At 41.8% G+C, this 56,144-nt stretch overlaps 2 protein-coding genes across 6 annotated transcripts; one reads left to right on the top strand and one right to left on the bottom strand.

Annotated features, from left to right (window-relative positions):
* Positions 1–2,309: 2,309 nt before the first annotated feature.
* On the bottom strand, positions 2,310–15,745 carry LOC115108553 (serine/threonine-protein kinase Kist). Of its 2 annotated transcripts, none has more exons than XM_029633044.2 (8): positions 14,966–15,736; positions 13,247–13,575; positions 12,838–13,035; positions 11,081–11,175; positions 10,796–10,872; positions 8,915–9,013; positions 6,381–6,469; positions 2,310–6,237 (listed from the first exon to the last, which is right to left on the bottom strand). In XM_029633044.2, exons 1-8 carry the CDS (start codon positions 15,273–15,275, stop codon positions 6,091–6,093), a joined length of 1,344 nt encoding a protein of 447 aa, XP_029488904.1. In that variant the 5' UTR covers positions 15,276–15,736; the 3' UTR covers positions 2,310–6,090. The 2 variants fall into 2 exon arrangements, 1 of the variants encoding a protein (XP_029488904.1); XR_010460943.1 differs by lacking the exon at positions 2,310–6,237 and adding an exon at positions 6,602–6,752 and having other exon boundaries at positions 14,966–15,745.
* Positions 15,181–54,646, top strand: LOC115108552 (UDP-N-acetylhexosamine pyrophosphorylase-like). Of its 4 annotated transcripts, none has more exons than XM_029633041.2 (11): positions 15,181–15,266; positions 20,427–20,773; positions 26,356–26,560; positions 33,003–33,178; positions 33,270–33,442; positions 43,652–43,845; positions 51,418–51,558; positions 52,098–52,286; positions 52,476–52,517; positions 53,615–53,681; positions 53,877–54,646. In XM_029633041.2, the coding sequence occupies exons 2-11, from the start codon at positions 20,491–20,493 to the stop codon at positions 53,967–53,969; spliced, it is 1,563 nt and encodes a 520-aa protein (XP_029488901.2). In that variant the 5' UTR covers positions 15,181–15,266; positions 20,427–20,490; the 3' UTR covers positions 53,970–54,646. The 4 variants fall into 4 exon arrangements, with proteins under 4 accessions (XP_029488901.2, XP_029488900.2, XP_029488899.2 ...); XM_029633040.2 differs by lacking the exon at positions 15,181–15,266 and adding an exon at positions 17,544–17,647; XM_029633039.2 differs by lacking the exon at positions 15,181–15,266 and adding an exon at positions 18,967–19,244.
* Positions 54,647–56,144: the final 1,498 nt, after the last annotated feature.

The following is a 56,144-nucleotide window of genomic DNA, read 5'->3' as shown; positions in this document are numbered from 1 at the left end:
TCCATTTATTTTTTGTTTAACCTTTATTTAACTAGGCAAGTCAGTTAAGAACAAATTATTATTTACAATGACGGCCTACCCCGGCCAAACCCTAACCCAAACGACGCTGGGCTAATTGTGCACCGCCTATGGGACTCCCAATCACGGCCGGTTGTGATACAGCCTGGAATCAAACCAGATCTGTAGTGACGCTTCTAGCACTGAGATGCAGTGCCTTAGAGAGCTGTGCCACTCAGGAGCCCTCCATCATCTACAGTTAGTACAGTTAGTTCAAAATGCTGCAGCTAGGCTTTTAACAGGCACAGGACAATGTAACTATATCACACCTATTTTAGCTACCCTGGCTACCAGTCACTTTTAGAATAGATTTTAAAATTGTATTAATCACGTTTAAGGCTAGGCTTGGTTTAGCCTCATCCTATATCTTGATCTTTAACCTCCCTATGAACCAGGACGCAGCCTGAGATCCTCTGGCAGGGCACTGTCGACCATTCCAAAATCTAGTTTGAAAACAAAGGAGACCAGTATTTTCCATTAGGGCCCCTGGACTTTGGTATGGTCTGCCAGAGGAGATCAAGCTTGCAGATTCAGTGACTCTTTATAAATCCCTGCTGAAGACACACTTTACATTTTTCATTTAACCTTCCTATGGTTTTTGTTTCTTTGTTAGTACAACCCTTTTATTTTATGATGCAAAGCACTTACTTGTATTGCACTTACTATATATTATTATTACACTCAATGGATGTCCGCCTCAGCAAGGGGAATAGGCTTTATCAGCCTTATCGTGTGTGTGTGTGTGTGTGTGTGTGTGTGTGTGTGTGTGTGTGTGTGTGTGTGTGTGTGTGTGTGTGTGTGTGTGTGTGTGTGTGTGTGTGTGTGTGTGTGTGTGTGTGTGTGTGTGTGTGTGTGTGTGTGTCAGTTTGTACTCCCAGTCTATCCTCCATCCTCTCAGATATGATGAGGGTGCTGTGCTGATCCACTCTGGACTAGGTCCCTGCGGGGCCCTCACTCCCCTGCTCTCAGCTTATTTCTCTATCTCCCTCGCTTCCCCTCTCTCCAGGGAACATGCCTGCAACAGACAGTGATTAATTACATCCCTGTCTGACAGGCCCTCTAGGACAGACTATTACTTGTTCTAGTTCTACCCCTCTTTTCATCAGCAGACCAATGACCAACTCCAGGCTGAGAGCCATGAATCACTGCAGACAGAGGATTTTGTTTGACCCAAAGTTTGACCCGTCAAACTTGTACGAGAGAAAGAGAATATGGGTAAGTCTCTTACTTCCGTCATCCATGCGTTGGTCTGTCCTCCAGGGGCCCAGTGTGGCTGAGCCCAGGTCAGACAAGGCCCTCTTTATGGGGCAGGCTGTAAACAGAGAGCCCATAAATGGGCTGAAAGTCCCACTATTCACAGTAACAGGAAGCAGCAGGACAATGTGTTGGGGGCTGTGGAATGCAGAGTGCTACAGGGGGTCTGCTCTTATAGCTTGACTCCTCACACTGTATTCAATGGGTTTGTTTTTACTTTGAGAGGTCTATCCAAGTTCTAATGTAGGCCTACTATGTATTTTTAATACCTACAATTGTAAATAAACTTGGTCTTGATACAACACTACATCTTTCATGGGTTCATATGTATTCAAGGCATCCTAGTGTTAACCACTTGATACTGACTGGCTTTGTACTTAACTATGACAAGTTAGCCTGAGCTCTATGCTTTCCCACTATGGGAGAGAGTTCTTTTGACTTCTATTCCTTTAATAATTCTCCGTCAGCACAGCTCCTGCCACCCCAAAAGAGTTGTGAAAAGCAATTATTTGTTTGCTTCTTGGTAAAAACAGCATGGCAGGGCAATCGATCAGAGTATAACAGAGATCAATAGGCCTGGTTAGATTATTAATTTGTGTGAATGTGAGGTCTGTTCTACCCAGCAGCGAGACAACTGTGGAGATCAATGGGCTCCCGAGTGGCGCAGCAGTCTAAGGCACTGCATCTCAGTGCTAGATTCCAGGCTGGATCACAATCGGTATTGATTGGGAGTCGCATAGGGTGGCGTACAATTGGCCCAGCATCGCCCGGATTAGGGTTTGGCCGGAGTAGGCCGTCATTGTAAATAAGAATATGTCTAGTTAAATTAAAGAAAGTGGCAGAAGTAGTAAAAAAATCTATTAGTGGTAGCAGTATGTTGTAAAGTATAGCTGTGCTGATCCCTAGTGGCAGTACTATGCTATTACATCATGTGTAGATTTACTCTATATTGATTTAGCTGGTCCAGACCATAAAAAGAGACATATAGGACTAACATATATTGTTGACACATAGTCAAGTACCTTTCTTTATTTTGAGATATGGAAACAATACAAACATATATAATCACAGACTTACAATCACAGGGTTCTTTCTGTGTGGCAATGCATGGACTCACACACACGCTTGTTCCATCATACATACAAACACTTGTTTTATACTCATAATATGTGCCTTCGGTAATCCTGATCACACAGATCAGATAGTGTGAGTGATTCACTTTCAAGTCAGTTTTAGTTCTGTTGGAGACAGTTCTTTGTAACAGGGGGGCTGTCAGCTGCTCAATGAGGCGGGCTTTCACAAAACCCAAAGGAGACATGTTGCTAAAAAACTATGATGATTGTCTTTTGAGTGGGGAAGGGAAATGATTTATAGAACACATTGGTATCAGTGCTGTAGTCTTTGGAGACTCTTTCAATATTGCCTAGCAGACAAAACACTGACAATAAAACACCTCATTTCAATCCTGTCATCTTTGGGTTTTTTTTACCATATGGCAACGGGGGATTGGTCTACGTCATTGCTGACTTAGATTTTTCTTTCATTTGATCATTGCTGTAAAGCAGGGTTGATTCAATTCAGTTCAGGAAATCGCCAATTTATGCAATCTCTGACAACAGCAGTTCTGTAACAGCATAACTCCACTAACTAATAAACCTGAATGAAACATAATGCCTATCAACAAACTGGGAGGATGCAGGAAGCCTCCCCACATACAAACCTATAAATGAATATACATGTAAACACACACACTAAACTCTAACCTTAAATCTCTAACCTTCATGAACATTTGTCCATGAAGAAATGCCATCATGCTCAATGGTTGTGGGGATTAGAAAGGAATCATTGAGATCTATTCTGAATAACACACTGAAGGGACAGTGTGCCAAAACATCAATAAATATACTAAATGGGAACATTATAGTGGTAGACTCTAGATTATAAACACATAGAAGGTACTGTAGCTAAGGCAGTGGATGGATCACCTCACATATTGGTGGTACATCACCCAGAGGTCCTAGAGTCAGTACTTCACATGGGCAGGACGTCGTCAACGATGTCTCAATCAGCATCCACACTTGTCGCATGATGCCAGTTGAATGGAAGTGTGAGTTACAAATGGAGTAAATCGCAGTGTATCAACAATAATGTGCTTTAAATAGTAGTTATTTTTGCTCATGTTAAAATGGTCTCTTTTTCAAACAACTTTAAAAAAAGCATCTGGAAAGGTTGGACAGGCAGGACGGAGCTTTGGAAGATCAGCTACTGTAGGTATAGTATAGGAGAGGAAGACGAGGCCTTTCTCCAGCATGACCGCTAAGGGGTACTGCAGTATTTATAGAGATGGGCAGGATGCCACTAGCCCCCTGCCTGAAACCTTTCTAGTTTCAATGCCAGCCTACTGATTCAGAAGCCCCTGTGCCCCGCCTAAGATTCACAGGGTCATTGGACTGAATAAGAGCAGCAGACAAACAAGGGGGAAGAGTCAAAAATGCAGAATAAATACTGCCTCTAACATTTCAGTTCAGTGCATGCAACAATTTGTTGTTCATTTCAACATCTTCAACACACGACATTGAATAATTCAAGACTTTTGTAGCCTATAATCTCACCATAGTCACACCTAAACTAGCTGTTCCCACACATTGATTTGTCATGCAGACTATAAAACTCAGAGACAGACAGAACTGGAATAGTCGGCTACAACACTGACACAGCTGTAATGCTCTCCAACTGTGAAACCTCTATTCATGGGTTCTGAGCGTACAGTAGGCTTGTTGCTATGTACTGTACAGAGCTAGGGAATGACCCATCCCTTTCATAACGTATCGAAAACTTCACTTCCATTCACATCAGCCCAACCAATCAGGAGTAAACATAGTATATGTGGCAATTTGGACAAAATTGAATAACACTATATATGGTAGAAATGATTATATAAAAACATAAGGTAGAAATTACAAAAAAAGTATATATATTTTTTTATGTACCATAGAAAAGTGCCAGTTGAATGGTTGGACTTTTAGTCTCAGAACGTGATTTTTAGTCTCAGAACGTGATTCTACTGATGTTTGAGTGGTACCTTCAGAATTCAAGTCTCAAAACAAACAACATCTCATAGACAAAATATGTCATAGGAAGGTAACTTTGGATGAAATTGTGGCTCAGCCTTCAACAAGAGACCCCAGATCAATCAGTAGGAACGGTTTCAATTACTTAAAGATAACATATTCAAGTAGTTGAGTATGAGAAAAAAAAACTCGGTCCCCAAGCTAAACAGCCTGCTAGGTTTACGAGAGAAACCCATAGGGCACTTGGTACTGTACTCTTTGTGCTCTATAAAAAGGTAGGTGGACATAAAGTCATTCTCTTGTTCGGGGTTTGACATCAGCCCAGTGTGGAGTGGGAACGTATGGATTTATCCATCTACTGAGAGTCAAGCCATCTCCCTCTGATAAACATATGACCAATCTGGATCAATGTTAAAAGCAGACTCCAGCAGTATACATCCCAATAGGAGGACATGGAAAATTGTGAAATGACAGATTTGTATAATCCATACTGTAGCTACATACAGTAATTAAAGCTACAGGGCATATTAGGTTAACTCTGGCCCTAGAGGCTGCAGAAAGCAGAGTGGTGATCTGATATACAGTTGAAGTTGGAAGTTTACATATACCTTTACATACGCCAAATACATTTAAACTCAGTTTTTCACAATTCCTGACATTTAATAGTCGTACAAATTCCTTGTCTTAGGTCAGTTAGGATCACCACTTTATTTTAAGAATGTGAAATGTCAGAATAATAGTAAAGAGAATGATTTCAGCTTTTATTTCATCACATTCCCAGTGGGTCAGAGGACATTTCTCCATAAAGTACTATCTTTGTCCCCATGTGCAGTTGCAAACGGTAGTCTGGCTTTTTTATGGCGGTTTTGGAGCAGTGGCTTCTTCCTTGCAGAGCGGCCTTTCAGGTTATGTCGATATAGGACTCGTTTCACTGTGGATAGATACATTTGTACCTGTTTCTTCCATTATCTTCACAGGTTCCTTTGCTGTTGTTCTGGGAATGATTTACACTTTTCTCACCAAAGTACATTCATCTCTAGGAGACAGAACGCATCTCCTTCCTGAGCGGTATGACAGCTGGTCCAAGGGTGTTTATACTTGCGTACTATTGTTTGTACAGATGAATGTGGTATCTTCAGTCGTTTGGAAATTGCTCCCAAGGATGAACCAGACTTGTGGAGGTCTACACATTTTTTTCTGAGATCTTGGCTGATTTCTTTAGATTTTCCCATGATGTCAAGGAAAGAGGCACCGATTTTGAAAGGTAGGCCTTGAAATACATCCACAGGTACACCTCCAATTGACTCAAATTATGTCAATTAGCCTATCAGAAGCTTCTAAAGCCATGACATAATTTTCGGGAATTTTCCAAGCTGTTTCAAGGCACAGTCAACTTAGTGCATATAAACTTCTGACCCAATGGAATTGTGATATAGTGAATTATAAGTGAAATAATCTCTGTAAACAATTGTTGGAAAAATTACTTGTGTCATGCACAAAGTAGATGTCCTAACCGACTTGCCAAAACTATAGTTTGTTAACAAGAAATGTGTGGAGTGGTTGAAAAATGAGTTTTAATGACTCCAACCTAAGTGTAAATAAACTTCCAACTTCAACTGTAAGTATACACACCATGACAGAGACTGACTGAATGGGGCCTAGGCGCTTCAACTAACAGTGTGAGCTCTCAGTGCGCGTGTGTGTGTGTTCACTGCACGGTCTGGTACAAGTAGCCTCTCTTGTAAGCACTCAGGGGGTAGAATGTGGCAACGACAAACTTCCTGTCAAAGGTCCGTCCTGTCAGCAGTCTCTGGGCCTCTTTGGAGTCGCCTGCATTAGCATATTCTACAAACACCTGGGGGAAACACACACACACACACACACAGATTAAGACAAGGCAGTAAAAATGCAGATCTACAATATGTACAAATCTCTAATTTGTATGGAAGTATTTAAATGACAATAGACCCCTGGTTATGGGGATAGTGTGTGTCTTACCTGTCCTTTGCCTGGGTTCTCCTTGGGAATGAGAAGAGAGACCACAGAGCCGTACTTCTGGCACTCCTCCTTCATGTCCTCCAAGATGTCTGACAACACAACAGCATCATTTTGATCGAAAGTCACATTTTCAGGGGCATTTTTGACATGTATATTTCCATGTATATTTGTTTTAAAAGGATACTGCACAATTCTGGCAATTAATATATTTTTATACTTACCAGAAGCAGATAAAAATGTTTTTGCTCACAGTATGAAGGAAGTTAGATGTACAGTGCCTTCAGAAATTATTCACACCCGTTGACTTTTTCCAAATGTTGCTGTGTGACAGCCTCTATTTAAAATGTATTCCAGTTTGACTTCGTCTCTGGCCTACACACAATGTCAAAGTGGAATGATATTGTTAGTCATTAAAAATGAAAAGCTGAAATTGAGTCAATAAGTATTCAACCCCTTTGTTATGGCAAGCCTAAATAAGTTCAGAAGTAAAAATGTGCTTAACAGGTCACATAATAAAGTTGCATAGACTCAGTCTGCAATCAACGTGTTTAACATAATTTGTTAATGACTACCCCATCTCTGTATCCCACACATACAATTATCTGAAAGGTCCCGAAGTCAAGCAGTGAATATCAAATAGATTCAACCACAAAGACCAGAGAGGTTTTCTAATACCTCTCAAAGAAAGGCACCTATTGGTAGATGGGTAAAAATAAAAAGCAGACATTGAATATCCCTTTGAGCATGGTGAAATGATTAATGACACTTTAGATGGTGTATCAATACCCACAGTCACTACAAAGATACAGGTGTCCTTTTTAACTCTGTTGTCAGAGAGGAAATAAACCGCTCAGGGATTTCACCATGAGGACAATGGTGACTTTAAAACAGTTAGAGGGTGTTTAATGGCTGTAATAGGAGAACACTGAGGATGGTTCAACAATATTGTAGTTACTCCACAACACTAATCTAAATTACAGAGTGAAAAGGCGGCAGCCTGTCCTGAAAATGCACCCTTTATGCAACATTGCACTAAAGTGAAACTGCAAAGAAAAATGGCAAAGAAATTAACTTTATTTCCTGAATACAAAGTGTTGTGTTTGGGACAAATCCAACATAACACATCACAGAGTACCACTCATGTTTTCAAGCATGGTGGTGGCTGCAACATGTTATGAGTATGCTCGTCATCAGCAAGGGAGTTTTTATTTAGGATAAAAAGAAACGGAATAGAGTTAAGCACAGACAGAATCCTAGAGGAAAACCTGGTTCAGTCTGCTTTCCACCAGACACGGGCAGGACAATAACCTAAAACACAAGGCCATATTTACACGAGTTGCTTATGTAAGAGTTTAACTTTAGTCCGTCCCCTCACCCCTACCCGGGCCCGAATCAGGGGCCCTCTGCACACATGGACAACTGACACCCATGAAGCATCGTTACCCATCGCTCCACAAAAGCCGCAGCCCTCTGCAAGGGGAACCACTACTTCAAGGTCTTAGAGCAAGTGACGTCACCGATTGAAACACTATTAGCGCGCACCACCCTTAACTAGCTAGCCATTTCACATCGGTTACACTTACCAAGACGACCTCGAATGTTCCCGAGTGGCCTAATTACAGTTTGAATGTAAATCACCTTGAAGATCTATGGCAAAACTTGAAAATGCCTGTCTAGCAATGATCAACAACCAACTTGACAGAGCTTGAAGAATAAAATTAAAAAACTGCAAATATTGTACAATCCAGATGTGCAAAGCTCTTAGAGACTTACAACTGTAATCGTTGCCAAAGGTGATTCTAACATGTATTGACTCAGGGATATGAATACTTATGTAAATGAGATATTTATGCATTTCATTTTAAATAAATTAGCCAATATTTCTAAAAACATGTTTTCACTTTGTCATTATGGGGTATTGTATGTAGGGTGAGAGAAAAAAATCTATTTCATAAATGTTGAATTCAGGCTGTAACGCAACAAAATGTGGAATAAGTCAAGGGGTATGAATACTTTCTGTAGGCGGTGTAGTTTTGCAAGCCAATGCTAACTAGTGTTAACTGACTGGAAGTCTACCGGTACACTCGCAAAACTACCTCTAACTTCCTTCATACTGCATGCAGAGACAAACATTTTATCCACAAGTTAACCTGACTCTGTATAAGTTGAAAAATGTCTTAATTGACAGAATATTGCAGTGTCCCTTTAAAAGCTAGAGTCAGCGACACATAAAGTGCACAGCAGAATTGTGCAGACTTCCGCAACAACTAAGAGCGCAGACAAACTTCTCAGCTGTTTTGGTCCCACATGTACAGATACTCTGTTAGTGCATAGTCTTGCTGCTGCTCGTGGCAACGTCATATCACCGAGTCTATATATAGCCTCATCATATGGTTTAGTTCACCGATGACTCGTGGCACTGACTTGTGGTTCCACGAGCCCCAGTGTATTTCCATCGCTGATCTTCAAAATGACCAACTGTAGGAGAAATTTGTTCTTAAAATGTATCGTCAGTGGAGAAGGCTGTTCCCTACCTTCATACTCCTCCTCATTGTGTAGGTGGCTGTCGTCAATCAGGTTGAGCAGGCGGAGAACAGGCGAGGGCAGCAGAACCAAGTCTTCTATGTGAGGAGCTGTCACACATTTCTTCAATCAATAGGTTTAAGAAGCCTTCTCTATGGTTTATACAGCTCCACCCAACCTCCCTACTATGATTATAATATTTTTTGTTTTCAGTGAAAATTCTATATGCATATCATAAAGACGTAGATTACAAACATAGAGGAAAAAGAGGGTTGGGATCAGGTGCAGAGAGAGATAAGATTATGATATAATGCAAGCTATCATATGAGCTGGCTGAACATGAGGTACAGTGCCTATCATAAGAATCCACCCCCCTTGGATTTCTTATTTTATTGGGTTACAAAGTGGGATTAAAATGAATTTGTACTTTTTTTTGTCAAAGATCCACACAAAATTCTAATAAATGTCAAAGTCAAAGCCAGGTCGCAGTTGCAAATGAGAACTTGTTCTCAACTAGCCTACCTGGTTAAATAAAGGTGAACTAAAACATTTTTTAAAACGTGTTAGAAAAATGTTAGTATTTTTATGAAAAACAAAACGATAATATACCTTGATTATATAAGTATCCACTGCCCTGAGTTAATACATGTTAGAAACACCTTTGGTGGCAGCGATTACAGCTGTGAGTCTTCTTGGGTAAAAATGATTCATGCTCTGTCAAGGTTTCGGGGATCATGGCTAGACAGCAACGTCTTACCATAGATTGTCAAGCAGACCTAAGTCAAAACTGTAACTTGGCCACTTAGGAAACTTCACTGACTTCTTGGTAACAACTCCATTGTTGATTTGGCCTTATGGTGTATGTAGGTTATTGTCCTGCTGAAAGGTGAATTCATCTCCCAGTGTCTAGTGAATGTAGACTTAAGCAGGTTTTCCTCTAGGATTTCACCTGTGCTTAGCTCCATCGCCTTTATTTTGATCCTGAAAGTCTCCCCAGTCTTTTCCAATGTCAAGCATACCCATACCATGATGCAGCCAGCACCATTCTTGAAGATATGGAGGTAGCTACTCAATGACGTGTTGCATTTTCCCCAATATTACAGCTTTGCATTTAAACCAAAATGTATTTTCCTTTGTGTTTTTTTTAACAGTATTACTTTAGTGCCTGGTTGTATACAGGATGCAAGTTTATTTTATTCTGTACATTTGTATTCTTTGCGCTCTGTCATTGAGGTCATTACAATGTTGTTGATCCATCCTCCGTTCTCCCTTCACTGCCATTGAACTCTGTAGCGGTTTAAAAATCACCAATGGCCTCATGGTGACATCCCTAAGCAGTTTCCTTGTTGTCCTGCCGCTCAGTTCAGAAGGACAACGGTATCTTTGACGTGTCTGGGTGGTTTAAGACATCATCAACAGCATAATTATTAACTTGCCCATGCTTAAAGAGATATTCAATGTCTGATTTGTTTTTGTGAGCCAGCTACTAATCACTGCACTTCTTTATGAGACTTTCGAAAAGCTCCCGGGTCTTTGTTGATGAATCTGTGCTTTAAATGCAATACTTGACTGAGGGACCTTACAGATGTTGTATGTATGTGGACAGAGGAGGGGATGGTCATTCAAAAATTCTGTCAACCGCTATTATTTCATTTATGTGATTTGTTAAGCCAAATTTGACTCCTGAACTAATTTACGCTTGCCTAAACAAATGGGGTTAATACTTATGCAACTATATTTTTATTACATTTGTAAGCATTTGTAGATTTTTTTTTCTCACTTTGACATTATGGAGTAGTTTGTGTAGATCAATGACAAAGAACAATTTAAATTCCAGTTTGTAACACAACAAAATGTCTGCTGTGGACTTTGTATTGGTGTTTCTGACTTACCAAAGGGAATACTGAAGAAAGGGCTAAGCAGGGCCGTCTCGGCTGTGCCTCTGTGCTTGGGGTCATTGTGAAGCATGCTGCAGGTGCACACAAACAATAATGTCAACGTTATGAACCCCTCTCTCAGGAAAATCATCACATGCATTTCAATAAGTTTACAATTTTGAAAATGACAACTTATGTTTAAGGGAGCAGTCAATTTGCTACAATGGATCAAATGTCTGCATTTATGCACAAACTAAAACAAAAATGCATATGAATGAATGAATGAATGAATGTTGTTACCTCTTGATCAGGTCTCTGAGGTGATATACAGGGATAGCAGGACACACCACACTGTTACTGGCAAAGATATGGTCGACTATCGCTGCACTGTTGTCCTGCAGGAGCAAAGAACAGTAGGCAACATAACAGCAGGTTGGACAACACACCCATATCTGTCTAATAAATGTATATTACCTAAATGTCTTATCTGTGTACAGTGCATTCAGAAAGTGCAGACCCATTCACTTTTTCCACATTTTGTTACCTTACAGCCTTATTCTAAAATGGATTAAATAATGTTCCTCGTCAATCTACACACAATAACCCATAATGGAAAAACAGGTTTAGACATTTTTACAAAAAATTTACAGAAATAACTTATTTACATAATTATTCAGACCCTTTACTATGAGACTTGAAATTGAGCTCAGGTGCATCTTGTTTCCATTGATCATCCTTGAGCTGTTTCTACAACTTGGGAGTCCACCTGTGGTAAATTCAATTGATTGGACATGATATGGAAACGCTCACACCAGTCTATATAAAGGCCCCACAGTTGACAGTGCATGTCAGAACAAAAACCGAGCCATGAGGTTGAAGGAATTGTCCGTAAAGCTCAAACAGAATAGTGTTGAGGCACAAATTATGGGAAGGGTACCAAAAAATGTCTGCAGCATTGAAGGTCCCCAAGAACAGTGGTCTCCATCATTCTTAAATGGAAGAAGTTAGGAACCACCAGGACTCTTCCTAGAGCTGGCCGCCCAGTCAAACTGAGCAATCGGGGGAGAAGGGCCTTGGTCAGGGAGGTGGCCAAGAACCCAATGGTCACTCTGAAAGAGCTCCAGAGTTCCTCTGTGGAGATGAGAGAACCTTCCAGAATGACAACCATCTCCTCAGCACTCAGGCTTTAATTGTAAAGTGGTCAGATGGAAGCCACTCCTCAGTAAAAAGCACATACCAAATCTACGATGAAGCATGGGTGGCAGCATCATGATGTGGGGGTGTTTTTCAAGGGCTGGGAGAGTAGTCAGGATCGAGAGAAATATGAAAGGAGCAAAGTAGAGAGATCCTTGATGAAAACCTGCTCCAGAGTGCTCAGGACCTCAGGCTGGGTTGAATGTTCACCTTCCAACAGGACAATGACCCTAAGCACACAGCCAAGACAACACAGGAGTGGCTTTGGGACAAGTCTCTAAATGTCTTTGCGTGGCCCAGCCAGAGCCCGGACTTGAACATCTCTGGAGAGACCTGAAAATAGCTGTGCATTGACACTCCCCATCCAACCTGACAGAGCTTGAGAGATCTGCAGAGAAGAATGGGAGAAACTCCCCAAATACAGGTGTGCCAAGCTTGTAGAATCATACCCAAGACTCGAGGCAGTAATCGCTGCCAAAGGGTCTGAATACTAATGTAAATGTGATATTTCAGTTTTCCTTTTTAATAAATGTGCCTGTTTTTGCTTTGTCATTATGGGTTACTGTTTGTAGATTGATGGGGTGAAAAAAAACTTATTTAAATCCATTTTAGAATAAGGCTGTAATGTAAGAAAATGTGGAAAAGTGAAGGGGTCTGAATACTTTCTGAAAGCACTGTATGTGAAGAACATATTGATCTATTAGCTACAGGTGGATCAGAGTCCACTGCATTGTATATGACAATAATATGGTAAAGAACAGTCATTTAAATAGGTGTGTTTGTGCTGGGGTGGAACAAAAGCCTACACAGTCAGTATAGTGGCAATACAGGCCCAGAGATGGAGTGCTGTGCTGTGGACGTACCTTCCACTTGGGTGACCTGACAGTGTCTTTGAGTTTGATGCCGGAGTACATCTCCAGCAGGATGATACCCAGGCTCCAGAGGTCCACAGTGGCCGAGCAGCCAGAGTTACCCTCCGCCTCCAGCCCCGCCTGGGCCAGCGAGTTCTGAAGCTCAGCCTCCGGGGCACGGTACCCATCCGTCTGGATGTACTTCACATCCTTGGAGCACACAAGGAAAGAACGGACACTATTATACGGGCAGAAAACCACACACACCAAAGTTTAGCCTGGTCCATATAATTGTTTCCTTGTTGTATGTCAACTAATTTTATGCATAAATGATCAACGTACAAAGATGCTAAAACCAACTTGAAAACCCTCCCTTAGAGGTATGTAGCCCACACCAATCCCTGTCCCAACTCCACTTCACCTGGTTACCCTCCTTGAAGCTGAGTCCAAAGTCGATGAGTTTGAAGCACTCGTCGTCTGCGCTCCAGAGCACGTTGCGGGGCTTGAGATCTGCGTGGACGTAGCCCTCTCGGTGGAGGAAGGCCAGGGCCTCCAGGATGTCTCTCGCGCAGTGCTGCACCAGCCACATGGAGTGGCCCTGCTGCTGGGCACCACCACTCTGGAGGCTGCCCACCTGGCCCTGGGTACTAACCAGCAGCTCAGACACACTGACATCCAGCAGCTCTAGCAGCAGGCAGCGTGTGGCCACACCCACATGGCTGTGGTTGGTGAACACCCCATATAGCGTTACTATGGAGACATACAGGAATGGAACAGTCAGCATAAGCACAGATTTGTTTCGGTGGTGAAGTTGGGGGCTCTGTTTAAATACTCAAAAAATGCATCCCTCCCTTGAGGTTACACTGATGTGATCTGTAAAGCAAGGTTATCACCCTGTTATAAAAACATAGAAGACTTGTCTGAGTATTCACATCGGCTTTTTTTGGTCCTCCAATAATCAGTATCGGCGTTGAAAAATCATAATCGGTCGACCTCTAGTTACAACCCAGCCATTTCTTGACAGATAGCTGAACTAGCCAATTGAGTCGTTTCAAATTTCATCCTGGCAGCTGAAAAAAAAAGTACTTTTCCGATCACGGAAAATGACAACAACAAAAATACTTGTTTCATAAGAATCTGTGATCATCATGTTGGACCCATTTGCATTGAGTCTATGTTCTTTTATATTCTCAAACTAACATCTGTGCCTATATATCCTTCCATATGGAAGGCAAACATAGTTTGTCATCTGTAGCACCATAGATCCACAGATCAGCCAAAACAAGCGCAATAACTCAATGCATGCACATACTCCTATTGAATATGCATTCACCTGTATTGTGAGTATGCCTATGTAACAGTATAGACTTTACGTCCACCCCCTCGCCCCGACCTGGGCGCGAACCAGGGACGCTCTGCACACGTCAACAGTCACCCTCGAAGCATCGTTACCCATCGCTCCACAAAAGCAGAGCAAGGGGAACCACTACTTCAAGGTCTCAAAGCAAGTGACAGATTAAAACGCCGCTAGCGCGCACCACTAACTAGCTAGCCATTTCACATCGGTTACACCCATACCATCTTAATTAAACCCAATTTATCAAGAGATTTACCATTCAAAATAAACTATTACCTTTATGTTGTTATGTAGGTAGATTGGTAAAAACAAATGTATTGTTTGGTTTTCAAATCTATGCATTATGTATACTGAATATCAGGCTAAAATATCAGCTTCCTTGACCCCCAAGAATTTGCCCTAAAAAAATCCATATCGGTCGTTCTCTAGTTATTACAATGCGCCAGTCAGGGTCATCATCATCAGGTGTTCGTTTGACGTGGCTGAGAAGGGCTTTACTACATGCCAATGAAGGCTTTAAAAACCAGCGTTACCAGAAAAACAGCTTACTATGACAGATCAGAGACTAGATTGAGATTTGTGACTTGGTTGTAATGGCGGACAGGCAATTAGCTTGATAAAAACACAGATTTCAAATACGAGGCTAAACCCTTTGTAATACGATTCATAATTTGATTCTCAGATTACCTCATCGATGACCAGGAACACTAGAAGACGAACTCTGTAATTCCAGAGATTGTGCACAGTAACGTTACAACCATATTACAATACAAAGTTCCGTACCGATGTTTTTGTGTCCTTGGATGTCTTCCAACACGGACCTCTCCTTGTGGTACCCGTAATCTCCGCCCTGAGCGTCCGCCAGGAACTCCTTAACCGCGGCCGTACTCGTCCTTCCCGAGCTCACCCGGTATACGGAGGCCGAGACGCCTTGCCCGAGTCGGGCCTGGACGTTCCAAATTTCTCCAAATATTTCAAACAACACCGGCTTCATTGCCTGATCAACGGTTCCGGGAGATCCTGCCATCAATACTACGCTACTATCTGGACGGGGTATCTTCCCACTTGGATCTGATGAACTACAGTGAGCCATTGAAATGAGTGAATCAAGGAAAATTAGCTAGCTAGTTAAATTTTAGACAGTTGCATGCAGCTGCGGGAACATAGCAATCGACCAGACCGATAAAAAAGATCGCACGTTTCGACACTAGCCAGCACTGTAAACGTGTCTCCTCTCCATTTCTCGATCATGGAACTCAATAATACGTCAGTTGCGGGTTTCAACTTTAGCTACCAATAGCTGACATGTTAGCTACTTCGCATGTGCGAGCTAATTTAGCTAACTCAAACAGTAATTTAACATGCATGCACACGGTCACCAAATAAACTACCTAAATGCAAGCATTTATTCCGAACACTTTGGTTAATCCAAGTAGTTTGCAAAAGCGAAAAGTTCTCCCTTCTTGATTTCTAGAATGGTATATTTTGCCATTGTTTAGCCGGCCATCTTCCCGGAAGCAGCAGCCGTCATTAAATGGTTAGTGCTATTGGGATTATTGGGACGTCCCTACCCCCTAACCTTGAGCTCGTTTGAGTAGTCACGCGAAAGCAAACTGCTGTAGACAAAAGTCGACGAGTGAAGTCAGACACTGATGTGGTTTTCCAACAGCAAGGCTCAGTGCAACATGGCGGTGTTGACATTGTTTATACAAGTTTGTCTTTGTAATGTAAAAATAAACATGTCTCCAACCCCCATATCACACACTCACAAACTAAATATACACTGTGTACAAAACATTAGGAACACCAGCTCTAACGGCAGACTGACCAGGTGAAAGTTATAATCCATATTGATATCAACAGTTAAATCCACTTCAATCAGTGTAGATGAAGGGGAGGATATAGTTTAAAGAATAATTTTTAAGCCTTGAGATAATTGAGACATGGATTGTGCATGTATGCCATTCAGAGAGTGAATGGGCAAGACAAAATATTTAAGCGTCTTTGAATGGAGTATGGTAGTAGGTGCCAGGCACACCTGTTTGAGTGTGTCGAGAACTGCAATGCTGCTGGGTTTTTCATGCTCAACAGTTTCCCACGTATCAAGAACGGTTGACCACCCAAAGGACATCCAGCCAACTTGACCCAACTGTTGTAAGCATTGGAATCAACATGGGCCAGCAACCCTGTGTAATGCTTTCAACACCTTGTAGTCCATGGCCTGACGAATTGAGGCTGTTCAGAGTGTAAAAGGTGGTGCAACTCAATATTAGGAAGTTATTCCTAATGTTTCGTACACTCCGCGTATGTGTGTACATTGTACTATCAATCGGTGAGAGAGCCTCATACCATATTCAATTGTACATATCCACTGTTACATGAATTGCAGCAAAGTTGGTTCCTGTTTCAGTCAGGTATTCCATCACATTCACGTGAGTCAAACAAAAACTCCCTAATGATTGGTTGACAATCATAATGCAGGTAACGGCTGTAGCTTGTAACTAGAAATGTACAGTCAATTAAATTACCTTTGATCACATGGTTTTTGAAAGTCCATGCAGTCCTCTTGTAGGCGTTACATGAAGCATATGAATTCTGGTCTCCTATAAAAGCAACCAACATCTTAGACGTGGCCTGGCCCACCGTACCTCTTTACCCGTCCAAATAAAATATTGATAATTTATTGGACCAAGACACGAGCCGACAGCAAGACGCACCCGAGCGAGTGAAACAGCGCCCCTCTGATGCTGTCTGGATAAAGGGAGTATGGCATGTCATGCTTTTTCTGGCCAGACCGCATGAAATTGTTGTATGTTGTGTTTATATTTTTGCTTAGTGTAGCTTCTGCAGGCTGGTATGCAACTGTGGAAACGTTGGTTTGCCTTTGGATAGCATAGCTTCGGGGCTAGTTAGGGACTGTCAATAAATTGCACAATATAAATGAGACAATATTTTCGTTTTACACCTTTTATTTGTCTAATTTAATGCGTTCAATATTTGTATATGAATTTATACAATTTAAAGTTGGTTTGAAGTTAAGTCATTGAAATGAGGAGCTATTGGAATTTTAACATATTGTCTAATTTACCAATGGTTCCTGACCAACCCCATAGGGATATTCAAAGTAAACCCACATTTACCATGGACATTATGATTGGGTCGCATGCAGCTGCATTCCGAACTGATTATGGTCACGTTCCCCTGCTCAGACGCTGCATGCATCAACCAATGGTTGTTCCCACATCATCGACTGTGTCACTATCTAACAGGTTGCTATAACATATGTGACTTGCTGATACATAAAATACCTATCCATGCATTGTAAAAATCTAACAGGCGTCGGCCACACCTGGGCAGAGGAACACGCCCGATTACTTGTGCGCTGCAAGCTGTGGGAAGGTTTGAAACAAACGCAACCTTCGTTTACGTTGGTCGTGTTCACCTGCTCAGACTTTGCATATACAGGTTAGTTACATTTACATTACATTTAAGTCATTTAGCAGACGCTCTTATCCAGAGCGACTTACAAATTGATGCTTTCATCTAGTTGTTGTAGACGCATGCGTAACTATGGGGCAAAACAGACAGGGTTAGCTTAGATTATTGATAACATGTCAACTATATTTAGTCTCCAATGTTTATTGAAAACATAAATACATTTGCACAATGAGCACTTGTTTTAAATGCATCATTATAGTTGTTGGTTAGCTGGCTAGTGAATTCGAGCCATGTTACCATAGATGTGACATCAGTCAAACACCTCAAAGCAAGACATAGTATCAAGAACAAGATAAAAAAAATAAACGAGCCACCTCCCAATTTCCATAATGGTTGCTTTTGTCATTGTTGATAGCGATCTGACCATCCATAATCAGAGTAACACAGAGACTTCTGCCCAATTGAAGTGTGTGCATCGTCTTTGTGATGTTATCAGCTAATCCGTTATTGGTGCTTTAGAGACAAATTAAATAAAATGTTATTGGTTGCATACACATATTTAGCAGATGTTAATCCGGGTGTAGCGAAATGTTTGTGTTCCTAGCTCCAACAGTGCAGTAATATCTAACAATATACAACAAGACACACTAATCTAGAAAGTAAAATTATGGAATTTAGAAACAACTGATCTTCAGGTCGGAAAGTCAGAGTTCTCGAAAGATGTTCAATTTTTCGACTTGGAATTCCGAGTTGGATGACTTGTTCAATCCGATTTTCCAGTTGTCTTGAACGCACTGAAGTTAGAGATTTTAGAGTTTCGAGTTCCCAGTTGTTTTGAACGTGTAATATTCACATCATCGACTGACAGATTGCTATAACATATGATGTGGTTAGCTGATACTTAAAATACCTTTCCATGCGTTGTAAGATCTGACAGGCGTCAGCAACACCTGGGCAAAGGAATTCGCCAATTGTAATGCTGTCAGGACCAGAAGTCTCACAAAACTGTTTTGGACAAGACTGACTTTATGACCAAAATGATCCTATTTACACTTTGTAGTCAATTTTGACCGTAGAATAAATGTTTGACTCATATCGATGCACATGGGGTGTTTTCTAAATAAGAAGTTGGTTTAAACTTTTAAACGTGAACTTCAACCGGGTATCAGAGTTATTACGTCCCAAGGATCTCATTTAGACTTCTCCATAATTAAGGTCAAACGTCACGTTTCTACTTCTTCTCGTACCTGATTGGATGGATAGTTGTTATCCCCTACAGATAGGGGATCAGTCTACAGTTAAAAAATGACAAATAATTATAACGACGGCAATTTTTCTCGTTGGGTGGTCTCATGACTATTTTACTTCCCATAGTCTGTTCATGGTTCATCTTCATCGTTAATCTAATCTTTCTGATCTTTGTCAGTTTACTGACGTTTTCTTCAATACTGTAAAGGCAAAATGTAAGTGAGCTGCAGGGCGTTCCCATTCGACTCGAGTGCCACGTCAAAGCGATGTAGGAGGTGTACTCGAGGGGGCGGGGCGCACGGGGCACGGTGGCCAATACAATAATCTGCTGTTCGAGGCTGTCCGGTCAATTTGATTCATAGACACAGCGTTGAAGGTAAGCTTATATGAACTCAAATTTCTATTATCTTAGCTACATTTACATCGAATAATATAGTTAGCCCCAAAAATATATAAACCATGTTTGTAGAATACGAGGTTTCAATTATCATCATTCGCCCCCTAGCTTGCTGTTTAGGACCACAAATGGTATGATGATGATAGTCATCATTTAGTTAGGTTGCTAGCTAATATCCGTTTGTATTAGTTAACATAACCGCGGAATTATTGTTCTATATGATAGTGTTAAATGTGTAGTATTACATTAGTTAGGTAACAGAAATATCCTGCCTGGAAATAGATTTGGCGCATCAAAGAGGGACTTGTGTATTTATTGCATTTTAGAACACTTCCTATCTCTTGGATTGTCTGACAGGGGAAATGTTCTGTTTAGTGTCAACATAAGTAAACACCACTTGGTGTCCCGAGGATATGGTTCTGGCCTTCGTATTGCAGTAGACTAGGCTTCAAGATAAAGCACATTTACACCAGTATTGGGGTGGCAAATTGACTGCTCAGTTTCTGGGAAAATGGTCAGATGGCCATGTAATCTAGTTTGTAACAAGTCCCCTACTGGAATGTCCTCATATGTACCTAATGAAGTCACCTAGCTAATGATTTGCTTGAAGAAACATGGCAGGCACACCTGTGTCATTATGGTACCACAGAGATCAATGATATACCTGTTTGAGTTTATTTTATTTTTACAGGGACAGTGCACATTAATCAACGTTTCAGTAAAAGTGCCCGGTTTAGCCAGCCGGCTCATTTTCAACCGCAGTCCCTGGGCAGGTTATTAAAAACAATTACAATATAGAGAATAGCAACATAGGACAAGCAAGACATAGCAACATAGGACAAGCAAGACTTAGCATACAGACATAGCAGCAAGACAAATTGTTGTATGACTAAAATTCAGATAATACATTGTACAATCTTTGTAGTCATAAATATGGCCATTGTTGAAACAGAGAGCTACCAACACCTATGTTTCTATTTAGAACAAGTGTTTTTATATCTGTTTTTATATCTGATGACTCTGAATCTCACAATACATTTCCATTGTTTTGGGTGTGGTAGTTGTCAGAGGAGTTGTGCCCAGTAATGTGGTCAACCGTCATGACTGTGTAGGCTAGTTACATATTCCTGACACTCACAACACTTTCCTATTCTGTTCTAGGTGTGGTAGGTAGATTCCCTAGAGGATATTATCTTAGCCCTAACCCAGCAGTGTGATCATTGTCATGGAGAGCACCAGAAGCAGACTGGCCCATAGGCTAGCTGAAGCCGGCCAGTCTCACCTTGTGCAGTTCTGGGACGAGCTGACCCCAGAGCAGCAAGCTGAGATGACCTCTGACTTAGAAGCTATGGACTTCCAGGAGATCAACAAGTTCTTCCGCAGCGCCATGGAGGTGTCACACAGCAGCAAGCAGGAGAAGATGGATGCCCGCATGGAGCCAGTACCCAGGGAGGTGTTGGGCAGCGTGACCAGGGACAGAGACTGCCTCAAGGACTGGGAAGAGAAGGGTGAGTTGACTGGTACAGGGGTTCCCATTTTTTTGGGGGGGGAGGGTTGTTGGGACAACCAGGATCAAGTACTGTATGTCAAATACATGAAAACTCCAATCTTGATTTAGCTTAAAGTTGACACTTTTGTGACTTAGTCATAATGATGCATTGCTTCAGCAAAGCCTGAAGCAGTTTCTATTTAGCTTTATAAACAGGAGCTTATTTCATTCAAGGGATTGAGTTCTACCGATTTACAACAACCTCAATTATTTTATATGCTACCAGGAAGTGAAACAGGCAGACGGGGAAATCGTATCAGGTTTTATGGTGTGCAATATGATTTATATAGTGTGTGTGTGTCTTCTCAGTTACACAAGGGCATAAACTTAGGTCAAACCTTATGCAACACTCCCAGGTGGTGGGATGATCATTGCTGCAGGGCTACTGAAACTAACCCATCTAACATGTCTCTGGTAAACCACTTCAAACAGCACAGTGACAGGCAGCAGCATGGAGGATTTACTGGGATCAGATAATGCCAATCCTGAGGTTAAACAAGACTGTGGCAACCGTTACGTGACCTGTCAACCCTTAGGGTAAAGGGGGTAAACCATGATGGCTTGTGATGTTGAAATGGCTAAGTGGGGTCCTAGATTTTATTTCACAAAGCACCGTCAGTGCCATCTAACGACTAGATGCACAATATATCGGCTTCAAGATAAAGCATATTCACGATATATCGGGAAGCATACGGAATCGGGCAATATTAGCAAAACAAGCTGACGTGCATACCTATATAATGTAGTTAGATGATGTAATGACGCCACAGAACAAAAGCAGAAAAATACTAGGCGCACTTCGAACAACTAAACAAGTTCAAGTCGAGCAGTCATTTGAAAGAGTAAGAATATTTTCAGCGAGACAACTCAAAGGCGAAATCCATTAACGCCAAGATAATCTTTCTCTGTCGTGGATGATGTTGGCATTCGTCGACTGGTTGAGCACTTCAAGCCCCGGTACACAATACCAAGTAGGCACTACGTTTCGAATGTTGCCCTACCAGAGTTACACAGTATTGTTGGAACGCACATCCCTGAGCTACTTGCTTTGGGCGTTACTGCTATTAGATTCACGACTGACATTTGAACCAGTGACGTCAGCCCTGTGGGTTTATTGAGAACATCAATTCAGTGTCACCATTCCCTTGTCCAGTTTCTCATTCTTCATGATCTAGGAAATATGGAGTTTGTTTGAGAAATTTAACTGGCGTAGCCTTGTGAAATAGACTACTTCCTTGGAGTAAAACCTCTAAATGTTTATCAGGCCTAACCTGTAGCCAGGGATGTCCTGCCTGAGGGATGAAGGAGGAGAAAAGCGAGAGCTTCTGGTTCTGCTTGGGACGTAAATGGGCTGCTGCTCACTGTGCCCCCACTCATGAGGTCATCCAGCTCTGCGTCAGTTCTTAAGTGTGTGTGTGTGTGTGTGAGGGCAGCCATCATATACAGCAGCAAGCTAAGGATGCATGCATCCAAGGTGTATGTATGAGTCAGGATAGTCAAAGCCTATAATAGCACCTCCCAGTCAACTCTCATCACTACTTCAAGGTCTCAGAGCAAGTGACGTCACCGATTGAAACACTATTTAGCGCGCACCACCGCTAACTAAGCTAGCGTTTCACATCCGTTACACTTAGGACCCTTGAGTGTGTACGTGGTGTGTGCGTATTTGTGGGCTAATCACTGACTCCCATAGCAACAGTTTATTGTAAGATAAAGTAGAGCTGTATAATAAGGGTGTTGTTGACCTGGTATGTTTAGATAGAGATCGACTGACTGTAATTTAACTATGGGTTATTCTGAGTTTATCTTGCTGTTTCACCTGCAATGATTATCAAAACTCCTTGCCAAGGTAGATTATACTTTAGCCATAAAAATTCCATAGTGTTCTTGAGTTTTGGCAACCATCACAAGTACGTTTAGTTTGAGTTATATTGCTTGAATAAGCTACAGGCCTATTGTTTGTACCATATTTCATAGTTCTACAGTTACCATGGTTCCCTAGCAGGAGCCTAAGCATTTTTGTGAATGTTTTTGGCATTTTTTTTAACTTGTGTTTTTTTAAGAATGAACATTTGATATGTAAGGGATAAATTCTGTACATTACCTTATGCCTTTTCGGAGTTCATTTTTTCCAAGGTAATGTACAGAATGTAGGCATTTATCCCGCTTATACCACAATTGCCAAATAAAACAATATGAAAGCACATATTTACCGGTATAAATACTTTTTTTTTAAATCTATACATTTTTATAAGCAAATTCCTACTTTCTTATCTTTCGGTTGCTAGAGACGCTACCCAGTCATTCTTTATGTTCCGTTGCCATACTCGCTGGTAAAGTTCTTATCCCTTTGCTTGCTAGCTACGGCTAACACAATCACGGCAGCCAGAATAACAGAAAAGTTGCTGTTTTTTTATTGATATTCATTTGGATACATCCATAACTATGAGCTGATAATGTCCAATTTTTGCCCCTGCATAGCTAGAAAAGTTTGCCTTCTCATCAGGACACTCGAAACTGTTCATTACGAGGAGCTTGCATTGCTAGAAGCTAAATAATGAATTTGTTACTAGCAAACCTGAATAAAACATATCAGTTGCTAAAAACAGCTGGTCAAACTAAATGTGGGAGGAATTGACACCATAGTGCCACTTACGTCATGACTGCATCAGTAGGAACCATTCTAGAGTGTGCATTATTTCCGTGTAACGCACCGTGTATTTGCATGGCTATAGTTCATGTTCTATGTCCGAGCTGCTTTTGAAAGCAAAAGTCGAATTGAAAACCGTAATTAAAATTGAGTTCAATTTTCTAAATGGCAAGCTTTTTTTTGGTTAGCTAAACGAGCAGATCTGTTTTTGTTTCCAAGGCAACTACTGTTGAATACATTTCTACTGGCAAATGAACACATTTCTAGTAACAAATGAGGCAAAGATTTTTATAACTAAACCAAGGTAGGCTGTGGTCGGTCGTTGCCAGCGGGAACAGTTGAGTCACAGGGGGAAGAACAAGCAAGGAGGTGGGCAGAGCTAAGCACTCTCTAAGTGAGATCCTATTGGCCCGTTCTAGCATACATCTGCGTATTTATGTTGGGGAATGCTTAATCTGTGAATTGCGCGTGTGCAATAAGATTCGACTTTGCACTCCTTCTAAACAACGCATTTTTTTTTGGTAAAGGCTATAAAACCTAGTCCACTCTGTTAATAACATATTCTAGTTTTGGGAACAGAAAACTCTGAGATCAAATTTTCATCGATGAGATTTGCACAATGTAGGCCAAAATCCATCTCATTGCATCTTCTAACCACTGCCCGTCAGTGGGCTTCATTTCACTACCATATTTGCTCGTGAGTGGAAACATCAAGCGGATGCTTCATATTTATATATCCAGTGAAATATCTGTCTCGTTGTTCTGTGGTAGAGGTGTGCAGTGATGTGGATCGTGGGGAGGGCATAATTACAAGGCTACTCTTTAATTATTTTTGAAATGTGGAGTGATTTCTGGCACCATGTAACTGCCGTAGCATCATCCAAGTGGGTGCTTAATTTTGTTTGTCGTGAAGGAGTAGCTAGCAAGCTACAGTTGAAGTCGGAAGTTTACATACACTTAGGTTGGAGTCTAACTCGTTTTTCGACTACTCCACACATTTCTTGTTAACAAACTAGTTTTGGCAAGACGGTTAGGACATCTACTTTGTGCATGGCACACAATTTTTCCAACAATTGTTTACAGACAGATTATTTCACTTATAATTCACTATCACAATTCCAGTGGGTCAGAAGTTTACATACACTAAATTGACTGCCTTTTTAAACAGCTTTGAAAATTCCAGAAAATGATGTCATGGCTTTAGAATCTTCTGATAGGCTAATTGACATCATTTGAGTCAATTTGAGATGTACCTGTGGATGTATTTCAAGGCCTACCTTCAAACTCAATAACTCTTTGCTTGACATCATAGGAAAATCAAATGAAATCAGCCAAGACCTCAGGGGAAAATATTGTGGACCTCCACAAGTCTGGTTTATCCTTGGGAGCAATTTCCAAATGCCAGAAAGTACCACGTTCATCTGTACAAACAATAGTACGCAATTATAAACCCCATGGGACCGCGCAGCTGTCATACCGCTCAGGAAGGAGACGAGTTCTGTCTCCTAGAGATGAACGTACTTTGGTGTGAAAAGTGCCAATCAATCTCAGAACAACAGCAAAGGACCTTGTGAAGATGCTGGAGGAAACGGGTACAAAAGTATCTATATCCACAATAAAAACGAGTCCTGTATCGACATAACCTGAAAGGCCGCTCAGCAAGGAAGAAGCCACTGCTCCAAAACCTCCATTAAAAAAGCCAGACTACGGTTTGCAACTGCACATGGGGACAAAGATCATACTTTTTGGAGAAATGTCCTCTGGTCTGATGAAACAAAAATAGAACTGTTTGGCCATAATGACCATCGTTATGTTTAGAGGATAACTGGGAGGCTTACAAGCTGAAGTACACCATCCCAACCATGAAGCACAGGGGTAGCAGCATCATGTTGTTGGGGTGCTTTGCTGCAGGAGGGACTGGTGCACTTCACAAAATAGAACATCATGAGGAAGGAAAATTATGTGGATATATTGAAGCAACATCTCAAGACATCAGTCAGGAAGGTAAAGCTTAGTTGCAAATGGGTCTTCCAAATGGACAATGACCCCAAGCATACTTCCAAAATTGTGGCAAAATGGCTTAAGGACAATAAAGTCAAGGTATTGGAGTGGCCATCACAAAGCCCTGACCTCAATCCTATAGAACATGTGTGTGCAGAGCTGAAAAAACATGTGTGAGCAAGGAGGCCTACAAACCTGACTCAGTTACACCAGCTCTGTCAGGAGGAATGGGCTAAACTTCACCCAACTTATTGTGGAAAGCTTGTGGAGGGCTACTCTAAACATTTGACCCAAGTAAAACAATTTAAAGGCAATGCTACCAAATACTAATTGAGTGTATGTAAACTTCTGACCCACTGGGAATGTGCTGAAAAAAAATAAAAGCTGAAATAAATCATTCTCTCTACTATTATTCTGACATTTCATGTTCTTAAAATAAAGTGGTGATCCTGACTGACCTAAGACAGGGAATTCTTACTCTGATTAAATGTCAGGAATTTTGAAAAACTGAGTTTAAATGTATTTGGCTAATGTGTATGTAAACTTCAGACTTCAACTGTACCTACTACAAAGTACATGGACTGCAGTGGCTTAGCTCAAACTTAAACTGACTGAGTTCTACTATGGAAAAGACAGACAGTGGGACACCTTTGAGACAGCACTTCATGCCTGCCTCTGGACTTTCTCTCCCAGCTTGACCACCTCTCTCAGATCAACATTCAAACCATGAACTTTGTAATAACTGTCCATCTCATGTGGTTTTTCTAAATATGTTTTTTTGTCCTTTGAAGCGCTTTGAGATTCTGAAATTTGAATTTATTATTATCTTTACATGATGTAAAATAAATGATAGTTTTGTACATTAACTGTTGTTCTATTGTCTCTCCCAGGTCTGCGGTGTATCTCCCAGAGCAGCGTGGCTGTTCTCCTGCTAGCGGGCGGCCAGGGGACCAGGCTGGGGGTTTCCTACCCTAAAGGCATGTACGACGTGGGCCTGCCCTCCCACAAGACCCTGTTCCAGATCCAGGCAGAGAGGATACTGAGGCTGCAACAGCTGGCAGAACAGAGACATGGAGCCAAGTGCTGCATCCCCTGGTGAGAGTGGGACTGGCAGATAAGGGCATAATGATACACTATGGGGGATATACTGTATAGAACATACAGCACCACAGCAAACTGACCACAAAGCACTGTTTCTCAATCCAGTCCTGAGGAGCCCATTTTTGTTTTAGCCCCATTTGTGAAATCACAAACAAGCCATACAATGTTATTGTATCAAAAATAAGTTATGTTCCCCCTCTGTTCTCCAGTTTCATCTGTCTGATTTATTTACTAGACCTAGATAAGGAGCCTTCAAAAAGTATTCACACCAATTGTCTTTTTCCACGTTTTGTTGTTACACAGTGGGATTAAATTGATTTAATTGTAAAAAAAAATGTCACCTGTGTACACAAAATACTCGGTCAAAGTGGACGGAAATTTCGAATATGTGTAAAAATACTCATTTATCTTAATTAGCTAAGTATTCAACCCCCTGATTCGATACATGTTAGAATTTCCTTCGGCAGTGATTACAGCTCTGAGTCTTTCTGAGTAAGTCTCTAAGAGCTTTCCACACCTGGATTGTGCAACATTTGCTCATTTATTATTTTCAAAATTCTTCAAGCTCTGCCAAATTGGTGGTGGATCATTGCAAGACAACCATTCTCAGGTCTTGCCATACATTTTTAAGCAGATTTAAGTCAAAACTGTAAGTTGGCCAACTCCAGTGGTAAGCAACTCCAGTGTAGATTTGGCTTTAGGGTATTGTCCTGCTTAAAGGTGAATTTGGTGGAAAGCAGACTGGACCAGTTTTTTTTTTTTTTTGCGAGGATTTTGCCTGTGTATAGTTCCTCCCAAAAATGTTTTGCAGTATTTAGTGCCTTGCTGCAAACAGGATGCCTGTTTTGGAATAATTTTTTATTTAATTTTTTACCTTTTTATTTAACTAGGCAAGTCAGTTAAGAACTAATTCTTATTTTCAATGACGCCCTAGGAACAGTGGTTTAACTGCCTATTCAGGGGAAGAACGACAGATTTGTACCTTGTCAGCTCGGGGATTTGAACTTGCAACCTTTCGGTTACTAGTCCACCACAAACCACTAGGCTACCCTGCAGCAGGTATCACGTGGGTACGTGGCTACCCTGCCGCCCCAATTCTGTACAGGATTTCCTCATTTCACTCTGTCAACTAGGTTAGTATTGCGGAGTAACTACAATGTTGTTGATCCATCCTCAGTTCTCTCTTATCACAGCCATTCAACTCTGTAACTGTTTTAAAAGTCACCATTGGCCTCATTGTAAAATCCCTGAGCAGTTTCCTTCCTCTCCTGCAACTGAGTTAAGGACACCTGTATCTTTGTAGTGACTGGGTGTATTGATACACCATCCCAAGTGTAATTAATAACTAATTAATTAATAACTTCACCATGCTCAAAGGGATATTGAATGTTTGGTTATCTTATTTTTTTTTACCCATCTACCAATAGGTGCCTTTGCGAGGCATTGGAAAAACCTCCTGAACTTGTTTAGGCTTGCCATAAAAGGGGTTGAATACCTATTGACTCAAGACATTTAATATTTACATTTTTTAAATTAATTTGTAAACATTTAGAAAACCATAATTCTACTTTGACATTATGGGGTATTGTGTGTGTAGGCCAGTGACAAAATCTAAATTGAATCCATTTTAAATTCGGGCTGTAACAACAAAATGTGGGAAAAGATAAGGGGTATGAATACTTTCTGAAGGCGCTCACCTGAATCTATCAAGGAAGTGGTTTGATCCCGGAAAGGAGCAGGATTATAATTCCCTGTGGAGTAGATGAAGGAAGTCATTAAGACGATTCAGAAGTGGGTTGACGGAAGGAGACGTCTTGCTGGCGTCCAGGGTTGGGCTGGGCTCTGTCTGTAATTAAGGTCAGGGGTCAGGACTAATAGCTCACCATGAGATGCCAGGTGACATTCATTCCAGTCATAAGGAAGTACTTCTGGTTTTGTCAAGTCATGGGTGGTCAGTGTCGTTTAAGATGAGGCCTTTTTTTCTCCTCTCTTTTCTCATCAGCATGGCATTATTTCTATTACAGCATATTGTCATGTCATTCATATTCCATTCACAGAGTTCAATGTAACATTGCTAAGATTAGGCTACTACATGATACTCTAATGTTCCCTATACCCATCATGAAGTTTCTACAACCTAGCCTATGAATGAAAGTTACCAACGTATGTGCACACAGTTAGAGAAATGTTTTTGAGGTGAGACAGTGGCACATACAATGCCGGCTTGCACGCTCTTGCCTGCATCTAGCTGATATAAGGTGTAATCATTAGTCCAACAGTTGCAAATGAGAGTTTCTATTGGACAAATTAAGCTATGTTTATCCCCGTTTTGTTCTGTTTGCTTCTGTTTTAAGAAACGTTTTTCAACAGAGTTGGCGGAATGAATACATACCTGATCATGCTTAAACACAGTTCACTTTCATAGCAGCCACATTGTATTCCTTCTCGCGCTCTCGTTCTCTCACCTTTTTTCTTTATTTGTGTACTTCAATGCACAATAATCAGCTGTATGTGACCAGGTGAAAAACCTTGCCAAGGCAAACCATATCATAACCGTTACATACAGCCAACATCATTGTCACAATATTAGCTAAAGTAATGTTATAGTCAACATGGCTAATAGAACTATCGTGTTAGTAAACCCGCTAAAATCATGCAGTAACGTTAGTGTCAAGGTACGTTTTTGGTCATTAAGCAGTTTATACTGGTGGGCCCCAGTGGCAATAAATTCTTAAAACAAAAGTCCTACCTTGAATTGGAGGAGTTCCAGTGTTGTGTTAGATAGTCATAGCCAGCTTGCTAACATGGCATCCATCTTTTTAAGTAGGCTAAACAAGCTAGCTGCATTTGCTAGCTAAATAAGTGAAACTGAAAGTTTAAAAAATAATCTCTTATTTTTTCAAAACTGTTCAACTATGGTCTTTCGCTCTCTTTGAGTCAACTACTCACCACATTGTATGCATTGTAGTGCTAGCTAGCTGTAGCTTGTGCTTTCAGTACTAGATTTATTCTCTGATCCTTTGATTGGGTGGACAACATGTCAGTTCATGCTGCAAGAGCGCTGATGGGTTGGAGGACGTCCTCCGGAAGTTGTCATAATTAGTGTAAGTCTATGGAATGAGGGTGAGAACAATGAGCCTCCTAGGTTTTGTATTGAAATCAATTTACCCAGAGGAGGACGGAAGCTAGCTGTAGATCTTCATGGCAAAATAGTTTTAATAAATTATTTGGTGACGTGATTTTATATTTAGTATAGATTATCAAAAAAAGGTAACTTTATAACTGTATTTTTTATTTTTATTTTATGAAATCCACTGAGGAGGATGAGTGCTGAGGGATTAGTGCTTTTTGGGTTTGGTTTTGATTGAGTTTTAGAAGAAAAAATAAATAAATGCATTGTGGGTTCAATGCTGTAACACAGAATAAAACAATTGATGGTGAGTGACTGTAACTTATTAGGCTATAACCATCTTATTTACTTCAATAAAATATTCAATCAAGTTGTCAGGTAAAGATGCCTAAGCAACCGCTCTCTATCCCCCTCGTGCCTCTCTATCGCTCTTCCTCTCCATGTCTGTCTACCGGCCCCACAGGCTTTCCCTAAGAACCGAGTAGGGAGCAATGGATTCTGGTCATTGTAGTTAATTAGCAAGTTGTTAATTGGTTATTTAAAAACTAAAAATAAACAGACATTTCAGTTAATGTTCATAGAAATAAAATTAATTCATGGGTTGCACCTCCATCACGTCGTTGCCATGTTGATGAGGGCTAAGGACTGTTTGGTCTAAATTACACTATAGGGGCTTGGTAATACGATGACATTAGTGAAGTAGACACATTTAGTAGGAATCAACTTTCCCATGTCAAACTTTTAGACAAATGGCAATTATGCCATTAGCTAGCAAAGTTTGTACAAAATAGCTAGCAATGCTAACGTTAGCTAGCTAAAATCTGGAGGCCTCCCCTTAATCTTAGCTAGCTAAAGTTGTACTGCATCTTAAAGTCAATCTGGTGACAAAATGATGACAAAAGGTTTTCCTACTAATGATTTTTTTTTTTTAAATGCCTGTTTTCAAGCCACAGTATTGCACTTTAGACCATTGTGGGTGCATTGAGGAGAGTGCTCAGTCCTGAAACTAACTGTTTTAAAACAATATTGTGCCGCAACCCATCAATAGAACAGGCTTGAATGCTCGAACATGATGATGACACGTTACGTGCGCGAGCATCGCAAAATAAATGTAGAAATCCATGTTATTCAATTATTGCACCCACACTGCTCGCGCGTGCCAACGAGCTTCTGTGTTGCCAAGGGCTAAAATAGAAGTCATTCCTATTTCTGACGCAGATCGCACTGCAAGTCCTGCCTCTCCCATCTCCTCATTGGTTTATAGAAGCAGGTACCCACGTGATACCTGCTGCGGGGTAGCCTAGTGGTAAGAGTGTTGGACTAGTAACCGGGAGGTTGCAAATTCAAATCCCCGAGCTGGCAAGGTACAAATCTGTCGTCCTGCCCCTGAACAGGCAGTTAACCCACTGTTCCTAGGCCGTCCATTGAAAATGAGAATTTGTTCTTAACTGACATGCCTAGTTAAAGGTAAAAAAAAAAAAAAAAATTGAAAGACTAACTGTTTTGCAGGTAGTCCTGGTAATTCAATGAAAGTTTAGATGTGATCACCATATAAGTTAAACTATGAAAAAGCCTGGAAGGAGGAGAGATGACTAGAAACAATTAGGTTGGCCGTTTTATGTGTGGATTAATTGTCGGGAGTAGAGGTCTTGTGCATTTCAGGTAAAATAACAACTCAATGTTTATATCCCAGGACAAATTAGCTAACAACAGCAAGCTAGCAAAATAGGACAAATTAACCATTAGCTAGCAAGTGCAAGCTAACTAGCCATACATGTTTAATGCTTTTCGACCTGTCCCCAAATTAATGTCATTGGTTCAGAGTTTGTTTGGATATTTTAACATGCCTGTCGTGATCACGTTTGGTGTGGGTATAACTTTAGACCGTCCCCTCGCCCATACCCGGGCGCGAACCAGGAAGCCTCTGCACACATCAACAACAGTCACCCATGAAGCATCGTTACCCATCGCTCCACAAAAGCCGCGGCCCTTGCAGAGCAAGGGGAACCACTTGTTCAAGGTCTCAGAGCAAGTGACGTCGCCGATTGAAATGCTATTTAGCGCGCACCACCGCTAACTAGCTAGCCGTTTCACATCCGTTACACTCACCCCCCTTTTGACAACCTCTTTCCACAGCAACCAGTGATCCGGGTCACGGCACCAATGTAACAGTATAACTTTAGACCGTCCCCTCGCCCATACCCGGGAGTGAACCAGGGACCCTCTGCACACATCAACAACAGTCACCCACAAAGCATCGTTACCCATCACTCCACAAAAGCCACGGCCCTTGCAGAGCAAGGGGAACCACTACTTCAAGGTCTCAGAGCAAGTGACGTCATCGATTGAAACACTATTAGCGTGCACCACCGCTAACTAGCTAGCCATTTCACATCTGTTACATTGGGGGGCAAAATAAAGTTATGCACGATAGTGCATGATGGCGCAAGCGCACAGCAGGTTTGGGTTCCGTGTTACCCTGCCAATTTGACTGGTAAACTCATGGGTACTCTCGCAATGGCTGCCTTGTATTGTGATACAATCATATCCATGCTTTTTTGGAATCGTCTATCAACTGATGCAGGATTGCCATGGTAATGTAGAATGTTAATTCAAATGATGCTAATTGATGTGGCTCATGTAATGTAGTTTTAGTAATGTCAGTTGAGTTGATATAACAAATCACAATACAGATTGAAGGGTACACTTCCTGCTTTTACTTCCTGGCATGGGTCTAGGTCAAAAATATACCAGTTACGATAACGTCCTCACAAATCTGGGATCAGTGGTATTGTTAACTACCAGCGCTGTTTTTAACTAGCATAGCTGGTCCCATTTTTGCAAAGCGTTATGCGTTATTAGAATCCCATTGTCTTAACCTTTCACCTTCAACCTAGATGTGGGTACACTCAAGATGTCTGCCAGTCTAACCATTATTCCATCATTGACTTGAATTGAGATGCCCTTTCTATTCATTCAATTTTGGGGGGTTTTAACCACTTTGCCACCATGTATTTTTAGATTTTGTCAGATCAGAGCATTCAGATGTTAAAAGTCATGAAAATGTTAGCCTAATCTGGCAATGTGGATTATGAATAACTTTCTGGCAAAGTTATTTTATGGGATTTATGTCACTGATACAGTGAAAAGTCAAACTTTTGATGATAAAAAAAACAATTGAAGCACTGTCTTTAGAGTTGTATTAGTCTTGAATCAAACCCAATGTATCACCCCATTCTCCCTGTGCATAATGACCAGTGAATGAATTAATCATGAACTAAATTGTGCCTCCTGATTTCCCCCTAGGTACATAATGACGAGCGGCCGGACCATGGAGTCAACTAAAACGTTTTTTTCGCGCCACAGCTACTTTGGGTTGTGCAAAGACAACGTGATATTCTTCCAGCAGGGCATGCTGCCTGCCATGGACTACAATGGCAAGATCATCCTGGAGAGCAAAAACAAGCTGGCCATGGCCCCAGGTACATAACCCAACGTGTGTCAGTGTGTGTATATGTCTGTGTATTTTAGATGATAACAGGGGTCTCGTGTGTGTGTGTGTGTGTGTTTCAGATGGTAACGGGGGTCTTTACAGAGCTCTGGGTACCCAGGGGATCGTGGAGGACATGGATCGGAGGGGGGTCAAGTTCATCCATGTCTACTGTGTGGACAACATCCTGGTTAAAGTAGCAGACCCTGCCTTTGTTGGCTTCTGTGTCCAGAAAGGAGGAGACTGTGGGGCTAAGGTTAGTAGCCCTTCGTCTCTTTCTCACTGGAAGTTTTTTTTCTTTCTTCTTTCTATCTCTAGCCGTCTCTCTCTGCCCTCTTCTGTGTCTCTCTCAACTGGGGGCCAAAGGTGACTCACCAAATGTGATCCAATACTCTTAAATTACTTACTTCCTTTTCTCAGTATATCCTAAATTGGTTTCCTCTCCTGTTCCCTGCTCCCTCTAAGCCAATGTTCACAAAGGCTTTGAACTGAAAGCAATGTTGGTCACTTTTGAATAAGAAGGAAGAAATGAAAATGAATTTAGACCAATCCTTGATCTCCTGGTTGTTCATCTCCTGTTATACAATACCAGACCAGGAAGTAGTCTTTGTTCTATGTGTTCAGTGAAGGTGTGTTTTGACTGTTTCGATAAGAGTGTGATTGAGGGGATCCTATTAAACTGGCCCGGGTAGGTGGAGTTTGCAACTAGTAAAAATGCATTTGTTTTGGAAACGGGCTGCCTCCTGGGTGTGAGCCGGGCACCCCCTGGCCGATGGTGAAGTAGACTCAAACAAAAGTGACTTAGGTTAAGCATGTGGAGTGATGAGTAGGATTCCGTGCTTTCACATGCAAAAGTGATTGCTTGTGATTAAAATGCTTTGCCTGCCTTCCCAATGAAAACTAGTTAGAAATTCAAACGTATATTTTATGGAAAATAAATGTTGAATGTTTCTGTACGATGCATCATGCTACCTTGTTGACAATATTACAGAGCAGCTCAGATTACTGTACCATTTAAGTGGGATACACCTCCCCCAGTCTTTTGCATGGTCACATGATGGACCATAGCCCAGTGCAACCTGGGCCAGTTTAACCGAATCCCCATATTGAAACAGTGAAAACTGCCCTGGCACGACTTCCTCTATAAAGACCTGCACTTCTAATTCACCACTAGGTGGGGGTGTAGTCTGCTATCATTCAGGATTTCAGTAGCAGAGAGCTGAGGTCTGAACAGTGGAGTTTTTAGCCAGACAATGTAAGGAACTATATGATGGACTATTCCATTTAAAACACATCCAGGGATGCGCATTCATTGCTACTTCAAGTATTTCTCTCTAGTTTGATGGCTGAGATTATATAGGACACAAACCTATCCTGAACAAAATATAAGCGCAACAATTACATTTGTTTACTGAGTTACAGTTCATATAAGGTTATCAGTCAATTTAAATAAATTCATTAGGCCCAAGTCTAGGGATTTCAAATGACTGGGCAGGTGTGCAGCCATGTGTGGCCCTGAAGGGCATAGGCCCACCCACTTGACAGCCAGGCCCAGCCAATCAGAATAGTTTTCCCCCACAAATTAGCTTTATTACAGACAAAAATACTCCTCTGCACCCCCCACACACTCAGATGATCCTGCATGATGTGGAGGTCCCGGGCTGGCCTGTTGGACGTACTGACAAATTCTCTAAAACGACATTGGAGGCAGCTTATGGTAGAGAAACTGACATTAAATTCTCTGGTAACAGCTCTGGTGAACATTCCTGCAGTCAGCATGCCAATTACACACTCCCTCAACTTTAGTAGAATGTGGCATTGTGTTGGGTGACAAAACTACACGTTATAAAATGGCCTTTTACTGTCCCACGCACAAGGTGCACCTATGTAATGGTCATGCTTTTTAATATGCCATACCTTTCAGGTGGATGGATTATCTTGGCAAAGCAGAAATGCTCACTAACAGGGATGTAAAACAATGTGTACAATTTCAGATTAGCTTTTTGTGTGTATGGAACATTTCTTTTTATTTCAGCTCATGGAACCAACACTTTACATGTTGTGTTTTATATTTTGTTCAGTGTAAATAACTGCTGCAACTATATGAAGTGAGTGGCCTGGTTTTACTGCCTCATTATGGACAGTGAGGGAACCACATAGCCCTCCCAACACAGACAAGGCTTGGGCCACTCAGCCTATAGTATCACAAGCCTCTTAGGTGCGTTCAACAAAGGAACTAGTTAACGAACGTTAACATATTCAATTTGTTTTGTGTTAGCTAACAGTCTGAGAAGCTAGTGTGCAGCGAACGCAGGTGTCTATTTCGGATCTAAACTGCCTCTAAAAATAAGTGGCCACTGTAAACTTTCTAATATTTTTAGGGAAAGTGAATGGGAATACCTAGTCAGTTGCCAGCACAACTGAATGCATTCAACTGAAATGTGTCTTCCGCATTTAACCCAACCCCTCAATCATTTAGTAGAATGAATAATTAAGTCATTCCCAGTTTGAATATTGTTGCTACAAAACTACAGTAATCCGTACAAAAATTAGGTATTTGATGTTTCACCGTAACATTTTGGAATGTTCAACTGAAATTGTTACTCTGGCAACGTGTTCGCCGCAAACAGAAGCCTTGTTGAACTCGCCTCTGATATATGATCTGTTTTTTTCTAGACAATGAGTTTGGGCACAGTGTACTATTTCTGAGACTGAAAATTTTACAGGGAACAGTGGTTAAATACGAAACTTTATAGAAGAAAAATAAACGCACACCTATTTAGGCGAGGTGCTTGCTAGCGGAGTAAAAACTTGAAAATGAAAGAGACCCGCACACTAGGAGCTCCGATGCAAAAATGTAATTACCAACATTTCGACATCCAAGCTGTCTCCATCAGGGTATAATCACAAACACTGCGGGATGACTCGTTTATGTAGTGTCAAAAGACACAGGTGTCTGTAATCGTGGCCAAGAGTGGCCTAATATCATTGGTTAATTATCAAATATTAAAATGGCATACAAAGAACAGCATACAAACAACAAATGGATAGCATATGATCATAAATTCATTTGACTACAAAAGCTTACAAACAATGGCAGTCACAATAATCACAATAATGGCTTCAGATCAAAGTCTACGAAGAAAATCAACCAAGACAAAAAAAGACGAGGCCGATGATAGTCTACTTCTGGAGAAACCCTGACAAGGGAGGTCCTGCTCCCCCTCTCCATGGCAGACGCAGGAGGGATGCCGCTTACTTCGATCTACCCCCGTCTGATCAACGCTCTACAACCAGCGCCTCATCGGCTTCCAGTGGTAGTTTTTTATTCAACGAGAGACTGAACGGACGGAAGGGTCCGTTCAGTTGGCCGCAGGCACGCGCATCGACAAGATGCCGCACCCGACGGGGTAAGAAGAAACGACTATCAGAGGCAGAGGAGACGGTTCACACGGTCCCAGAACCCACGGGATTGAGTGTCTTTAATTTATCAAGCAGGATATTGAGCCCTGCCCATGTCTCTTTGCTTAATAAAGGGTTATATTTTGTGCCTACATTACATTTAAGTCATTTAGCAGACGCTCTTATCCAGAGCGACTTACAAATTGGTGCGTTCACCTTAAGACATCCAGTGGAACAGCCACTTTACAATAGTGCATCTAAATCTTTTAAGGGGGTGAGAAGGATTACTTTATCCTATCCTAGGTATTCCTGAAAGAGGTGGGGTTTCAGGTGTCTCCGGAAGGTGGTGATTGACTCCGCTGTCCTGGCGTCGTGAGGGAGTTTGTTCCACCATTGGGGGGCCAGAGCAGCGAACAGTTTTGACTGGGCTGCGCGGGAACTGTACTTCCTCAGTGGTAGGGAGGCGAGCAGGCCAGAGGTGGATGAACGCAGTGCCCTTGTTTGGGTGTAGGGCCTGATCAGAGCCTGGAGGTACTGAGGTGCCGTTCCCCTCACAGCTCCGTAGGCAAGCACCATGGTCTTGTAGCGGATGCGAGCTTCAACTGGAAGCCAGTGGAGAGAGCGGAGGAGGCGGGGTGACGTGAGAGAACTTGGGAAGGTTGAACACCAGACGGGCTGCGGCGTTCTGGATGAGTTGTAGGGGTTTAATGGCACAGGCAGGAGCCCAGCCAACAGCGAGTTGCAGTAATCCAGAGGGAGATGACAAGTGCCTGGATTAGGACCTGCGCTGCTTCCTGTGTGAGGCAGGGTCGTACTCTGCGGATGTTGTAGAGCATGAACCTACAAGAACGGGCCACCGCCTTGATGTTAGTTGAGAACGACAGGGTGTTGTCCAGGATCACGCCAAGGTTCTTAGCGCTCTGGGAGGAGGACACAATGGAGTTGTCAACCGTGGTGGCGAGATCATGGAACGGGCAGTCCTTCCCGGGAGGAAGAGCAGCTCCGTCTTGCCGAGGTTCAGCTTGAGGTGGTGATCCGTCATCCACACTGATATGTCTGCCAGACATGCAGAGATGCGATTCGCCACCTGGTCATCAGAAGGGGAAAGGAGAAGATTAATTGTGTGTCGTCTGCATAACAATGATAGGAGAGACCATGTGAGGTTATGACAGAGCCAAGTGACTTGGTGTATAGCGAGAATAGGGAGAGGGCCTAGAACAGAGCCCTGGGGGACGCCAGTGGTGAGAGCGCGTGGTGAGGAGACAGATTCTCGCCACGCCACCTGGTAGGAGCGACCTGTCAGGTAGGGGACGCAATCCAAGCGTGGGCCGCGCCGGAGATGCCCAACTCGGAGAGGGTGGAGAGGAGGATCTGATGGTTCACAGTATCGAAGGCAGCCGATAGGTCTAGAAGGATGAGAGCAGAGGAGAGAGAGTTAGCTTTAGCAGTGCGGAGGGCCTCCGTGATACAGAGAAGAGCAGTCTCAGTTGAATGACTAGTCTTGAAACCTGACTGATTTGGATCAAGAAGGTCATTCTGAGGAGAGATAGCGGGAGAGCTGGCCAAGGACGGCACGTTCAAGAGTTTTGGAGAGAAAAGAAAGAAGGGATACTGGTCTGTAGTTGTTGACATCGGAGGGATCGAGTGTAGGTTTTTCAGAAGGGGTGCAACTCTCGCTCTCTTGAAGACGGAAGGGACGTCCAGCGGTCAGGGATGAGTTGATGAGCGAGGTGAGGTAAGGGAGAAGGTCTCCGGAAATGGTCTGGAGAAGAGAGGAGGGAATTGGGTCAAGCGGGCAGGTTGTTGGGCGGCCGGCCGTCACAAGACGCGAGATTTCATCTGGAGAGAGAGGGGAGAAAGAGGTCAGAGCACAGGGTAGGGCAGTGTGAGCAGAACCAGCGGTGTCGTTTGATTTAGCAAACGAGGATCGGATGTCGTCGACCTTCTTTTCAAAATGGTTGACGAAGTCATCTGCAGAGAGGGAGGAGGGGGGGAGGGGGAGGAGGATTCAGGAGGGAGGAGAAGGTGGCAAAGAGCTTCCTGCCTACAACCCAACGCAACGATTTTGATGATAAAGTAGACATGTTTAAGTTTTTTAGAAACCTTGGTTTAAGGGAATAATTTAGCTCCCCTAATTCTGACACTTCAATTGAACCAGTAGGTTGCTCTCCTGCACATACTCCGACTCCTTTTAGAAGCAAGAGTTATTTTATACCTCCAGCCAATCGCAATCACTCTATCGAGACATATTGCAGACTTGTGGAAAAAGATGTTGGACATCTCCTTAAGAATAAACAGGGGTCCAAATCTTTCCATAATCTACCTAAGGATGAAAAACCAGCTTTGCTTGATTTACAATCCGATATGTCCTGCTGATAAGGGTGGGTCGGTTGTACTCATGGATGGGACAGTTTATGTACATGAGTGTCATAGACGGCTGCTTGACAACACCTTTTTACAAGAAACTCAGAAGTGACCCTACTTCCCAATTTCAGAATACTATCTTTACTGTCCTAGATGGGTATTCAAGTTCTGGTCAGATAACCAAAAAAGAACATGATTTTTGGCTATTCAACACCCTAAAATTGCCACTTTCTATACTTTGTCGAAATTACACAAGAATGTTACAAAACCTCCAGGGTGCCCTATTGTAGCAGGCGTTGATGCAGTAACAGCCCCTCTATCTACTTTTGTTGACTTTGTTATTAGACCACTTGCAGAACAGCTCCCCTCCTTTGAAAAGAACACCAGCAGTATGATCTCTCTCATTGAATCTCTTGATCCTTTCCCTGAGAATACCTTGTTAGTTACTTTCGATGTTGAGTCGTTATACACACATATTCCACACGAGGGCGGTATTGAAGCTATGGAACATTTTCTTCTGCAACGTGACCCTAATGAACTACCTTCCAGTGCATGCATTATAACATTGGCTGAAGTCGTACTCACACACAACTATTTCATGTTTCTAAATTATTTCTTTATTCAGACGAAGGGTACTGCTATGGGATCCCCCATGGCTCCTAACTATGCTAATTTGTATGTGGGTTTTCAATCCTCTCAAATGTTTTCTTGCCTAACATCATTATTTGGAAACGGTATATTGATGATATTTTTGTTCTATGGAGGGGTGATGTAAAACAGCTCCAGGCGTTCCATGCTTTTCTTAACTCCTGTTCTGAGCATCTGAGATTTACTATGCAATCTGATAATGTCAAATCAGTTTTCTTGATCTTCTGATCTTGTGTGAAGATAATGTTCTATACACTGATCTTTACAGGAAGCCTACTGATCGTAACAGTTTGAGGGCTGATAGTTGTCACCCACTTCCCTTGAAAAATAGTTTGCCCTACAGCCAATTCTATCGAATCAAAATCATTTGCAAAAAACAATCAGATTTCGACAAATATGTCTGAGACTCAGAGAAAATTCAAGGAGAGGGGCTACAAAAATGATCAGATTAATATTGCCATTGACAAAATTCAAAGCAAAACGAGACATGACCTTTTTCAAGGTCAGTCTCTCAAAAATACACATTATTGTGTTCTAACTACCCGCTATTCAAAGCGTTCTGAACAAATTAAGGGAATTGTTCAAACATTGGCACATTCTAAAATCCGATGATAGTCTCAGTAATGTGTTTTCGGACCTTCCCTTGGTCGTATTCTCGCGGGGCAGAAATCTCAGAGACCAATTGGTACACTCTGATTTACCTCCCCAAGATATTCCTGAACGTCTATTTGCGCCCCTACTGGATGGAAATTACAAATGTAATGGCTGTGCTCAATGCAATGGCACTTATAAATGTAGATCCTTCAAACACCCACAAACAGGGAAATCGATCCCAATCAAAGGTGTTATTCCGTGCTCCACTAAGGCAGTTATTTATCTTATAACTTGTCCTTGTGGTAAAAATGATGTGGGTAAAACAGCGCAAATTAAAAGTACGTATCTCAGAGCATCGTAGCACCATTAGGTGTAAAAACTTTACTTACCCAGTTGCTGCCCACTTCTTGGAGGCAGGCCACTCGATTTCGTCTCTGCGTTATATTGGCATCGAACATGTCACCCTCCCTAGGAGAGGGGGTGACCTTGGTAATGTATTGTTAAAACGAGAGGCCTGGATCTTTAACTTAAAGACCCTTGCTCCCTTCGGTCTCAACGTAGACTTTGATCTGATGCCATTATTGTGACTTTGCCATTGTAATTGTTTGTAAGCTTTTGTCGTCAAATGATATGCTATCCATTTGTTGTTTGTATGCTGTTCTTTGTATGTCATTTTAATATTTGATAATTAACCAATGATATTAGGCCACTCTTGGCCATGATTACAGACACCTGTCTTTTGACACTACATAAACGAGTCATCCCGCAGTGTTTGTGATTATACCCTGATGAAGACAGCTTGGCTGTCGAAATGTTGGTAATTACATTTTTGCATTTGAGCTCCTAGAGTGTGCGGCTCTCTTTAATTTTCAAGTTAAATACGAAACGTAACTCTTTTTTTTTTCAGGAAAGCGACAGTTTTTACGACTTGTTTAACTAGCGTGGCAGTCTAACTATTAAACTATTTTTCTTTTTGTATTTTTGTATTTATTTGACCTTAATGTTGGAGAGATCTGGCTCAAATTCAGCAGTACAGCATCCCCACCACGCACGCACGCGCGCGCACACACATACACTGTGAGGCCAGTTCATGAGTAATGTGAAGAGAATAGAAGTAGTAAGACTCGGACTTGGCTCAGTCGTGGGAAATACGAGCAGAGATGGGGCGCTAGCTGTTCTATCATCCATTTCCTCCTGATGGCAGCTTTGTCTAACATCCTCTCATCACTGTCTCAGGACAGGAACACGCGCGCAAACACTCTTCAGAAATATTTTGGTTGGCTAGTCCCAGTTTGACACTAGACGTTGCTATTACTCTTCATTAGTGTGCTTTCTTCACATGAGTGGACACTCCTCCCTCACCCTCTGTATTCCCCCTAAACTCCTTCCTATCTCCTTTTAGTTAGTTATTACTGACAGGCCTGCTCCTGTTGGAACAAACAGTTGGCAGTTAACACACACACCAATGTTCTGCAAGACCTTCAGCAGATTGTTAAATTGACATTTTAGGCTTTAGTTATGCGTTATTGGCTTGGGTTCTTCTCAGTCACTTGACAGACCATGAGAATGTCCCTAAAAATAAATTAAATGCACTACATGGCCAAAGGTATGTGGACAACTGCTCATCAAACATCTCATTCCAAAGTTGTGAGCATTTCATATGGATTTGGTCCCCCCTTTGCTGCTATAACTGCCTCCACTCTTCTGGGAAGGCTTTCCACTAGATGTTGGAACATTGCTTTGGGGACTGGCTTCCATTCAGCCACGAGCATTAGTGAAGTGGGATACTGATGTTGGGCGATTAGGCCTGGCTCGCAGTCGGCATTCCAATTAATCCCAAATGTGTTTGATAGGGTTGAGGTCAGGGCTCTGCAGGCCAGTCAAGGTCTTCCACACCGATGTCCACAAACGATTTCTGTATGGACCTCGCTTTGTGCGCAGGGTCATTGTCATGCTGAAACAGTAACGGACCTTCCCCAAACTCTTGCCACAAAGCACAGAATCGTCTAGAATGTCATGGTATGCCGTTGCGTTAAGATTTCCCCTCACTGGGACTGAGGCCTAGCCCAAACCATGAAAAACAGCCCCCGACCATTATTCCTTCTCCACCAAACTTTACAGTTGGCACTATGCATTGGGGCAGGTAGCGTTCTCCTGGAATCTGCCAAACCCAGACTTCCAGGTGGTGAAGCTTGATTCATCACTCCAGCGATTCCGTTTCCATCCACCGCTCTATAGTCCAATGGCGGCGAGCTTCACACCTCTCCATCCGATGCTTGGCATTGCACATGTTGATCTTAGGCTTTTGTGCGGCTCCTCTGCCATTGAAACCGATTTCCTGAAGCTCCTAACGAACAGTCCTTGCACAGACGTTGCTTCCGGAGGCAGTTTGGAACTCTGTAGTGAGTGTTGCAATCGAGGACAGACGATTTTTACATGCTTCACCACTCCGCAGTCCCATTCTGTGCGCTTGTGTGGCCTACCACTTCGCGGCTGAGCCGAGAACTGCTCCAAAAAGTTTCCTCTTCACAATAACAGCACTTAGAGTTGACCGGGGTAGATTTAGCAGGGAAGAAATTTGACAATTTGACTTGTTGGAAAGGCGGTGTTCTATGACTGACACTTTGAAATACATTGAGCTCTTCATTAAGGCCATTCTACTGCCTTGTTTGGCTATGGAGATTGCATGGCTGTTTTCTCGATTTTATACACCCGTCAGCAACGGCTGTGGCTGAAATAGCCTAATCCACAAATTTGAAGGGGTGTACACTTATGTTCCCTCTAATTTTTGGGGGTACTGAGCAAATTTCATGTTCGCTGAGCTCAAACTTGAAAGTTGTGAATATTCTGTGCAACTTCCAGCGCGCGCTTACTATGAACACTGAGGCTGTACCTGCTTTAGGTTAGTTTTAACTGTGGCCAAGTAGGCTACTGTGGCTATTTAATCATAATATAAGCCTACCAGAGTGGCCTACCATCAAAAACAAGGGAGAAAATGCATCCCATAACATTTTAACGTGGAAATGGCTGTTTTGTAGTTCAGCTTACAATCGAGGCCAAAGTGTAGTGTTTGTGTAGGCCTACATTCCATGAGACTTTTGGGAAAAAAATGCGAGTTAACTAACAGGGAACACTCTAGAAAGTTGAGTGAAGTTCAATCTCGTGCTTCTCCGTGGGCGGATACTGTATTTCTGCACAGCAGTCTTGCCCCGTGTGGGGACCCACCCTCGTGTCATTAACTGACAAACATTACAGTTGATGTGGATTCTTGCCCCAATACTAACCCCCTCATCAAGCCCAGCTCTGTCATTTTGACTACCAACCAGATGGGCTAAGGGCTGGATTTCTGATTCAGACAAATGTAGAGTCAAATGCTATTTTTAAGAATCCCATCAATATCTACATTTCTGAGACGTTTTGACCCATGTTAAATCCCTTCCTGTGGCATCACTTCCAGGTGGTGGAGAAGACCAATCCAACGGAGGCGGTGGGCGTGGTCTGTAAGGTCGACGGACGTTACCAGGTGGTAGAGTACAGCGAGATCACCTTGGCTACGGCTGAGAAGCGCAGCGTGGACGGACGGCTGATGTTCAATGCAGGAAACGTGGCCAATCACTTCTTCACCCTAGCCTTCCTCAGGGACATCGTCAAGTGAGTCTCAAACACACACAAACATTTATGCAAACACACAGCCACACACACCTCCATACAGTAAGTGAGTAATTACATGGTGAATGTGTATCCCTCATTAAGCAGGTATTTGAGATCATTACTTGCCTAGTGGGAGCCTCATAACCTGAGAGCTTAGTAGTGGCTTTGGACCTAGCTGGTTTCTAATGAGCAGTGTCTGTCAGCTGATATATCCCTGGAAACATCACAGTGACTTTAATGAATATCCAGAATCTAAGGTGAAGTAAATGAAAGGAGAAAAAGCTGAAGTTTAGTTTGGAAGTTTTTTTTTTTCCTCTTCACTTTTAACAGTTAAAACCAAGTGCGTGTTTCAAATTTCCTGATCTCACTCTCTCTCTGCATCCACCTCTCTCTGCATCCCCCCTTTCAGTTCAATTCAAATGGGCTTGATTTGATATGGGAAACATATGTTTATTTCACTTGCTTTGGCAATGTAATCATTAAACAAAAGTAGGGCTGTCCTCGACTAAAAAAAATCTTAGTTGACCAGGAGTCGTCTGTTCTTTTGACCAATCAATTGGTCAAAATTTTAAAACGTGTATATTTTTACATACAGTGCCTTGCGAAAGTATTCGGCCCCCTTGAACTTTGCGACCTTTTGCCAGATTTCAGGCTTCAAACATAAAGATATAAAACTGTATTTTTTTGTGAAGAATCAACAACAAGTGGGACACAATCATGAAGTGGAACGACATTTATTGGATATTTCAAACTTTTTTAACAAATCAAAAACTGAAAAATTGGGCGTGCAAAATTATTCAGCCCCTTTACTTTCAGTGCAGCAAACTCTCTCCAGAAGTTCAGTGAGGATCTCTGAATGATCCAATGTTGACCTAAATGACGATAAATACAATCCACCTGTGTGTAATCAAGTCTCCGTATAAATGCACCTGCACTGTGATAGTCTCAGAGGTCCGTTAAAAGCGCAGAGAGCATCATGAAGAACAAGGAACACACCAGGCAGGTCCGAGATACTGTTATGAAGAAGTTTAAAGACTGATTTGGATACAAAAATATTTCCCAAGCTTTAAACATCCCAAGGAGCACTGTGCAAGCGATAATATTGAAATGGAAGGTGTATCAGACCACTGCAAATCTACCAACACCTGGCCGTCCCTCTAAACTTTCAGCTCATACAAGGAGAAGACTGATCAGAGATGCAGCCAAGAGGCCCATGATCACTCTGGATGAACTGCAGAGATCTACAGCTGAGGTGGGAGACTCTGTCCATAGGACAACAATTAGTCGTATATTATCCACTTCATGATTGTGTCCCACTTGTTGTTGATTCTTCACAAAAAAATACAGTTTTATATCTTTATGTTTGAAGCCTGAAATCTGGCAAAAGGTCGCAAAGTTCAAGGGGGCCGAATACTTTCGCAAGGCACTGTATATCGACACATTTGATGTGTTTTAAACAAATCATCCATACTCACTGAGCTTGTCTGATGCTTTAAGCACACTGCTTGATTAAATAATTAACACACAAATGGTTAGTCCGACAGCAATTGATTTGATTGTGCCGTAATAATAGTAATAACAATAAGTAGATCAAGAAAAAGGAGCATTATTATTATAATATTTTTCCAACAATTTGAAACCGTGTAAACAACACTACATAAATAATACCAGGGAGGCTGTTCTGAGGGACAAAAAGTGTAAAGCTTTCATTACAGCAAAGAAAAAATTAAAAACAGCCAAATTTGTGAAAATGTTTACTTGACATGTCGTTGTGAGGCTTGATGCTCATGGAATGAGTAGGCTATTAAAAACTCAAACAGGCAACAGAAGCAGGATCTGTCTTATTTCTGTAGATACAGTATATTGATTTATAAAGCCAGGCACATTTAACAGTTAGGCTATTGATTATAGACCTAATTAAGTTGTGATTTCCTCTCTCCTCACTTTTCGTAGAAAAGGCAATGGCAGTTTTCTCATCTCCACATTCTGCTTCTGCCTCCGCTGTATTGTTCTCAAGACCAACGTGCTGGTTAACTTTGCTATTATGCACATAGCAACATTGTCTAGGAAAAGGCGCCAATTCAACAATGCACTGATGTGTTTCAGAACCGTAGACAGCTATCACTATCCAACACGGGAGAAAGCGCTTTTGTTTTACCATTGTTCTTATGTAATATAACCATATACAATTTCAGTAGCACATGTCTTAGAGTTATGAACTGTACCATCCCCAGGGCCTCCACAATGGATTAGTCCACTCAAACAGATGTGAATCAGACAGGTGTCTTGTACACCACGATATTTGTATTTCATTCTTTTGACTAAAGAAATCTCGGTCGACCAACAGCCTATCGACCAAACAATCTACGATGGTCTTTTACTGTCCCCAGCACAAGCTGCAACTGTGGAATGATATTGCTTTTTAATCAGCTTCTTGATATGCCACCTGTCAGATGGCTGGATTATCTTGGCAAATGAGAAATGCTCACTAACAGGGAAGTAAAACACATTTGTGCACAAGTTGAGAGAAATGTTTTTTTGTGCGTATGGAACATTTCTGGGATATTTTATTCCAGCTCATGAAACATGGGACTAACACGTTTGCATTTATGTTTTTGTTCAGTCTAGGATTTCTATTTCTTTTTGCAATTTAGCAGCTATGAAACAAAACAGCAGAAATACTTTGAAAACAACTACTACAGCATTTTTCTGACCCTAACTCACATGTCCTCATACTTGACTTTTTACTATTTTTATTCAATGTGGGGCTCTCACTGTAGAGCCCTGCAACTTGACCAACCGCCAACGTGGCTGGTAATATAGACATTCTTACCTGCAATACCTAAATCTACCCGCATTTGGCAGGTGTTAATTGTATGCCCTGGATATGGGAGTTTATCAATGTTGGATTTGTTTTCAAATTCTTTGTGGGCCTCTAATATGGTCATATATTTGGCAGGAGATTAGCAAGTGCAGATCAGTTTCCACCTAATTTTGTGGACAGTGGGCACCTCCTGTCTTTTGAGAGCCAGGTCTGCCTCTCTCATTAGCAAGGCTATGCCCACAGAGTCTGTACAGTCAAGGATTTTCTTATTTTTGGGTCAGTCAGTGGTCAGCCATTGTGTACTCTCAGTGGGGTCTTTGTTGTTCTCGCTCTCTGCATCCCCGTCTTTCTCTTACCCCCTTTCTCTCTCTCCACCGTGGTTGTCCGTGGTTTTGCAAGCTCGATCCAACTTAGCTATTTTGTTTATTTTTTACTTTATTTGCAGGGAATGTATCTGCTATAATTTCCTACAACCGACAATAACTTTTGAACATCAGATCGGCAGTTATTTACCTCAATTCTGACTTCTATTCATCTGGCCTGGGCTCTTTCTGTAATTCCTGTTAACCTGAAATGACACAACGACAAGGTTCCAGTTTAACTTTTTTTTTTAAATCAAAATAATCAAAGTATTTTTATTGCCGACTTCATGGATGCAAAAGTCAGCACAGTACAAGCCGTCAAAGCCAACTGTTTCTCCCTACCATCTAGACAGGCAGTATCTCGCAACTTGAAAGCTAACACTGCATCCGGGAGAACCATGTCGTACTTGCGCATCCTATTGTACCTCTGTTCGAAATCAGTGATTTAGTCTGTCATTACAACCGAAATATCTCTCGTAACACTGTCAAAGTTTGAATATGCCTCGTAGGCACGGTCTTTCTCTTCTTTAAGAAATGCAGAATCCAATGCTCTGATCAAAGTTCCCATACCGTCATCCTTGTTCAAATCCTCCAGGGATATTTCCAGTGCTGCATCTCTCTCTCTTCCCTCGAGTGACAATACCACCGCAAGTGCTTGCTTTTTCTCGTCCAGATTAGTAACCCGTGTCCAGATTACAAGTTCATTTTTCCAACTTCGTCAGTGGCACATTGTAGTTATTAGCCATCCTCTGCTACCAATGTTAACTCGAAATGACAACGACAAGGTTCCAGTGTAACAAAGTTTACTATACTATAAGGTAGCCATTCCACTCAAGGCTAGGTCCATCAACAACAAGACTCCCTGCGCATGCGCACTCTTGACTGAGTGATAGCCCCGTAATAACAGAAATATAGGGATACTTAAAACATGAACTTAACAATTCCGACCATATTTTTGTTCTACCCAAGAGGGTCAGCCGACTTTATAGGCAGGAGTGGGGGATCCTGGTGTGATTAAGGTCAAGGGAAAACCAGCCACCTCTTCCCTCCATTCTACTGGCCAATTGATAATAAAATGTGCAAGTTCTCCCTCTTAAAAAGACGAGAGGCCTGTAATTTTCATCATAGGTACACTTCAACTATGACAGACAAAATGAGAAAAAGAAAATCACATTGTAGGATTTTTAATTAATTAATTTGCAAATTATGGTGGAAAATAAGTATTTGGTCACCTACAAACAAACAAGATTTCAGGCTCTCACATACCTGTAACTTCTTCTTTAAGAGGCTCCTTTGTCCTCCACTCGTTACCTGTATTAATGGCACCTGTTTGAACTTGTTATCAGTATAAAAGACACCTGTCCACAACCTCAAACAGTAACACTCCAAACTCCGCTATGGCCAAGACCAAAGAGCTGTCAAAGGACACCAGAAACAAAATTATAGACCTGCCCCAGGCTGGGAAGACTGAATCTGCAATAGGTAAGCCGCTTGGTTTGAAGAAATCAACTGTGGGAGCAATTATTAGGAAATGGAAGACATACAAGACCACTGATAATCTCCCTCGATCTGGGGCTCCACACAAGATCTCACCCCGTGGGGTCAAAATTATCACAAGGTGAGCAAAAATCCCAGAACCACACGGGAGGACCTAGTGAATGACCTGCAGAGAGCTGGGACCAAAGTAACAAAGCCTACCATCAGTAACACACTACGCCGCCAGGGACTCAAATCCTGCAGTGCCAGACGTGTCCCCCTGCTTAAGCCAGTACATGTCCAGGCCCGTCTGAAGTTTGCTAGAGAGCATTTGGATGATCCAGAAGAAGATTAGGAGAATGTCATATGGTCAGATGAAACCAAAATAGAACTTTTTGGTAAAAACTGAACTCGTTGTGTTTGGAGGACAAAGAATGCTGAGTTGCATCCAAAGAACACCATACCTACTGTGAAGCATGGGGGTGGAAACATCATGCTTTTGGGCTATTTTTCTGCAAAGGGACCAGGACGACTGATCCGTGTAAAGGAAAGAATGAATGGGGCCATGTATTGTGAGATTTTGAGTGAAAACCTCCTTCCATCAGCAAGGGCATTGAAGATGAATCGTGGCTGGGTCTTTCAGCATGACAATGATCCAAAACACACCGCCCGGACAACGGAGTGGCTTCGTAAGAAGCATTTCAAGGTCCTGGAATGGCCTAGCCAGTCTCCAGATCTCAACCCCATAGAAAATCTTTGGAGGGAGTTGAAAGTCTGTGTTGCCCAGCAACAGCCACAAAACATCACTGCTCTAGAGGAGATCTGCATGGAGGAATGCTCCAAAATACCAACAACTGTGTTTGAGAACCTTGTAAAGACTTACAGAAAACTTTTGACCTCTGTCATTGCCAACAAAGGGTATATAAACTTTTGTTATTGACCAAATACTTATTTTCCACCATAATTTGCAAATAAATTCATAAAAGATCCTACAATGTGATTTTCTGGATATTTTTCTCCCTCATTTTGTCTGTCATAGTTGAAGTGTACTACCTATGATGAAAATTACAGGTCTCATCTTTTTAAGTGGGAGAACTTGCACAATTGGTGGCTGACTAAATACTTTTTTGCCCCACTGTATGCTGCCGCTACTCTGTTTATCATATATCCTGATGCCTAGTCACCTCACATACAGCGCCTTCAGAAAGTATTCACACTACTTGACTTTTTCCATATTCTGAATTTCCAATGGATTAATTTGTTTGTCACTGGTCTCCCCCCAAGCCCATCTTTTTTATTTATTTTTTATTTTTACAAATCAGTTGATAATGATAGCTGAAATGTCGTGAATCAATAGGTATTCAACCCCTTTTGTTATGGCAAGCCTAAATAAGTTCAGGAGTAGACATTTGCTTAACAAGTCACACGTTCCATGGCCTCTCTCTGTGTGTAATAATAGTGGTTTAACATGATTTTTTTAATGACTACCTCATCTCTGTATCCTACACATACAATTATCTGTAAGGTCCCTCAGTCCAGCAGAGAATTTCAACATAGATTCAACCACAAAGACCAGGGAGATTTTCCAATGCCTTGCAATTAAGGGCACATATAGATGGGTAAAAAATATATAAAAAAATAACCAAACATTAAATATCCCTTTTTGATCATGGTGAAGTTATTAATTAATTAGTTATTAATTACACTTGGGATGGTGTATCAATGCACCCAGTCACTACAAAGATACAGGTGTCCTTCCTAACTCAGTTGCAGGATATGAAGCTAACTGCTCATGGATTTCACAATGAGGCCAATGGTGGCTTTTAAAACCGAGAGTTGAATGGCTGTGATAAGAGAGAACTAAGGATGGATCAACAACATTGTAGTTACTCCACAATACTAACCTAGTTGACAGAGTGAATAGAAGGGAGCCTATACAGAATCAAAATATTCCAAACATGCATCAAGGCACTAAAGTAATACTGCAAAAAATAGGGGTAAAGCAATTACATTTCTGTCCTTAATATGAAGTGTTGTGTGTTGTGCAAATCCAATACAACACAATACCACTCTCCATATTTTCAAGCATAGTGGTGGTTGCATCATGTTATGGGTATGCTTGTAATCATTAAGGACTGGGGAGTTTTTCATGATAACAAACAAATGGAGTGGAGCTAAGCACAGGCAAAATCCTAGAGAAAAAACTGGATTATTCTGCTTTCCACCAGACACTTTCAACAGGACAATAACCTAAAACACAAGGCCAAATCTACAATGGAGTTGCTTACCAAGAAGACCGTGAATGTTCCTAAGTGGCCAACCTACAGTTTTGACTTAAATCGTCTTTAAAATCTATGGCAAGACTTGAAAATGGTTGTGTATTAATGATCAACAACTAATTTGACAGAGCTTGAAGAATTTGGAAAAGAATGGCTAAATATTGTACAATCCAGGTATTCAAAGCTCTTAGCGACTTACCCAGAAAGACAAACTGCTGTAATCGCTGCCGGTGATTCTAACATGTATTGACTCAGGGGTGTGAATACTTTTGTAAATTTGATATTTCTGTTTTCACTTTGTCGTTATGGGGTGTGTAGATGGGTAAAAATGTAATCCATTTCATATTTAGGCTTTAACATGACAAAGTGGAATAATTTAAGGGGTATGAATACTCTCTGAAGGTACTATCTACCTTTTATCAATCCAGTATCCCTGCACATTGTAAATATGGTACAGGAACTGACTTTTAATATATGTGTGTGCGTGCGCTTGTTTTTATTTCTCATGTGTTTTTGTTCTACCTTGTTGTTTTTTGCATCACATTATTAATTACTGCACTGTTGGCGTTAGAGCTCGCAAAAAAAGCCATTACTTGTGCATGTGACATTGAAACTTGAAACTCTCTCTCAGGACGTTTGAGCCTCAGCTGCAGCATCACGTGGCCCAGAAGAAAATCCTGTATGTGGACACGCAGGGACGGCTAATCAAACCCGACAAACCCAACGGGATTAAAATGGAAAAATTTGTCTTTGACATATTCCAGTTTGCCAAGTAAGTGCAGTGATTTTCCAGCTGACTTTAGCATGTGTGGAGCTGTCTGCATTTCCCCTTAACCTGTGGAGAGGGAAGGGGGAGACACAGCCAGGCATCTGTTAGTAAGACCCAGGTCCTGACACCCAGATCTCTGGAGCCCCAGCTTCCATCCCCCATCTCCTTGGCAGGTTCCAGGACCTCAGACACCTAGCCCAAACCCCAGCTCCATAGCCACTGTCCCAGAGCCAGCCCAGCCCTCCTCCTCCGGCTGCTGGGGCCTGTAAGATGTAGGTTTTACGAGCTGCTCCAGTCTCTTTCTCAGCGGTTGATTCATGACATCACCTCTGTGTCATGTTGCTGCTTTTAGAACTTTACATGGAGTCAAATGATTCCTCATTGCAATGAGGATGCAATTCCATGTGGCTCTATTTTAGAACTCTGCCATTCTCAGGTGGTTTTGATAAAGATGATAAATATGTTTTGTTGTTCAAGGGTGGGTTACCTTGGAAACGGTAGCACAAAAGATGCATTTTCACACTGGGTTTTGTGTGTCTCAGGGCCTTTGTGGTGTATGAGGTTCTTCGTGAAGACGAGTTTTCTGCCCTGAAGAACGCCGACAGCCAGGACGGTAAAGACACGCCCACCACGGTGAAACACGCCCTCATGTCCCTGCATCACCGCTGGGTCCTCAATGCTGCAGGACACTTTATAGACGAGAACGGGACACGTGTGCCTGCTATACCCAGGTGAGAGACACACACACCAAACACACTCACAGTGAATATACATTATATTTATCTCTCCACCTGTTGTCACGTTCATCACCATATAGTCTCCCTGTCACACCTTTTACACAATCCCACTTTTTCTCACAGTATCCCTCTCACGGTTCCCCTTAACCCTGTGTGTCCTGTGTAATGTTTTAATGTTTCCAGAGATGGACCTGCAGGATGTGGCACAGCTGATGTCAACCAGAAGTAACTATTTTCTGTGCTACTGACTGAGTTACTGCATGGTGACGGGGCTTTGGCTTTCACACAGTTGCTCACTGTAACCCACTGTCACACACACACCTGGGTTGTGTCTCAATTCTGTATACTGGCTTCCTCTGTCTCCTGTCCTACTTTCACCTGGTCAGTTTATTATCAGTGTGGGTGAAGGGAAGGAGAGGAGAGGAAGGGACTAGTGTGTTGAGATGCAGCCTGGGGTTTAGCTGTACTAGGGCCCTGGTCAAAAGTCATAGTGAGGTCACAAGGTACCTGACCTGCCCACTGACTTGGTCTGCATGTGATTAGGTAAGTGTAGGCCAGTTTATCATCCTGTTGCTTTCACCAATCAAACCATCCTAAAGCAGTGATTATCTCAAGGAAGGAGGGGGAGGGAGGGAAGGAAGGAGGGAAGGAAGGATGCATAAGATATTGGTGCAGGCCCTAGTGCTAACTGGGACAGTAGCTACTAACCCATGGAATGTGGAGCATGCTGGGTCATGAGTAATGGGCATTGGGCATGCTTTGCAATTGATTTTGAGGGGCCGTTTCAGATCTGATGTTGGCCAGTTACCTGTGATTGTAACAGCAACACTAAATACATTTAAATCATTGTTCAAAGATTATGATTTAAAGTAGTGTATTCAACAGCCTTTTTAAAATATTTATTACATTCATAAATGTTCATAAATGCTACTTAGTGGTGACATTAGATTGCAATAAGGTGTAATGGCTCTTTCTGTATGATATATGCTCTCTCCCAATCAATATAGACTTCATTCACTTCCACTTCAAACTGCCTACTTAGTCTTCCTGGACCCAGATGAAGCCTACTCTTGGACTAAATGGAATCTCTGAAAGTGATTTTTACCCCAGGAATAGGGTTTATCTGGGTCCAGGAAAAAGGTCTAGGAGTCTCTCTGATGTGAACGCTTTAATGCTTTGCTCCAAACATCTAATCATCTAAGAACAGCTGGAGCAGAGAATCACACATCCAGCTGCCTCTTCTCTTTTCTCACTCCATACACAAGAGAAAAGCACTCAACCTTTCCTTCTCTCATTCCTTCCTCCTCTTCTTTTCCCCACAGTCTGAAGGATGGAACAGACCTGCCAATCAAATGTGAGATCTCCCCACTGGTGTCCTATGGTGGAGAGGTAAGGGGGAGGGACTTAACAGTAGGGACCTGTTCAAATAGAAATAAATATTAAAAAGTGATTCCTATTATAGTTCCTTAATTCAGTTCAAATAGAAATAAATATTAAAAAGTGATTCTTTGTTATAGTTACTTAATTCAGTTTTACCAGTGTTGTTGATATAATAGTCTGATGTCACTTCCTGTTGTGTTGCAGGGTTTGGAGGAGCTGGTGAGTGGGCGAGAGTTCCGCCCTACCCTGGTTATCGATGAAAGTGGAGCCCACGAACTGGTGAAGAATGGCTTGTGAGGGATGGAAAATGGAGGGAGAGAGAGCGCGAGTGAGCAAAAACCAGAGATGAGCCAAAGACCTATTCCACTCCCTCTCCTCCTCCCTACAACTGGAAGAAACTGTGACGTTTGTTTCCGTGCAATAATGCTGCGTTCATTTTCTTTCCTAAATCATTTAAACACAATGCATTTCCAACATCCCAAAACAAGCTTCTTAATTGGAATTGTAAGTGGGAAACCTGTACTATAACTCAGTACCATGAGATCCAACCCCCAGTTGGAATGTTTTCCAAATGTTTTTTTTCTTTCTGAGGAGCACGTGGCCGCAGCACAGGATGAAGGACAGAAGCCTTGTGGGGCTGGATGAAGCAGTCTGAAGATCAAGCTATTTATTTTGCTTAAGTCCAATATTTTTATCTGTCTTGTAGATGGAAATTACCACCTATGCATTTTACCAAGTGATTTGTACATACAGAAACAAATAGAGATAGGTATAGCAATTGTAGTCAGATGAACCTAATATAAATGATTGATTTATTATTAACATGTAATGTTGGTTCATGGAAATCGTTTTTTAATGATAACTGGGTTGCATAGCACACTACTGCTAGTCTTCTGCCTGATTGGCTTCCAAATAACGCTGTTCACATAATAATTGTTTTCCATTTTCTTTATTAAAGAAATATCCAATTTGAAGAGGTATGAGTCTTCTTTGATTAAACATAAGGTTTGCATGGTGTGTGTGCGTAGTTGTCTGCACGTGCGCACCCTGTGTGTAGATTTGTCGGTCCTTTGTGTGATGGGTGTGTCTTTTGCATTAGAAGTCCTGGTGTGTTGAATCAGAGTTTCCAGCAAGCAGCACATGGTTTGTGTTTTAAGATGGGCCATAGTGAGCATGCTACACTTACTGCTGCAGCCACTCTGTGGCTGCTAACCGTCTCTCTCCCTGTCTGTCTGTCTCTCACACACAAACAATCCTCTCACTTTCTATTGCTGACTTTCCTTTTTTCTTCTCCTCATTTGCTCTCACTCCCGCTTCTATCTCTGACAGAAGGTATTGCAGTGACCGAGGGATATGCTTACGTAACACTTTTATAAAGGATACCTCAATGTAAAGTGTAAATGTTGAATTTACTGAGGTAAATTACCTTGATGTATTTTGTAGAATGTTATATTTCTTCAGGCAGATATGAAACATGACCATGTGCATCGATAGAGTTTTAGCACACTGGACTGTCCTTAACTGGACTACTGTAGAGCGTGCTTTCCTCACTAAGCCACACCATGCTTTTCCATCATGAAGGAAGGGGTGCATTTAAAGGGTAATTCCACCCCTTATTATTTGATACGTTGATCCTTACCTTCTTCATCCTCATTATCCCTTTTATTTCCTGAGTCTGGTGTTTTTGTCCACATCAGCTATGGAACACTGGCGGTGATATTGTCATCAGGTGGTGACTGTCCTTACTCATCACTAAGGTGAGCTCATTCTGTGGTCCTAGTGTTATCAATGTATAAAAGTGCTTCATGAATTGTAAGTATCTGTGCACTTGCAGTGTGTACTCACTGGCCTACACCCAGTACCCCATAATAATGAAAAGCTGAAATGTCTTGAGTCAAGTATTCAAGCCCTTTGTTATTGCAAGTCTAAATAAATGAATGAGTTTGCTTAACAAGTCTCATGTTGCATTTACTCACTCTGTGTGCAATAATAGCATTTTTTACTTTAATGACTACCTCATCTATGTACCCCACACATACAATTATCTGTAAGGTCCCTCCGTCGAGCAGTGAATTTCAACACCGATTGAACCACAAAGACCAGGGAGATTTTCCTATGCCTCGCAAAGAAGGTCACCTATTGGTAAATCAGTCAAAAATGTTTTTGTAAAACAAGTTATTAATTACACTTTGGATAGTGTATCAATACACCCAGTCACTACAAAGATACAGGTGTTCTTTCTAACTCAGTTGCAGGAGAGGAAGGAAACTGCTCAGGGATTTCAATATGGGGACTTTAAAACAGTTAGAGTTTAATGGCTGTGATAAGAGAGAACTGAGGATGGATCAACAACATTGTAGTTACTCCGCAATACTAATCTAGTTGACAGCGTGAAAAGAAGAAAGCCTGTGCATCCTGTTTGCAACAAGGCTCTAAATTAATACTGCAAAAAAATTGGCAAAGCAATTCACT

Source organism: Oncorhynchus nerka, linkage group LG24, assembly GCF_034236695.1.
Source record: "Oncorhynchus nerka isolate Pitt River linkage group LG24, Oner_Uvic_2.0, whole genome shotgun sequence".
NCBI classification, from domain to species: domain Eukaryota; kingdom Metazoa; phylum Chordata; class Actinopteri; order Salmoniformes; family Salmonidae; genus Oncorhynchus; species Oncorhynchus nerka.
Note: the sequence above shows the minus strand (reverse complement) of the source record. Positions and strands in the feature narration are given on the sequence as shown.

What these genes read in the sequence shown, in the direction of transcription:
- LOC115108552 (XM_029633041.2), top strand. Translation starts at nt 20,491, where the DNA reads ATGGAGAGCACCAGAAGCAGACTGGCCCATAGGCTAGCTGAAGCCGGC. An exon ending in GCCAAGTGCTGCATCCCCTG is followed by an intron (nt 26,561 to 33,002) that starts GTGAGAGTGGGA and finishes ATTTCCCCCTAG; the next exon opens with GTACATAATGACGAGCGGCC. An exon ending in CGTGTGCCTGCTATACCCAG is followed by an intron (nt 52,287 to 52,475) that starts GTGAGAGACACA and finishes TAATGTTTCCAG; the next exon opens with AGATGGACCTGCAGGATGTG.
- LOC115108553 (XM_029633044.2), bottom strand. Translation starts at nt 15,275, where the DNA reads ATGGCTCACTGTAGTTCATCAGATCCAAGTGGGAAGATACCCCGTCCA. An exon ending in CCAAGGACACAAAAACATCG is followed by an intron (nt 13,576 to 14,965) that starts GTACGGAACTTT and finishes ATGTCTCCATAG; the next exon opens with TAACGCTATATGGGGTGTTC. An exon ending in CTCAGAGACCTGATCAAGAG is followed by an intron (nt 10,873 to 11,080) that starts GTAACAACATTC and finishes GTGCACCTGCAG; the next exon opens with CATGCTTCACAATGACCCCA.